Source organism: Hyperolius riggenbachi, chromosome 2 (assembly GCF_040937935.1).
Source record: "Hyperolius riggenbachi isolate aHypRig1 chromosome 2, aHypRig1.pri, whole genome shotgun sequence".
In the NCBI taxonomy this organism is placed as follows: Eukaryota; Metazoa; Chordata; class Amphibia; order Anura; family Hyperoliidae; genus Hyperolius; species Hyperolius riggenbachi.
In genome coordinates this window covers 551,780,909-551,852,997 of record NC_090647.1, presented here as the reverse complement: position 1 = coordinate 551,852,997, position 72,089 = coordinate 551,780,909, and positions in this window count along the sequence as shown.

Below are 72,089 nucleotides of genomic sequence, written 5' to 3'. Positions count from 1 at the left end.
GGTGGGTTTGCCAAACTAGGTGGCAAGGGAATCTGTCACCGGGGTGGGGGGGCCCATGTCTAAGTTCTGCATCGGGGCCCACTGATCTGAAGCTACGCCACTGCCTCCCCCAGTGCCTCCCTCCCTCTTTCCCTGTGCAGAGTCCCGAGTGGAGTGTAAATGAGAGGTTACACACCCAGCTCTCGGAATTCCACTGACCAGATCTTCCTTCAGTCAGGGACACCTCTAGCTAATTAATACTGAGCTTCTTATAGCTACCTAATACTTGGGGGCACCTCTTGCTACTTAATATTGAGGGTACTTCTCAATACTAAGGGGTTGTAGCTACCCCACAGGCAAGGGAAGTAAGGGAATAATGACAGCTGGGCCAGCCAGCACACTTGTGGTGTGGTTGGGCGGGAATTTGTAGGTTCATGGAGGGCGGAGTCTAGGGCGCCAGGAAATCTGTGCCTATAGGCTCCTGTGAGGTAAATCCGGGCTGCATGTAGCATCCTGCCACACCTGCCTGGTGGTGGGCGGGGCGTGTGTAGCTCCCCAGTTACCACTTGCCTGGCATGCTGCTGATCTTTCTTGCATCAGTACTATGTGGCATACCTGAAACAAGCATGTGGTAAATACCACTTCAGTCAAAAACATCTGATCTGCATGCTTGTTCAGGGGATAGGGCTAAAAGTATTAGGCTGCATTTCCACTTGTGCGGTGCGAATCGCCGCGGTAAAAATTTGCATGCGGATGCGAATTTCGCATGCGGGTCTATACGAATTTTCATGCGAATTCGCATGCGAATTCGCATGGATGACGATGTATGCGAATTTAACCATGGCAGTGCTGGTGTGCTTTTCCATTGTTTCTATGCGAATTCGCATGAAAATTCGCATGCCCAAACCTCATGCGAATTTCCTATTAAATACATTGTATGCGATTCGCATAGCGGTATGCGAATTCTGATGGCTCTGCCATGCGAATTTTTTCTGCACAGAAAAACGCAAAGGAATCCTGACAAGTGGAAACAGTCCCATTCACTTGTATTGCTATGCGAATTTTCATGCGAAAAACGCATGCGAATTCGCTATAGTGCAAATGAGCCCTTAGAGGCAGAGAGTCAGCAGGACTGCCAGGCAAAATCCATTAGTTAAAGCCGACCTGAACTCTTGAACAGGACAGAAGGTAAACATAGAGAAATTTAGCTTGTCTAATTTCCCCTCATCTGTGACTAATCACAAGTATATTTTGATCTCTCAGCTGTGCCAGCTGGCTGCCTAGGCAGAGCAATTAATTTGTAAACACAGGATGTTAATCTTATGTCTGCTTCCATGAGAGCAGGAAGTGGACACACTTCAGATTTATAGCAGGATTTGTATCAGCTGTAACAAATAAATGTTTTCTCTTTAAAGGGAAGGTTCAGGGATCTCTTGAAAAAAATAAAAATCCCTATCCACTTACCTGGGGCTTCCTCCAGCCCGTGGCAGGCAGGAGGTGCCCTCGCCGCCGCTCCAGAGGCTTCCGGTCGTCTTCGGTGGCCGACCCGACCTGGCCAGGCCGGCTGCCAGGTCGGGCTCTGCTGCGCTCCATGGCCGGGCTCTTCTGCGTCCCACGCCGGCGCGCTGACGTCATCGGACGTCCTCCGGGCTGTACTGCGCAGGCGCAGTAGTTCTGCGCCTGCGCAGTACAGCCCGGAGGACGTCCGATGACGTCAGCGCGCCCGCGTGGGACGCAGAAGAGCCCGGCCATGGAGCGCAGAAGAGCCCGACCTGGCAGCCGGCCTGGCCAGGTCGGGTCGGCCACCGAAGACAACCGGAAGCCTCTGGAGCGGCGGCGAGGGCACCTCCTGCCTGCCACGAGCTGGAGGAAGCCCCAGGTAAGTGGATAGGGATTTTTATTTTTTTCAAGAGTTCCCTGAACCTTCCCTTTAAAGGTTATTATGCTGTTGCTTATCTTTTAGAGCAGAGAGTAAGTTCTGAGTTCAGGTCCGCTTTAAAAGGAAATAAGTATGGGAGCCTCCTTATCCCTCTCAGCGCAAGTTTCCTTTAAAAGCGTTGCAGAGTTAGCTTGTCTGTTCAGAAGAACGTGGCCGAGCCCATCCAGGTTCTCTGCCTAAAAATAAAGCGTTCAGCTGCCTTTTGTCTCCATCTTATCGGGCCCCGGCAGAGTATTAAGGCATGTAAGAATCATATTCCATCATCTCTGCAGCAAAGGCCCATGGGTCATTCCCAGAAGCCCCTTTGTGCAGAAAGAAACAAAACGCGGCAGGAATGTGAGGAGAGATAGCGCCGGAGGCCGCGGCTTTGACTAATTCTGATACGGCCGAGAGGAAGAAGAAGAGAAATCTGAAATGCGAATTAAGAACCGGGCAACGGCGTAAGAGAGGGCTTTTATCAACCCACCAGGTAATGACTGTGCGATAGAGAGAACTGTGTGTGTAATGATCTCCAAATCACACCGGGATACATCCGCCTCTTCAGGAGAAGCCAATGTCTAGACTGAGCTTCAAACAGATTAGAAGTCATGGAAATTGAACTAAAGTAAAGGCTTGTGGGTAATTTCCCATATTATTCTGCCTGTCATTTACGCATCAAAAATCCTATTTTCGATTCGAGAACATTTTCCAGAAAAAGTGCTTGAAATTACCGCGTTTTCGCATTATTACATCGCGAAAATTAATGCGAAAAGAATATTGGTATTTGTGCTCATCACTGCCTGTTTTCTGTTTTTCTGTTTCAACTCCAGATAGGAAACACACCTGGACAGAGGTGTGTAGCGCCCCCTAGGGATTTAAATGCACACCTTGAATACAAATCAGATGCTAACTATGCACTTAACCCTAATCTAGATAAATTGAATGCAAACTGATACACATAAATGAAGCTAGTCACAGGTAGGTTCAACATGTGTGATTAAGCCCCTGGGGGGCGCTGCACACCTCTGTTGGTTTCATTTTAGTTGCAGCCTGATTAGGAACGCTGCCAATTTTTGGTTGATCTTTCGATAATGTGTAGCCTCAGTTTTACACTATGTTTTACTTGTTAGCTAGTAGTTAGGTCTCTTGTGTGAGGGCATGTGATTGTCGTGGAAGAGTATATTACTGAACAATCTGTGCGCAAACTGTTTTTGGAAGCTAACGTCCTCCAATTTCTGCATCTGTTTCGAATGCTAGTTGTGTAATCTGCCTGTGAGTGGGCTCTGCACATCTATGCAGCTGGTCAACTCGGGTGCAACCTGCGTTTGGAAGTGCTGCCAATATCTCCTGTTGTACAAAAATGTAAGTCTAAGGCTAGCTGCATCCATGTGTATAAGCTCGCATGCAGTATATCTAGATTAGCGTTTAGTGCAGTGTTATAGCCAGGGTATTTGACACCCAGTGCGGATAATTTACCGACACTCCCCCCCCCCCAAAAAAAAAATAAACCATGCACGCCGTGGCAAAAAATGGGTGTGGCCATGACATCACTTGGGCAGAGCTAACTGTAATGTAAATGTGTAACAGTAAGGCAGTGGGCTAATACAGGTAGCCAGAATAGTTGCCCCCAGCATAGGTTAGATAGGTACAGTACAGACCAAAAGTTTGGACACACCTTTTCATTCAAAAGAGTTGTCTTTATTTTCATGACTATGAACATTATAGGTTAGATTAGGTAGCTGCCCCCAGTATAGGTTAGATTAGGTAGCTGCCCCCCAGTATAGGTTAGATAGGTAGCTGCCCCCTGTATAGGTTAGATAGGTAGCTGCCCCCCCAGTATAGGTTAGATAGAAAGCTGCCCCCCAGTATAGGTTAGATTAGGTAGGTGCCCCCAGTATAGGTTAGATAGGTAGCTGCCCCCCAGTATAGGTTAGATATGTAGCTGCCCCCCAGTATAGGTTAGGTAGGTGCTGTGCCCCCCCCCCCCCCCCCATAATAGAGGGGAGTGTCAGCCACGGGGAGGGCAGCCTGACCTCTCCCTCCCTTCCTCTCCCCGGGCCGCCCTTCGTGCTCCCCCCTCCGACTGCAGAGTTAGCGCAGGGAAACGCTTTACATAGTCAGTAACTCACCTCCCTGGTTCCAATCGCTGCTCAGTTGCCGCTGGTCCTCTCTTCTGCATAGACGCCTATACACACGCTGCTTCCTGCTAAACAGGAAGTATGGTGTGTATAAGCGTCTATGCAGAGGAGAGGACCAGCGGCAACTGAGCAGCGATTGGAACCAGGGAGGTGAGTTACTGATTATGTACAGCGCTTCCCTGCGCTAATTCTGTAGTCGGAGGGGGGAGCATGGAGGGCGGCCCGGGTAGAGGAAGGGAGGGAGAGGTCGGGCTGCCATCCCCGTGGCTGACTACCCCCTCCATTACAGTGCCCTACTTCCTCAGCGCTCAGGGCGGCCGGGGTCACCCCACCTGGTGCGGGTCGCACTCCCCCCCCCCACGACGCTTGTGGTTTAGTGCATAGTTTTGCATCTGATTTGTATTCAAGGTGTATACTTAAGCCCCTGGGGGGCGTTGCACACCTCTGTTAATTTCATTTTAGTTGCAGCCTGATTAGGAGCACTGCCGATTTTTTGCTGTTCTTTAGAAATTGCATCTTACCCATGATCACGCTTTAGTGAGTCAAGCCCCATGTGCGTCTGTATGTGTGAGAACATGCTCGCTCTTTTACAGAATCGAATGCAATTGATAGAGAATATGCATGCAGTGTTCCCTGTTTTTATCTGCATGGGGAAAACACATTCAAGTGGGGGCCCCATCCAAAGTTTTGCAAGTGATTTCTAGTTACTCCCCTGTAAGTATAATAAAGTTTATTGGAAAAAAAAAAAAAAACACGAGAATGGCTAATTGGAAGTGATGTACAGTTTACTTTACAACACTGCTAAGCGTCAGGAATCGGGAGTGCAATCGCCCTAGGGCTGCGGCGATATTAATGCACTGCAGCTATTCCTAGTGGGTTCCAGGCCTCAGACTGTACTAAATTGACCCGCTGATCATTAGTACTGCGTTTCATTAAACCTCTGGCTCCATGTTTCCGCCGTTGCCCTCCTGCGTCCTTCTGTCACTTGTTTCTCTTTAAATCAGTTTGTATTTTTCCGCTCTCCGATGACATTATTAGACTTGAAAACATCTTTAGCCAGAAAAGCGGATAATTGCAGAATTGTGGAGAGGCTGTCAGTCTCCAGGAAACACTCAGTTACATTTTATTCTTTAATTCTCACACTATTAATGCAATTTCCTGTGCTTGCCGTTCCCTGCTGCTTACCCCTGCATGTATTATGGCTGCACTGTGGACAACATGGCCAGAGAAACAGCCCCAGTATTCTCACCGCTTCCAAACCATTTATTACACTAGTATTCTGCATCAGTTTTCAGGGGCATAACAATAGACCCTGCAAGGGATGCAGCCGCAGGGGGGGGGGGCCCAGAAGCTGCAGGGGGCCCAGGGAAAGGGGGGAGGGGGTTAAGTTTCTCTTCCCTGTCCTGAGAGACTGACAACTAAGGGCACGGAGAGAAAAAACGTTCTGCTCTCTGCACAATTGTTCTAATGACTGCATCAGCTCAGCCACTAATAATGAATCATACAAAGTTTTGCAGGCAAACATTTGTAGACAGTCCCTATTCAAGGTGCGTACACACATGCGACTATAGTCGTTTCAAACAATCGTTCCCCGATCGTTTCAAACGACGATCGTTTAAAAAAAAAGCAACCAACGATCATTAAGTCTAACGACGGATGAGCTAGATCGTTAAAAACGAACGATCTAGCTTGGCGGATTTTTACCAACGACGATCGTTTGCAAAAGTAGTACATCGTTGGAAACGGTCGTTCGTACTAGGCTTGACATGCGCATTTCGCTATTTCTCCATGAAACTTCTCATTTTTATGCGCAAGCGCAATAGTTGCTTTACGTGATGTAACGTTCGTTCTAACGATCAGATCGTTACACATATTTTAAAACTAACTTTACTTAGGTCGTTCTTTCATCAATTAAAAGTTTGTTCGTCGTTCTCAACGAACGATCGTTTTCGCATGTGTGTACGTAGCATCAGTGTGCAGCAGGCTACAGTGCCCAGCCCCCAGCCTCTTCAGCCCTTTCCCAAGTGCTCTGTACTGTAGTGATGCTAGAGGAGTCTGCAGAGCCAGTTCAGAGATGGACAGAGTGAGTGTAATAAGCTGAAGCTGGGAGCACACTGGTCTGTCAGTTCTCTGTATGCATTTTCTGCACACTATGGGCCTGATTCACAAAGCGGTGCTAACAGTTAGCACGCTGGTGAAAAGCCCTTTATCACGCCTAAACTCAGTTTAGGCATGATAAGTTTAGGTGTGATAAGTTTAGGTGTGATAAGTTTAGGCATGATAAGTTTAGGTGTGATAAGTTTAGGCATGATAAGTTTAAGCACCAACTGGGTTAGCACCGCAGTGCACAGCTGATCAAAAGTTTTACGCTAGCAAAGTCTGGTGCACTTCGCATAGAGATTAATGGCGCTGCTTTGCGTGCGGGACTTTGCACGCTATCTACACTTATCTAAATTTATCATGCCTAAACTTATCACACCTAAACTTATCATGCCTAAACTTATCACACCTAAACTGGCTTTTCACCAGTGTGGTGCAATGGTTATCATGCCTAAAGTCTCTAACTGGGTTAAAAGCCAGTTTAGGCGTGATAAGTTTAGGTGTGATAAGTTTAGGTGTGATAAGTTTAGGCGTGATAAGTTTAGATAAGTTTAGATCGCGTGCAAAGTCCCGCATGCAAAGCAGCGCCATTAAATTCTATGCGAAGTGCACCAGACTTTGCTAACGCAAAACTTTTGATCAGCTGTGCACTGCAGTGCTAACCCAGTTGGTGCCTAAACTTATCGGGCTTGATTCACAAAGCGGTGCAAAGTGTTTGCACGCCTGTGAAAAGCCCCTTATCACGCCTAAACTCAGTTTAGGCATGATAAGAAGAAACTCGCGCGAATTTTCCGCGGCACTTCGCGCGAAGCTCCCATTAAGCCCTATGGGACTTTGCGTGGTAGCTTCGCGCGAGTTAGAGCACAAAGCGGTGATAACTTTGCTAGTGCAAAGGTTATCACGCCTAAAGTCTTTTAGGCGTGATAACTGAGTTATCACCGCTTTGTGAATCGAGCCCCTCATGCCTAATCTTATCACACCTGGGGCCTGATTCACAAAGCGGTGCTAACAGTTAGGGCTCGATTCACCAAGCGGTGCAAAGTGTTAGCACCGTGGTGAAAAGGCCCTCTTCACGCCTAAAGTCACTTTAGGCATGATAAAGGAGGCCTCGCGCGCAAAGTTTGGGCGTACCGGCGTACGCGCGAACGGCACCTCGGTACGCGCGAAAAAAAAGGCACTCCGCGTGATGCAGCTGGTTCCGCGTGAACATGCCTCCGATCGCGCGTACTGCGCCCATATCACGCGAAGTGAACTTAGAAAAAAAATAACAGCTGTTTCAGCGTTGACTTCGCGCGTTCGGCGGTGCGCGCGCGCGCTCCCGTGCTGCTTCGCGCGATGGGCAGTAGGCGCCGCGCATGCCCAATCAATTAATGATGTTAATGCAATAATGTAGTTAACATGTAACAGGTGTTTTTGGCCTTTATAAGGTTGGCTTATGAGGAGAGGATTGAGTGAGGAATCATTTTGTGATTGAGCAAGTAAGTTCTGTTTGATGCTGTGCCTTCCATGTATTTTCAAGGTGAAATGCTACTTTTGTAACATATTTGGGGCCTGATTCACAAAGCGGTGCTAACAGTTAGCACGCTGGTGAAAAGCCCTTTATCACGCCTAAACTCAGTTTAGGCATGATAAGTTTAGGTGTGATAAGTTTAGGCATGATAAGTTTAGGTGTGATAAGTTTAGGTGTGATAAGTTTAAGCGCCAACTGCGTTAGCACCGCAGTGCACAGCTGATCAAAAGTTTTACGCTAGCAAAGTCTGGTGCACTTTGCATAGAGTTTAATGGCGCTGCTTTGCGTGCGGGACTTTGCAAGCGATCTAAACTTATCTAAACTTATCATGCCTAAACTTATCACACCTAGGCCTCGATTCACAAAGCGGTGATAACCCAGTTATCACGCCTAAAAGACTTTAGGCGTGATAACCTTTTCACCACTGAGTTATCACCGCTTTTTCCTGCTCTTCGCGCGAAGTTACCGCGCGAACGCGCGTTCGCGCGTGAGAGCGCGCGCAAAGTCCCATAGGGTTTAATGGGAGCTTTGCGCGAAGCGTCGGGTGCTGCGCGCGCACTTACGCTCGTACGCGCGAACGCGCGTTCGCGCGGTAACTTCGCGCGAAGCCCTTCTTATCATGCCTAAACTGAGTTTAGGCGTGATAAGGGCCTTTTCACCACGGTGCTAACACTTTGCACCGCTTGGTGAATCGAGCCCCTAAACTGGCTTTTCACCAGCATGGTGCAATGGTTATCACGCCTAAAGGGCTCGATTCACAAAGCGGTGCAAAGTGTTAGCACCATGGTGAAAAGGCCCTTATCACGCCTAAAGTCACTTTAGGCATGATAAGAAGAAACTCGCGCGAAGTTGCCGCGCGTACGCGCGTAAGTGCGCGCGCAACACCTGACGCTTCGCGCGAAGCTCCCATTAAGCCCTATGGGACTTTGCGCGCGCTCTCACGCGCGTTCGCGCGTACGCGCGGTAACTTCGCGCGAAGAGCAGGAAAAATCGGTGATAACTCAGTGGTGAAAAGGTCATCACGCCTAAAGTCTTTTAGGCGTGATAACTGGGTTATCACCGCTTTGTGAATCGAGGCCCAAGGACTTGATTCACCAAGCGGTGCAAAGTGTTTGCACGCTGGTGAAAAGGCCCTTATCACGCCTAAACTCACTTTAGGCATGATAAGAAGAAACTCGCGCGAAGTTAGTGGGTTATCACCGCTTTGTGAATCAAGCCCAAAGGGCTCGATTCACAAAGCGGTGCTAACCCAGTTAGCATGCCTAAAAGACTTTAGGCATGATAACCATTGCACCATGCTGGTGAAAAGCCAGTTTAGGCGTGATAAGTTTAGGTGTGATAAGTTTAGGTGTGATAAGTTTAGGCATGCTAAGTTTAGATAAGTTTAGATCGCTTGCAAAGTCCCGCACGCAAAGCAGCGCCATTAAACTTTATACGAAGTGCACCAGTCTTTGCTAGAGTAAAACTTTTGATCAGCTGTGCACTGCGGTGCTAACGCAGTTGGTGCTTAAACTTAGCATGCCTAAACTTATCACACCTAAACTTAGCATGCCTAAACTTATCACACCTAAACTTATCACACCTAAACTTATCATGCCTAAACTGAGTTTAGGCATGATAAAGGGCTTTTCACCAGGGTGCTAACTGTTAGCACCGCTTTGTGAATCAGGCCCCTCATGCCTAAACTTATCACACCTAAACTTATCATGCCTAAACTGAGTTTAGGCATGATAAAGGGCTTTTCACCAGCGTGCTAACTGTTAGCACCGCTTTGTGAATCAGGCCCATCATGCCTAAACTTATCACACCTAAACGTATCATGCCTAAACTTATCACACCTAAACTTATCACACCTAAACTTATCACACCTTGGGCTCGATTCACAAAGCGGTGCTAACCCAGTTAGCATGCCTAAAAGACTTTAGGCATGATAACCATTGCACCATGCTGGTGAAAAGCCAGTTTAGGCGTGATAAGTTTAGGTGTGATAAGTTTAGGTGTGATAAGTTTAGGCATGCTAAGTTTAGATAAGTTTAGATCGCTTGCAAAGTCCCAAACGCAAAGCAGCGCCATTAAACTTTATACAAAGTGCACCAGTCTTTGCTAGCGTAAAACTTTTGATCAGCTGTGCACTGCGGTGCTAACGCAGTTGGCGCTTAAACTTATCATGCCTAAACTTATCACACCTAAACTTATCATGCCTAAACTTATCACACCTAAACTTATCACACCTAAACTTATCATGCCTAAACTGAGTTTAGGCGTGATAAAGGGCTTTTCACCAGGGTGCTAACGGTTAGCACCGCTTTGTGAATCAGGCCCTATGGTGTAAGTTTAGGCATGATAAGTTTAGCTGTGATAAGTTTAGGCATGATAAGTTTAAGCACCAACTGCGTTATCACTGCAGTGCACAGCTGATCAAAAGTTTTGCGCTAGCAAAGTCTGGTGCACTTCGCATAGAGTTTAATGGCGCTGCTTTGCGTGCGGGACTTTGCACGCTATCTACACTTATCTAAACTTATCTAAACTTAGCATGCCTAAACTTATCACGCCTAAACTGGCTTTTCACCAGCGTGGTGCAATGGTTATCATGCCTAAAGTCTCTAACTGGGTTAGCACTGCTTTGTGAATCAGGCCCTATGTGTGAACATGCACATTTATCACAGGAGCAAATAGAAAGAATTCATGCAGTACTTCACTGCTGTCTGTTTTTATCTGCATGGGGTAAACACATTACAGTGTGCACTAGCCAATTGAATAACATTGGTTCTCAGTTTACCTGTGCAGAAAGCGGGGGTGGGGACCCCATTCAAAGTTTTTCAGGGGGGCTCAGTGATTCCTAGTTACGCCCCTGTCTGTATAGCTTTGATTATTCCTCCATGCTTAACATCTAGCTATTCCTGCCAGTGAATGTCCCCAATGATTAGAGATCACAATCTAATCACTAACACCAGGGTGCCACTGTCCTCTGCGAAAGAACCCCGACCAGAACTCTGCTCATGGTTACTGTGCATGTGGAGAACCGCCCTCGCATCTCCCAATCAGTGATGAGCAAAAATGCCAATATTCTTTTCACATTCATTTTCGCCAATATAATGTAAACTTTGACTTTCGAGTGAAAAGGGCTTTGAAAATAATTTTTTAATACGTTTATGATTTTTGCATTTTTAGCGATTTTTTTGTGTGCTTTTTCACTTCTTTTTTTTTTGCTATTTTGAGTGGTAAAAGGTCATCTTGAATGGCAATTTGGGCAAAAATTCTGTCAATTTAGGTGAAAATCCTAGCAATTTTGCCAAAAATGTTGGTATTTTTTTATTGCGAAAATTCACATTGCGAAGATGTATTGTATTTTCGCAAATATATTTTCGAAGTCGAAAATAGCATTTTCAAAGTGAAAATGACTTTGGTGAGAATTTCCAAGCAACACTGCTCCCGATCACATTATCTTGGCCAGGAGCATTCCACACATGTGCAGTTTAAAGACAGGGCCGGATTTAGCAACAATGGGGGCCCAGGACAAAATAAACCTGGGGGCCCCCCAACAGATAAACCGGAACAAAAATCGGCATTAGGGGACCTTTTTTGCAGCTGGTATAGTCAGGGTGTGAAGCCCCAATCGGTCGGAGCTCCACATTCTGGCTACCCCAGCCTGCATGGGGGACAAGGGGTTAAAAAGTTTCAGGAGGGGGGACCCCACATATTTTTTTTTTATTTCCCACACTCTAAACATTAAAAAAAAAATTGGGAAAATAGGAAAAAATGCCAGGGATCTTCCTACAGCCATATTGCAGGTGTATAGCGATCCCTGGCCAAAGCGCTGCGGCGGCGGAGGGGTTTCCAGGAGGTCCATACGTACTGCGTATGGACCCCCTGGAAACCCCATCAGGAGATTCATTGCTCTTTCTTTTGATACATGTAAAATTACACTACCGTTAGGTTTGCTACTAAAAGTGACATTTACCGCATTTAAAAGTATACTTTTTTCCTTCGAAACATTAAAATCGATTTTCTCAAAAACTATAAGGTCTTTCTGAAAAATTGTTTTTTTTCCCTCTTATTCCCAATGATCTCCTTAACATATCCTGCAAATTTAGGGTTTCTAGCATTTAAGGTGGATTTGCTACCGTAACTGTTAGTCGTCAGGTTTTTAAATGTGTATTTTTTTTTCCTTTGAAACTTTAAAATCGTCTTTTTGAATTTTTTTTCTTCTTGTAGCCACTGGGGGCCCCTACAGGCTCTGAGGCCCTGGGGCAATTACCTCCTTTGCTACTATGGTAGCGCCGGCCCTGTTTAATGAGGAACTCCAGTGAAGACAATGTAATAAAAAAAATGCTTCATTTTTACAATAATTATGTATAATTGATTTAGTCAGTATTTGTAATTTGTAAAATCTTTCCTCTCTCTGATTTACATTCTGCCATTTATCACATGATGACATTTTTACTGCTGGCAGGTGATGTCACTGGAAATAGCTGCTGCTTGCTTTTTGGGCAGTTGGAAACAGCTGTAAACAGCTATTTCCCACAATGCAACGAGGTTCACAGACAGGAAACTGCCAGGACCATGGTCCTCAGAGTTTCTTGTGGGAGGGGTTTCACCACAATAACAGCCATACAGCACCCCCTGATGGTCTGTTTGTGAAAAGGAATAGATGTAAAAGGGGGTATCGGGTACTGATTGGGATGAAGTTCAATTCTTGGTTACGGTTTCTCTTTTAAAGTCTTGGTGAACTGCACAAGGCAGAACATTCCCACCCACGCGAGCATGATCAAGAAGGCGCTCAGATGGGACTGTGCATGCGCACATGTCGCTGTCTGCTTCAAAAGATTTCCGACCAAAACTCTGGCCATTACTACTGTGCATGCGCATGCAGTACCATCCACCCGCCTCCCGATCACATTCCTTTGGCCAGGAGCATTCTGTACATGCACAGTTTGAGTCTTTGTGAATTGCAAAAAGCAGAACACTCACGGCAACAGGCAATCAAGGATCCACTGGAATGGGACAGTGTATGCGCAGTAGCGGTGACAAGAGTTTTGATTGGGGTGTGTTTTGGAGTTGTAATACTCACGCTTTGGCTTGGTCCCGGCGTCCTGTTCTCTCCGTGCGCACGCGCCCTGCCAGTGTTGGAATGTTGTCACTGGGTGATGGTGTGCGCGGGGCTGTGCGTGGTTGCGCAGCGTTTCACGAACGCATGCGTGGAATGCAGTGCACAACGTGCATAGGGCCTTACGCATGCGCCGGAAGTGACGCGTACAGGCGCGGTCGCGTACGTGTATGCGCCGGAAGTGACGCGCACAGGCGCGAGCATGTATGCGCATGCGCGGGAGTTTTGGCGCCAAGTTCTCCTATAAAAGGCCTCCCCCCAGCCAGTGTTCTGTGCTGTTCGTTCTGACAGCTAGTGTGGACGCCTCTCTGGAAGAAACTTACTTGATCTGTTTTCCTGTTGACGACTCGGCTTGCCTGACCTCTCTTGATCTCCGTTCCTCTGGTTTTGACCTCGGCCTGTTCCTGGACACTTCTCTGCCTGCCGCCTGCCCTGACCTTAGCCTGCTCCTGGATACTTCTCTGCCTGCCGCTTGCCCTGACCTCAGCCTGCTCCTGGATACTTCTCTGTCTGCCACCTGCCCTGACCCTAGCCTGCTCTTGGATACTTCTCTGCCTGCCGCCTGCCCTGACCTCAGCCTGCTCCTGGATACTTCTCTGCCTGCCGCCTGCACTGACCTGTCTGTACCTGGATACTTCTGTGCACCTCCTATCCTGACTCCGGCTTGTTTACTACACCCAGCTTCACCTCTACATTGTGGTGTCAGTTCTCCCAACTACTAATGAGGCGATCCCAGTTGCGACCTGGTGGGCACTAGGCAGCTAAGTCCGACATCCCCGCCAGGCGGGGGTGTTCCAGCATCTCCATTAGGGAAGGTGTTGGTGAAGACCCGTGGTCACTTAGATCCGCATCTGGGTAAAACCTCATTCCCTAGTGGGAAGGTCAACTACCCCGCACCAGCAACCAGTGTCATAACAGGAGTGGAGAGAGGCTTCCCGGAGAGGCCCAGATTTGTAAATTTTTTACTTTTTACCCCCCATGTTATTACTTGAACATTAACCACGTCTAATCCTAACATCCCGGTTGGCCGATTGCCGACAATGGCTCATTGCTAGGGAGCATTACTCGGGCGAAGCTTGAACGATGCTCCCATGTTAAGGGTGATGGGGAGCGAGGTTTAACCCTCCCACCTAACACCACAGCTCCTCATCAGGCCATCCGTACATTGCCGAAGCCCCCCACAGCTGCGCCGTCACCTCTGATTAACTTACTTACTGCCGCTAAACACCTGCCGCCTCTTGCCACAAGTCAGGATGCTGTAATTACAGTGAAGCTCTCAATGTAATTACCATTGGTCCACCGTCGGAGCCCATGAAAGTGGTCTAGACAGTGGACCAATGGGAAGCCCCGGTGGGAGCTTCAAAGATGCTACCGGGGCTCAGAGAGACAGTAATTCATTACAGTAAATACACTGTTGACGCGTTGGCACTTGCGTCAGGAGGAGGCGGGTATTTAGCGGCGATAGGTAAATTACTGAGCGGTGACGGTGCAGATGCGGGTGACTTTGGTGATGTGCGGCAGCCTGACAGGGAGCTACGGGGATCTCCTTATTAAAGGGGACCCCCAGATGCAGCGGCAACGATGTGCGTTAGCTGGTTTAGACCTGCTCTTTGCAGGTCTAAGCTTAGCTAACGCTCATGTCTGCTGGCAGCATGCAAACTTTATTTGGATAGAGTGTAAAGAACTCGCTGGGTGATAATATCGCACAAGCAAGTTCTTTACCACCAGGGGGGTTGGAGGGAAAGGTGATACTAGCAATAGGATTAAGCGATGCTTCCATCACCTAATTTAAGAGCTCGCCAGCACTTATAGGGAAACTGAAGTGAAAATAAACTTATGATATAATGATTTGTATGTGTAGTATGTGAAGTACAGCTAAGAAATAAAACATTAGGAGCAGAGACATGAGTCTAATATTGTTTTCAGTACAGGAAGAGTTAAGAAACTTCAGCTATGCAAAAGAGCCATTGAGCTCCAGACTTTCAAAGTGGCAGAGAGCTCTGTCTTCTGAAGCTTGTTATCTCAAGTGTCAGTCACTGTATTTTGTTTTTCCTGCAGGGGAATGTTTAAAAGGTCATTAGCCTGCTCTGTGAAATCATTTAGAATACTGAGTCTAGTGTGTAAACTGCAAACATTAAAGAATAATGCAATGTTATAAAAAAAACTATATAGCTGAAAATAAAAATTTGAGAATATTTTCTTTGCTATTGCTGTTCTAGTAATTATCCGTACTACACATGGTATACTATACATACACATTATATCATAATTACTTTTTCATATCAGTGTCACTTTATGGCCCGAAGAGGTTAAAACACAGTAGAAAATGCTGACAGTTATAGAAACACCTTTTTTTTCCCTCTGATAAAATCTTTGGTATTATTTTGATTGATCTTGCTGATGAAATTACAACCTCTCCCTCTGAGGGAACTGTGATTGTTAAGTCCCCCCCCCCCCCCCCCCTCTTTCTTTGTCTTTTTTTTTTTTTTCTTTTATAAATCTCTTTCTGCTTCAGCTGATATTTTGTTTAAATCCAAAACCTATTTAAAAACCTGTCGCCCAAAGATGACTCTTAATTAATCTTCCGCGGGAATTTTTACTGTAGTGGAGTTCTGTGCGCTTGAACTTACGACACTTTATCAATCACGCCGCCATTGTGATGTAGAAGTCGCAGACAGAAAGATGAATGAGGCCGGCGTTCAGCATTTTGATAAGTAAGTTAATTTTAAATATTGTAAATAAGTAAATTGGGGAACAGAGTGGCGAGATAGGCGCTCGGCTTGGCGGGCTGGCTGTAATTAATTGGAAAAGAGGTGGAAATCCATTAATAAAGTCGGGCGCTGGGTTTTTCGCTTTCAATCGAGAAGTAATTTCAGATTCTGTCAGTGTTTGGCGAGCTCCGACGCAACCTGTTCAACAATGTAGTAATTAACGCTTGTTTGGCGTATGTCTCGTGAGGTGGAGATAAGGAGCGTTTTTCAAAGTCTGTTTCTTATTTTAAATGTAAAAGGTCCATATTTAGTGATCTGTTAACAGTCATTCTTAAAGCAAGCCTGAACCGGAAATAAAATTATGAGAAAAATTAACTGGATGTGTAGTACTAAAGGTACATAGAACTTTACCTGCAGTCTGTCATTCTTATTTTCAATTCAAGGGCGGAATTTATTTTTATAGACTATATTCTAAACAGCAGCCATGTCAGTGTGATAAAAAAATCTGCTTCATTTAGCTGCAAAACTAAAGGAATAATAGCCTTCGAACTTTAAAGCCCTGTATTGTTAGTAGTGTTGGGCGAACACCTAGATGTTCGGGTTCGCGAACGTTCGCCGAACATCGCCGCGATGTTCGGGTGTTCGCGCCGAACTCCGAACATAATGGAAGTCAATGGGGACCCGAACTTTCGTGCTTTGTAAAGCTTCCTTACATGCTACATACCCCAAATTTGCAGGGTATGTGCACCTTGGGAGTGGGTACAAGAGGAAAAAAAATATTTGAAAAAGAGCTTATAGTTTTTGAGAAAATTGATTGTAAAGTTTCAAAGGAAAAACTGTCTTTTAAATGTGGAAAATGTCATGTTTCTTTGCACAGGTAACATGCTTTTTGTCGCCATGCAGTCATAAATGTAATACAGAGAAGAGGTTCCAGGAAAAGGGACCGTCAACGCTAACCCAGCACAAGCAGCAGAACACGTGATGGAACAGGAGGAGGCGCAGGAGGAGAAGGCCACGCTTTGAGACACAACAACCCAGGCCTTGCATGAGGACAAGAAGCGTTCGGATATAGCAATGCTTTTTGCCGCCATGCAGTCATAAATGTAATAAAGATGAGAGGTTCAATAAACAGGGACCGGCAACGCTAACCCAGCAGCAGCAGCACACGTGATGGAACAGGAGGAGGCGCAGGAGGAGAAGGCCACGCTTTTTGAGACACAACATCCCAGGCCTTGCATGAGGACAAATAGCGTGCGGATATAGCAATGCTTTTTGCCGCCATGCAGTCATAAATGTAATACAGATGAGAGGTTCAATAAACAGGGACCGGAAACGCTAACCCAGGTCAGCAGCAGCAGCAGCACACGTGATGGAACAGGAGGAGGCGCAGGAGGAGAAGGCCACGCTTTTTGAGACACAACATCCCAGGCCTTGCATGAGGACAAATAGCGTGCGGATATAGCAATGCTTTTTGCCGCCATGCAGTCATAAATGTAATAAAGATGAGAGGTTCAATAAACAGGGACCGGCAACGCTAACCCAGCAGCAGCAGCAGCAGCACACGTGATGGAACAGGAGGAGGCGCAGGAGGAGAAGGCCACGCTTTTTGAGACACAACATCCCAGGCCTTGCATGAGGACAAATAGCGTGCGGATATAGCAATGCTTTTTGCCGCCATGCAGTCATAAATGTAATACAGATGAGAGGTTCAATAAACAGGGACCGGAAACGCTAACCCAGGCAAGCAGCAGCAGCAGCACACGTGATGGAACAGGAGGAGGCGCAGGAGGAGAAGGCCACGCTTTTTGAGACACAACATCCCAGGCCTTGCATGAGGACAAATAGCGTGCGGATATAGCAATGCTTTTTGCCGCCATGCAGTCATAAATGTAATACAGATGAGAGGTTCAATAAACAGGGACCGGAAACGCTAACCCAGGTCAGCAGCAGCAGCAGCAGCACACGTGATGGAACAGGAGGAGGCGCAGGAGGAGAAGGCCACGCTTTTTGAGACACAACATCCCAGGCCTTGCATGAGGACAAATAGCGTGCGGATATAGCAATGCTTTTTGCCGCCATGCAGTCATAAATGTAATACAGATGAGAGGTTCAATAAACAGGGACCGGAAACGCTAACCCAGGCCAGCAGCAGCAGCAGCACACGTGATGGAACAGGAGGAGGCGCAGGAGGAGAAGGCCACGCTTTTTGAGACACAACATCCCAGGCCTTGCATGAGGACAAATAGCGTGCGGATATAGCAATGCTTTTTGCCGCCATGCAGTCATAAATGTAATACAGATGAGAGGTTCAATAAACAGGGACCGGAAACGCTAACCCAGGTCAGCAGCAGCAGCAGCACACGTGATGGAACAGGAGGAGGCGCAGGAGGAGAAGGCCACGCTTTTTGAGACACAACATCCCAGGCCTTGCATGAGGACAAATAGCGTGCGGATATAGCAATGCTTTTTGCCGCCATGCAGTCATAAATGTAATACAGATGAGAGGTTCAATAAACAGGGACCGGAAACGCTAACCCAGGCAAGCAGCAGCAGCAGCACACGTGATGGAACAGGAGGAGGCGCAGGAGGAGAAGGCCACGCTTTTTGAGACACAACATCCCAGGCCTTGCATGAGGACAAATAGCGTGCGGATATAGCAATGCTTTTTGCCGCCATGCAGTCATAAATGTAATACAGATGAGAGGTTCAATAAACAGGGACCGGAAACGCTAACCCAGGTCAGCAGCAGCAGCAGCACACGTGATGGAACAGGAGGAGGCGCAGGAGGAGAAGGCCACGCTTTTTGAGACACAACATCCCAGGCCTTGCATGAGGACAAATAGCGTGCGGATATAGCAATGCTTTTTGCCGCCATGCAGTCATAAATGTAATACAGATGAGAGGTTCAATAAACAGGGACCGGAAACGCTAACCCAGGCCAGCAGCAGCAGCAGCACACGTGATGGAACAGGAGGAGGCGCAGGAGGAGAAGGCCACGCTTTTTGAGTCACAACATCCCAGGCCTTGCATGAGGACAAATAGCGTGCGGATATAGCAATGCTTTTTGCCGCCATGCAGTCATAAATGTAATACAGATGAGAGGTTCAATAAACAGGGACCGGAAACGCTAACCCAGGCCAGCAGCAGCAGCAGCACACGTGATGGAACAGGAGGAGGCGCAGGAGGAGAAGGCCACGCTTTCAGACACAACAACCCAGGCCTTGCATGAGGACAAGAAGCGTGCAGATAGCATGCATTTTGCCGCCATGCAGTCATAAATGTAATAAAGATAAGAGGTTCCATAAACAGGGACCGGCAACGCTAACCCAGCAGCAGCACACGTGATGGAACAGGAGGAGGCGCAGGAGGAGAAGACCACGCTTTCAGACACAACAACCCAGGCCTTGCATGAGGACAAGAAGCGTGCGGATAGCATGCTTTTTACCGCCATGCAGTCATAAATGTAATAAAGATAAGAGGTTCCATAAACAGGGACCGGCAACGCTAACCCAGCAGCAGCACACGTGATGGAACAGGAGGAGGCGCAGGAGGAGAAGGCCACGCTTTCAGACACAACAACCCAGGCCTTGCATGAGGACAAGAAGCGTGTGGATAGCATGTTTTTTGCCGCCATGCAGTCATAAATGTAATACAGATAAGAGGTTCAATAAACAGGGACCGGAAACGCTAACCCATCACAGATAGTCATTGTTCATGTTACTTGGTTGGGGTCCAGGAGTGTTGCATAGTAGTTTCCAATCCAGGATTGATTCATTTTAATTTGAGTCAGACGGTCTGCATTTTCTGTGGAGAGGCGGATACGCCGATCTGTGACGATGCCTCCGGCAGCACTGAAACAGCGTTCCGACATAACGCTGGCTGCCGGGCAAGCCAGCACCTCTATTGCGTACATTGCCAGTTCGTGCCAGGTGTCTAGCTTCGATACCCAATAGTTGAAGGGTGCAGATGGATTGTTCAACACAGCTACGCCATCTGACATGTAGTCCTTGACCATCTTCTCCAGGCGATCGGTGTTGGAGGTGGATCTGCACGCTTGCTGTTCTGTGGGCTGCTGCTGCATGGGTGTCATAAATTTTTCCCACTCCAAGGACACTGCCGATACCATTCCCTTTTGGGCACTAGCTGCGGCTTGTGTTGTTTGCTGCCCTCCTGGTCGTCCTGGGTTTGCGGAAGTCAGTCTGTCGGCGTACAACTGGCTAGAGGAGGGGGAGGATGTCAATCTCCTCTCTAAAGTCTCCACAAGGGCCTGCTGGTATTCTTCCATTTTGACCTGTCTGACTCTTTCTTCAAGCAGTTTTGGAACATTGTGTTTGTACTGTGGATCCAGAAGGGTATAAACCCAGTAATTGGTGTTGTCCAGAATGCGCACAATGCGTGGGTCGCGTTCAATGCAGTCTAGCATGAATTGAGCCATGTGTGCCAGAGTCCTGCCAGAATCCTCATCATCCTCTTGTGAGCGTTGTGATAGTTGTTGTGATGCATCATAGTTGTCACCTTCTTCCTGGTCTGCTTCTGCTGACCATTCGCGCTGAATTGTGGAAGTCCAACGTGCACCGCTCTGGCCCTCGTCAGTGGTGGCAGGAAATTCCTGCTCCAACTCCAGCTGTTCCTCCTCCTCTTCTTCGTCATAGCTGCTGGGGCCAGCGTTTCCTGAGGCGGATGGCCTGATGTTGGTACCATCACGCTGATCGTTTTCTCCTTCAGATTCCCCCAGTTGCATCATGACAGCTGTTTCCTTGATTTTCAACATTGACCTCTTCAGTAAACACAGCAGTGGTATAGTAATGCTGACTGAAGAGTTGTCACTGCTCACAAGCAACGTGGATTGCTCAAAATTTTGGAGGACTTGGCAGAGGTCCAACATGTTGACCCAATCGGATCCACAGAAGCTTGGCAGCTGTCCGGATGCGCCTCGGTACTGCGCCATCATGTACTGGACCACTGCACTCTTCTGCTCGCAAAAGCGGGCTAGCATGTGCAGCGTAGAATTCCAGCGCGTAGGGACATCACACAGCAAGCGATGGTGGGGGAGATTGAAGCGCTCCTGCATCTTGGCAAGTGCCCCCGAAGCAGTACTGGAATTTCTACAATGTTTGGCCACTCGTCGCACCTTCAACAGAAGATCGGCCACGCCTGGGTATGTCCTCAGGAACTGCTGAACTACTAGGTTCATCACGTGCGCCAGGCAAGGGATGTGTGTCAGCTTAGCCAACCTTAAAGCGCAAATGAGATTACTCCCATTATCACACACAACCATGCCCGGTTTCAGGTCCAGCGGTGCCAGCCACAAATCCGTCTGTTCCTTTATTCCCCTCCAAATTTCCTCCCCTGTGTGCTGCTTATCCCCAAGGCAGATCAGCTTCAGCAACGCTTGCTGATGCATGCCAACAGCTGTGCTGCACTGCTTCCACGATCCAACTGCTGCTGGTTTAGCGTTTCCCGGATGAGGTACAGCTTTGAGATGCGTTGGAGGAGAAGGAGTCAGAGAGGTAGGTGCTGCTGTTGTTATCCAGTGGGAGGGATGGCGGTGCAGCTGTTTGCGGCGTGGGCAACACCCGCGCCGTAGCAGGTGAGGAATCGCTGCCAGGCTCCACAAGGTTCACCCAGTGCGCGGTAAGGGAGATGTATCGACCCTGGCCGAACGCACTCGTCCAGGTGTCAGTGGTGAGGTGAACCTTGCAGGCAACGGCATTCTTCAAACTTCGGGTTATTTTGCTGACCACGTGCTCATGCAACTCAGGCACTGCAGAGCGCGCAAAGTGGTAGTGGCTGGGAACCACGTAACGTGGGATGGCCACTGACATCATGCCCTTGAAGCTTTTTGTCTCCACCACTCGATATGGCAGCATTTCGCAGGCCAGAAGCTTGGCTATGCTGGCTGTTACTGCCACGGCCCGGGGGTCATTTGCTGGCAATTTTCTATGCGCTCAAACATCTCCGAGACAGACAACTGAACCGTAGGGCTGCACACTGAAGGGCTGTTGGTTGTTGTGTTTGATGAACACTGGGAGACCTCAAGAGCACTACTCCGGAAAGTGACAGTGTCAGCGTCGTCTGATGTTTGTGAGTGTTGTGAACCACGCAATGGCTGGGCTACTGCTGCTGCTGAGGCGGGTCTGGTGGTGAGTCTGGTGACCCCAAGGGAGGCAGTGTTGCTGGTACCCTGTCCTGCCGCGTTTGCCCACAGAGTGGGATGTTTGGATAGCATGTGGCGGCTCATGCTGGTGGTGGAGACGTTATTAATACTTTTCCCCCTGCTCAGGCGGGTCTTGCACACCTTGCAAATCGCCATAGTACCATCCTCAGTGCAGTCTTCAAAGAAAGCCCAGACTTTGGAGCACCTGCCTTGCTGGCGATTTCTGTTTGCGCCTCTTTTGCCTCTCACTTGAACTTCCACGCTTGTGGAGCCTGAAATTTCGCGCCGCCTACCTTGTGGCACAAGGCGAACTCGTGCAGCAGTGGGTTCTTCAACAGACTCATCTGTGCTGCTGCTACGACGGCGATGTTCTCGTTCACAAACAAAATCTGGGTCTATGTCCACATTGTCCATACCCTCCTCTTCCATCTCCTGAAACTCGTCATATGTCATTGTGGGGGGCCGCCGCCGTGGAGTAGAGCTCCCCAGAACAACATCTGCGCAGCTCACTCCAATGTCGTCTTCCAGATCTTGTCGGCCGACCTCCTGCAATTGCAACCCCTCCTGCCCAACTTGCTCTGGGATTTGGGTTTCCGAGTCCTCCTCGGACGCGCCTTGTATTTCAGTGCGCGGTGCATTTCCCACAGTTAATGGTTGTGAATCCGGGCACAACATTTCTGGCTGTTCCTCCATTGACCTTTGAAAGGTGGAAGTTTGTTGGGCTGGGAATAGCTCCTGCGAATGGTAACAGTAAAAAAGGGCGCAGGAGGCTAGTGGACAAATCGGGCGCCGCCATTCACTCTCATAATAAATATCGTTTAATGGGCGCCCGATAGGAAAAAAGGGCGCCGGAGAAAAATAACGTTTTAAAAGTGGCACCCGGAGACTTAATGTTTTATTACTGCTTCTCATGATTACACATTATTTAATGATTTATAATTTTTTTTAATATTATTTTTAAACGAAAAACAGTACAATATTTTTTCAAACATTATTTTTAAACCAAAAACAGTACAAATGTTTTTTTTTACATTATTTTTAAACGAAAAAACCTCACAATATGTTTTTCAAACGTTATTAATGCTTATCACAGGGGGGTCTTAGGTTTAGGCACCACCAGGGGGGTCTTAGGTTTAGGCACCAACAGGGGGGTGTTAGGTTTAGGCACCAACAGGGGGGTTTTAGGTTTAGGCACCAACAGGGGGGTCTTAGGTTTAGGCACCAACAGAGGGGTCTTAGGTTTAGGCACCAACAGGGGGGTCTTAGGTTTAGGCACCAACAGGGGGTCTTAGGTTTAGGCACCAACAGGGGGGTCTTAGGTTTAGGCACCAACAGGGGGGTCTTAGGTTTAGGCACCAAGAGGGGGTCTTAGGTTTAGGCACCAACAGGGGGGTCTTAGGTTTAGGCACCAACAGGGGGGTCTTAGGTTTAGGCACCAACAGGGGGTCTTAGGTTTAGGCACCAACAGGGGGGTCTTAGGTTTAGGCATCAACAGGGGGGTCTAGGGGTTAGGGGTAGGTACAGGGAGGGTTACTTAGTAATTTTTTTTTAAACGTTATTATACGTTTCACTATTTAAACGAAAGATTAACATTTTTACAATTGCCAATTTAATGCACATTATTTAATGATTTATAACTTTATAAAACATTAATTTGAAACGAAATACAGTACAATACATTTTTAAACGTTATCCATGCTTATCGTTTAAAACCCCGCGCCCTTTTTTCCCAGTGCCCCTTTTTAACGTACGCCCTGCGAATACCCCATTGTGTCCTGAGGTAATTCATCGGACTGGTTATCTGGCAGTTGTGTGCGTGGTGTCGCTGCCGGTTGTGTCAGCTTTGTGCCCACTGGCTCCTTGTAACTGGCTGAGGACTCGGACCTCGTGCGTGATGTGCTGGTGCTGCTTAACCCACTGCTGGACGTTTGAGAGGTCATCCAAGTAATTATCTGGTCCTGTTCTTTTGGATTTGTGAGGGTTGTTGTCCTGGACAACAAGGGCGGTATTGAGTGGGTTTTCTTGGGTGCTCCCCTGTGGCCTGTACGTGAACCGTCAGGGGAAACACCTCTTCCCTTGCCCCTTCCTCATTTCACTTATCCTTAAAGTACACGCTGACTGGCAGCAGTACAGTGGCAGTACAGAAATGCTATACAGTGGTGGGTGAGCGGTGTACCACTATTCCCAGCAGCGACACAGAGCACAATGCTATACAGTGGTGGGTGAGCGGTGTACCACTATTCCCAGCAGCGACACAGAGCACAATGCTATACAGTGGCGGGTGAGCGGTGTACTACTCTTCCCAGCAGACACAGAGTGGCAGTAAACACAATGCTATATAGTGTGGCTGAGCAAGGTACACAGAGTGGCAGTAAACACAATGCTATATAGTGTGGCTGAGCGAGCGGTGTACTACTATTCCCAGCAAACACAAAGTGGCAGTAAACAGAATGCTATATAGTGTGGCTGAGCGAGGTACACAGAGTGGCAGTAAACAGAATGCTATATAGTGTGGCTGAGCGAGCGGTGTACTACTATTCCCAGCAGACACAGAGTGGCAGTAAACACAATGCTATATAGTGTGGCTGAGCGAGGTACACAGAGTGGCAGTAAACAGAATGCTATATAGTGTGGCTGAGCGAGCGGTGTACTACTATTCCCAGCAGACACAGAGTGGCAGTAAACAGAATGCTATATAGTGTGGCTGAGCGAGGTACACAGAGTGGCAGTAAACACAATGCTATATAGTGTGGCTGAGCGAGCGGTGTACTACTATTCCCAGCAGACACAAAGTGGCAGTAAACACAATGCTATATAGTGTGGCTGAGCGAGGTACACAGAGTGGCAGTAAACAGAATGCTATATAGTGTGGCTGAGCGAGCGGTGTACTACTATTCCCAGCAGACACAACAGAATGCTATATAGTGTGGCTGAGCGAGGTACACAGAGTGGCAGTAAACAGAATGCTATATAGTGTGGCTGAGCGAGCGGTGTACTACTATTCCCAGCAGACACAGAGTGGCAGTAAACACAATGCTATATAGTGTGGCTGAGCGAGGTACACAGAGTGGCAGTAAACACAATGCTATATAGTGTGGCTGAGCGAGCGGTGTACTACTATTCCCAGCAGACACAGAGTGCCAGTAAACAGAATGCTATATAGTGTGGCTGAGCGAGGTACACAGAGTGGCAGTAAACACAATGCTATATAGTGTGGCTGAGCGAGCGGTGTACTACTATTCCCAGCAGCGACACAATGACTGGGGGGACCCTGGCTAGCGTGGCTGGAGCGCAAACTACCCTGCCTGCCTACCCAAAGCTAAACCCACAGACAAATGGCGGAGATATGACGTGGTTCGGCCGAACTCGAACATCACCCGAACAGGGTGATGTTCTGCAGAACCCGAACAGTGGCGAACACTGTTCGCCCAACACTAATTGTTAGCAGTGTTTTCTCAGCCTACTAAAAGTGTTCAGATATAAGTTTACTTTTCAGGAGAACAATGGAAGCATTCAACGGCTGTCCTGATGCCTAATTTGCATAGATAAAAGCACTGATTTATTAACTCTTGCAATGCAGAAATAAATAAAAAGGGACCTTAGACAATCATAATGTTGCATAGTCCAAAGCTCTACTGACTAGATTGGAGTAGCGGAGTACCAGCTATGATCATTACATCTCTCTGGAATAGGTAGCGGTTTGTGGCTCATTGACCTGACTGTGAGGCCATGTACTCCTTTAAGTGGTGATCCTTGGTAAGACTAGAAAACAGGGTATCAGGTAACAGCCACAACCCCTGCTAGATGTCACCACAGGAGGAGGCAACGACCCACCCCTAGAAACTGTAGGGGCCCCAGGTGGAAGTTTTGCCTCTTTTGGTTGTCCCGGTAAGTGGGAGAGGAAGTTTAGAGGATGGGGCAGGGGTGTAACTACTAGAGAGCATGGGGGCCCAGAGTTATGAGGAGGCCTCAACTACTAACCTTCCCTTTCTCCGATAAAGGGGTCCATCCTTCAGATCAGGTTTTTTTGTGGCTACACTTGTTATGGGTGTGAGGATTATGATGGACAAATAACCGTAACCCCTCCAATTAACCTTAAACCCCCCCCCCCCCCCATCACACACACACACACACACACCTAACTTTAACCTGCCGTGGGCATATGCTGTTTAAAAGGGTACCAGCTATAATAGCTTGCGCACCCACTATGTGAAATGTAGCCATAAATAGCCCCCGCTATTTGTAGTCACAGTTTGCATAGCAGGTGGCCCCTGCGCTATTTTAACCACTTAAGTCTATCTGCAGAAAAAATGTTTCCCATCTTCCTAATGCTTCCTGGAAGCGAGATCATTCACTTCCAGGACTTTTTAACTGTGGCCATCTTGTGGCCAAATAGTAAAACTACACCCACATACATTTTTTATTAAATAAATACATTATATTACATTTAAAATTAGCTGTTTACCTCCCATACCAAACATTACCCAAATACAATTTTTAATTAAAAAAAAATGACAATTAAGAAAAAACAAAACATAAATAGTTACCTAAGGGTCTGAACTTTTTGAATATGCATGTCAAGAGAGTATAAAAATATAATTTTTAAAATTATAAGCTTGTAAATAGTGATGGACACAAATTGAAAAACTGCACCTTTATTTCCAAATAAAATATCGGCACCATAAATTGTGATAGGGACATAATTTAAATGGTGTAATAACCGGGACAAATGGGCAAATAAAATACATGGTTTTTAATTATGGTAGCATGTATTAATTTCAAACTATAATTGCCAAAAACTGAGAAATAATGTTTGTTTTCAATTTATTTCTTAATCTTCCTGTTAATTGTATTTAGAATAAAATAATTCTTAGCAAAATGTATCACCCAAAGAAAGCCTAAATGGTGGCGGTAAAACAAGATATAGATCATTTCAGTGTGATAAGTAGTGATAAAGTTATTGGCGAATAAATGGGAGGTGAAAGTTGCTCGGATGCATAATGTGAACAACACTGTAGGCTGAAGTGGTTAAACAGGACGTGTTGCATGCCCAATTCAACTGCTCCAGACTATAAAGCCACATGCAGTGTATGTACACTGGAAATGCTGGAAATCAGATTGCATCGATGAGAACGCATTGCCACAATTTCCATCGTATTGGAAAAGTCTTTGTGATCAGCAATCTGCATGCACTCCAAAGATAGAACAGAAACGCAAGCAGCCAGGAGGGGTCCTCCAGCCTAACGTCCGGCACAGAAACCCCCCTAGTCCTCGGCAGAAATCACTGGCAAAGCTCGTCTTTATCTTCAACTCCGCGAGATTTACTCATCCAATCTTCCCGTGATCTGTCTCTGGTCACACTTGCCAGTGATCTACCTATCGTGCTGATCGATGGATTGCAGGCAGTTTATCAATCAGCGGTAGCAGTGTATCTTGCTGGAGTGGGGGAGGAGGGATGATCAATTGCTGCGTAGTTTTGTTACGGGCGTCGAGCAGTGCTAGGCTAGCGGGGCGGCGGTGGTGAAAGGGATTCTAAATCAGATTTCTGCAGATATTCCATCTCTGGCCTCCTCGGCACGGTTTATATCCCCCTCCCCCTTCATTGTCTGGATCTCGCTTTGCTTCCACATTTTCCTGTTTATAAGAGTCGGGTGTTTAAACATTTCACCCGCTTATCCTGCAGATTAATACTGGGGGCGCTACAGAAACTTGCTTGTACCAGAACCCTGGATTTTTTATTTTTTTTTAGAAAAAGCATTTGTTATTTGGACATTTTCCTGAGAGCCAGAATTACAGTAGCCTTAAAAGGCATCTAAAGTAAAAAGGCACCCTCAGTCCGAGTGGCTTCTGATCACACACTCATGGGCAAGAGCGTTCTGTGCATGCACAGTATGGGAAAATATCTGATGTGCATGACACTCCTGTCGACAGGAGCGCGATCGAGGATAGGCGTGGTCAGGGCCACACATGCCCAATGACATTGACACACTGAGTCACTCAACCAAAAGAATGGAGATGCGGGGGACCAGAGGAGCCTTGAGTACCGGCGCAGGCATAGCATTGCTGCAGTGGGCTAGTAGAAGCCCCAGGTAAATTAATCTGGATTTTTTTAGTTCACTTTAAGATTCCCTTTAAATTGCAAGTAACTTGGTTTAAGAGTGCTTTGCAAGACAAGCAAACATTTTAATGAAATTTTGACTTGATAAGTGTAATGAACAGCGGAGATGCCGCCGCGTGGTCTAGTGACGGGGCGGCTATCTCCTCGTTCAGACCGGCGGTTTCCGCGCAGTGACACGCGTCTGGCTTGGCTGGACCTTCTAGTGCACACAGATGGATAGCTACGCGTGCTCGTGCCAGGCGACAGGACATTTATACCAGCAGAAGGGGAATCAGCTGATCAGGCCGATCAGCTGATCCCAGCTGGACTCTGGATTGGATGAGTGGCTCGGGCGGAGCTGCACAGCACTGCAAGCATATATAGATCTTGCTTGTCAGTTGCTGGTTGTCTGCCGTTGCGAATACATACGTGTGAGCAGCACTCAGACCAGTCAGATCCAGAGGCGTAGCTAGGGCTTTCAGCGCCCGGGGACAAAGACTATTAATGCGCCCCCTAAGGTCAAGGCTGTGCCGTGCAAAAAAGGGCTTGGCCACGTAATAAATGTGGGCGTGGTTATGGGTAGAGCCAAATGTACAGGAAGTTAGCAGTAGTGAAAGCAGACCTGCCAAGCAAGCTGTTGGATGAAGATACTTCTCCATTAAACATAATGTACTAATAAGCAATAACCAAATAATAGAAAAAAAGCAAAATAAGGGCAGAAAAGTACAATATTGGTTTCAATGGGGTGGGGTGCCAGGCAGACTCGGAGGGCTTTTACATGGAGAAGTTATTTGCACGCTCCCACCTGATGCCCCCTGGAGACACAAAGATAAACCTCAACCTATCACCACATGGCACATACCCCCCACCTACTGACCCCCTCCTTCACATCATATATACCTAAATTAAATATAGATCGATAGACCTCACCCTTCATATATACCTTCATACATACATATCATCATGTCATATATACCTTCTTACCCCTCCACCTCCTCCCAATCAACTATACCCAACCTTGCTTCCTGCACATATCATTGATAGGTGTATGTATGAAGGTATATATGAAGGTACCAGGGTGGATCTCTCTCTCTATCTAGAGGGGTCAGTATGTCTCCTAAAAGCAATTTAGGGAATCTGCAGGAAGGTTGGGTATAGATGATTGGCAGGAGGTGGAGGGGTAAAAAGGAGGTATATATGACATGATGCATATCTCCCAACATTTTTAAAATTAGAAATTGGGACACAGGCCACACCCCTAGCCACACCCCCAAGTCACGCCTACCATAACGGTTTTTGAAGATTTTTTTTTTTATATTGATGCCCTTATATTTTTTCATAAATATATCCCTCATATACCCTGCCCGTGGGTGGGGCTAACTGTAATGTAGTTATTCCAGCTAATGTAGATACATAAAAAAAATATGAAGTAAATGCACATAATGACAGCGTTTCCCCAGTAAATGCATGTAATGAGAGACAGCGTTTCCCCACTAAATGCACAGAAGAGACAGCGTTTCACCAGTAAATGCAGGTAATGACAGACAGCCTTTCACCAGTAAATGCACGTAATGAGAGACAGCGTTTCCCCAGTAAATGCACATAATAAGAGAAAGCTTTTCACCAGTAAATGCACATAATAAGAGACAGCTTTTCACCAGTAAATGCACATAATAAGAGGCAACTTTTCACTAGTAAATGCACATAATAAGAGACAGCTTTTCACCAGTAAATGCACATAAGAGACCGCTTTTCACCAGTAAATGCACATAATGACAAACAGCCAGTTGTCCCCAGTATATGTAGCCAGGGATATATGTGCCCAGTATATGTAGCCAGAGGTATATGTCCCCAGTATATGTAGCCAGGGATATATGTGCCCAGTATATGTAGCCAGAGGTATATGTCCCCAGTATATGTAGTCAGAAGTATATGTGCCCAGTATATGTAGGCAGGGGTATATGTCCCCAGTATATGTAGGCAGGGGTATATGTGCCCAGTATATGTAGCCAGGTGTATATGTCCCCAGTATATGAAGGCAGGGGTATATGTAGCCAGAGGTATATGTCCCCAGTATATGTAGGCAGGGTTATATGTGCCCAGTATATGTAGTCAGGGGTATATGTCCCCAGTATATGTAGGCAGGGGTATATGTGCCCAGTATATGTAGCCAGGGGTAGATGTCCCCAGTATATGTAGGCAGGGTTATATGTGCCCAGTATATGTAGCCAGAGGTATATGTCCCCAGTATATGAAGGCAGGGGTATATGTGCCCAGTATATGTAGCCAGAGGTATATGTCCCCAGTATATGTAGGCAGGGGTATATGTGCCCAGTATATGTAGCCAGAGATATATGTAGGCAGGGGTATATGTGCCCAGTATATGTAGTCAGGGGTATATGTGCCCAGTATATGTAGCCAGAGGTATATGTCCCCAGTATATGTAGCCAGAGGTATATGTCCCCAGTATATGTAGCCAGAGGTATATGTCCCCAGTATATGTAGGCAGGGGTATATGTGCCCAGTATATGTAGTCAGGGGTATATGTGCCCAGTATATGTAGGCAGGTGTATATGTCCCCAGTATATATAGCCAGCGGTATATGTGCCCAGTATATGTAGGCAGCGGTATATGTGCCCAGTATATGTAGGCAGGTGTATGTCATATACACCTTCTTAACACTACCTTCCCGCCCCCCCCCCCCCCCTCCAATCAACTATACCCAACCTTCCTGCAGCATATTGTTCCATAAACTGTTTATAGGTATAGGAGACTGATTCTAACTAATCGCTGCTCTCCCCCAACAGTGAACGCCCCCAGGCTCACACTCACCCTCCCTCCCTCTGCCAGGCTTCCTCTCTCTCAGTGAGCCTCACCGTCAAAGCGTCAATATGCCTGACAGGCTCTGGTCCTCCTCTGCCTGGCAGCCCTGGCCTGGGCTGGCTGATGTAAATAAATTGTCGTCCCCGTCCAGCTCCATGCGCTGTCTCCGACTCCACCTATCGTCTTCCCTCCACCTGCCTGCCTCGTGACTCGCTCTTCCGCATGGAAGGGGCTGGGCTGGCTGGCAGCGGCGGCGCCTCGGTCTCCCTCTGCCGCTCTGCGCAGCGTTCCACTGTCTGCTACGGACGCTGCGCGGCGGTGCGGCGATGACGTGTGACGTCACTGAATGTGGAGACACGGCCCGCAACGGCGAAAATAATAAGGTTAAAGAAAAAAAAAAAAAGGACAATGCAGCTGGGCGCCCTTGGGGACCCGGCGCCCGAGGGCACTTGTCCTACCCCGACCCCCCCAAGCTACGCGTCTGGTCAGATCCCACAGTGTGTTAGAACCAGGAGGACCTGGGAATTCACACTAAGCCAGATTACTATTGTGTTATATGTCAGAACAGTTCCAGGGTGTTGAGACCACGGACCTCACACCCAAGCTTAGGAATATTGTGACATTGCTGTGTTATACTTCAGACTAGTTCCAGGGTGTTGAGACCACGGACCTCACACCCAAGACTAGGGACCTCACACCCCAGACTAGGGATACTGTGTCACTGCTGTGTTATACTTTAGACCAGTTCCAGGGTGTTGTGACTACGGACCTCACACCCAAGCTTAGGAACACTGTGCTATTACTGAGTTATTCTCTAGACTAGTTCCTGGGTTTCGAGACCTCACACCCCAGACTAGGATTGTGCTTTATATCTGTACTAGCTGATTGCCCGGCGTTGCCCGTGTATGTATTTGGCTGGTGTTGGCTCCGCCTACTTTTTCTAACCCTAACACACAATTACTCACTGACCAAGTTTGTGAGCTTTGCGGTCTTTGGTATCAATAATCTGCATTGAAATGAAACAAATGTGATTGGCTGTGTGTGGCTCCACCCCCTTTTCTGAATTTGAACCCCAGTCACCCAATAACCAACTGTACCAGGTTTGAGGCCTGTGCCATTAACAGTTCAAGAATGGTAGCAATTAAATATTCCCCTTGAAAAGCAACAGGTGAAGTTTGATTCACTTTTGTAGGCTCCACCCACTTTTCTGAATATTAATCCCAGTCACCCAGTGACCAACTGTGCAAAGTTTAAAAACCCTGCCATTAACAGAATGGATGCAGTTTACATTTTCCCAGTGAAATTTGTATTTGTCTCCACCCACTGATGACGCGGCGTTGCCCGGGTATGTATTTGACTGGTTTTGGCTCCGCCCATTTTCTAACCCTAACACTCAAACACTCAATGACCAAGTGTGTGAGCTTTGGGGTCCTTGGCATCAATAATTTGTATATTCCCATAGAAATTAAACAAATCAGGCTGTTTGTGGCTCCACCCCTCTCCAGCATTTGAACCCCAGTCACCCAATGACCAACTGTAGCAGGTTTGAGGCATATGCTATTAACAGTGTAAAAATGGCAGCAATTAAAATATTCCACTTGAAAATCAACAGGTGAATTTTGATTGGCCATTATAGGCTCCACCCACTTCCCCTGAATATTAATCTCAGTCACTCAGTGATCATCTGGGCAAACATTGGGAACCCTGAAATAAACAGTGTAAGAAGGGCTGCAGTTTACACTTTCCCAGTGAAATTTGTTTTTGGCACCGCCCACTTTTTGTAACCTGGACACAAAGTCACTAATCAATGCCCAAGTTTGTGAGTTTTGGGGTCCTTGGCATCAATAATTTGTATTTTCCCATGAAATGAAACAAATCTGATTCACTGTTTGTGGCTCTGTCCCCTTTTCTGAATTTGAACCTCAGTGACCCAATGATCGACTGTACCAGGTTTGAGGCTTGTGCCATTAACAGTTCAAGAATGGCAGCAATTTTAATATTCTCCTTGAAAAGTGACATGTGATTTTTGATTGGCATTTTTAGGCTCCACCCACTTTTCTGAATATTAATCCCAGTCACCCAGTAACCAGCTATGCTAAGTTTGAGAACCCTGCCATTAACAGTGAAGAAGGGCTGCAGTATACAATTTCCCAGAAAAATCTGTTTTTAACTCCACCCACTTTTTGTAACCTTGACACGCAGTCACTACTCAATGACCAAGTTTGTGAGCTTTTGGGTTCCTGGCATCAAAATTGTGCTAATGGAAGCAGTTTATCCAGCAAAGAAATCTGGCTGTTTTTGGCTCCGCCCCTTTACTGAATTTGAACCCCAAACACTTAACGACCGACTGTAGCAGGTTTGAGGCCTCTGCTATTAACAGTGTGAGAATGGCTGCAGTTTCAATATTCCCCTTGAAAATCAATAGGTGAATTTTGATTGGCTCTTGTAGGCGCCACCTACTTTTCCGAATATTAATCCTAGTCACCCAGTGACCAACTGTGTGAAGTTTGAGAACCCTGCCATTAACAGTGTAAGAAAAGCTGCAGTTTACATTTTCCCATTCAAAAAGTTAGTTGTTTTTGGCTCCACCCACTATTTCTAATCTTGACATACAGTCACTTAATGACCAAGTTTATGAGCTTTGGGGTGTTTGGCATCAATAAGTTGCATTTTACCATTGAAATTAAACAAATCTGATTGGCTGTTTTTGGCCCGCTCCCTTCAGAATTTAAATCCCAGTCTCCCAGTGACTGACTGTAGCAGATGTTAGGCCTCTGCCATTAAGAGTGCATGAATGGCAGCAATGTAAATATTCCCCTTGAAAATCAAAAGGTGAATTTTGATTGGCTGCTGTAGGCTCCACCCACTTTTCTGAATATTAGTCCCAGTCACCCAGAGGCCACTGTGTCACGTTTGAGAACCCTGCCAATAACAGAATGGCTGAAATAAATCTAACAAATCTGATTGGCTGTTTGTGGCTCTACCCCTTTAGTGAATTTGGACCCCAGTCACCCAATGATTGACTGTATCAAGTTTGAGGCCTCTGCCACTAACAGTGTAAGAATGGTAGCAATGTGAATATTCCCCTTGAAAATCAATAGGTGAATTTTGATTGGCTGTTGTAGGCTCCACCCACATTTCTGAATATTCATCCCAGTTACCCAGTGGCCAATTGTGTAATGTTTGGGAACCCTGCAATGTAAAAAATTAGGTTGTTGGCCCCGCCCACTTTTTCTAACCTTGACATACAGTCACTCAATTATGAAGTTTATCAGCTTTGGGGTCCTTGGTATCAATACTTTGTATATTCCCATTGAAAAATAAACAAATCTGGCTGTTTGTGGCTCCGCCCCCTTCCTGAATTTGGACCCTAGTCACCCAGTGACCAACTGTACCAGGTTTGAGGCATCTGCGTTTACCAGTAGAAGAGAATGGTAGCAGATGAAATATTCACTTTGAAAATCAAAAGGTGAATTTTTATTGGCTGTTGTAGGCTCCACCCACCTTCCAAAATCTTAATCTGTCACCCAATGACCAACTGTGTAAAGTTTGAGAACCCTGCCATTAACGGTGTAAGAATGGCTGCAGTTTATATTTTCACAGTAAAAGTTGTTTTGGCTCCGCCCACTTTTTGTAACCTTGACACACAGTCACTCAATGACCAAGTTTGTGACCTGTCAGGTCCCTGGCATCAAAAATGTGTGAATGGAAGCAGTTTGTCCACCAAGGAAAACTGATTGGCTGTATGTGGCCCCGCCCCTTTAGTGAATTTGGACCCCAGTCACCCAATGACCGACTGTAGCAAGTTTGAAGCCTCTGCCATTAAAAGTGTAAGAATAGCAGCAGTTTAAATATTCCCCTTGAAAATCAACAGGTGAATTTTGATTGGCTGTTGTAGGCTCCACCCATTTTCTTGAATCTTAATCACATTCACCCAGTGACCAACTGTGTCAAGTTTGAGAACTCTGTGATTAACAGTCTAAGAATGGCTGCAGTTTACATTTTCCCATTTAAAATGAATGGCTGAAATTTGATTGGCTGTTTTATGCTCCGCCCACTTTTCCTGGATTTGTAACCTCGGTCCCCAAGTGACCAACTGTGACATGTGTGGGGACTCTGGCTTGATTACTGTGAGAATGGCAGCCTTTTACATTTTTTCCATTGACTTGAATGGGTGGAATCTGATTTGCTGTTTGTAGCTCCGCCCAGGTGTGCAGGGGGGCTGCGAGACCCCCAGAACATATCATCCCAGGTAGTAAGGGATCTGTATACCAAGTTTCGTTCAAATCGGTCAAGCCGTTTTCGCGTGATCGCGGCACATACACACACACACACACACATACACACACACACACACACACACACACATACATCCGATTTTATATATATAGACTAGCTGATTGCCCGGCGTTGCCCGTGTATGTATTTGGCTGGTGTTGGCTCCGCCTACTTTTTCTAACCCTAACACACAATTACTCACTGACCAAGTTTGTGAGCTTTGCGGTCTTTGGTATCAATAATCTGCATTGAAATGAAACAAATGTGATTGGCTGTGTGTGGCTCCACCCCCTTTTCTGAATTTGAACCCCAGTCACCCAATAACCAACTGTACCAGGTTTGAGGCCTGTGCCATTAACAGTTCAAGAATGGTAGCAATTAAATATTCCCCTTGAAAAGCAACAGGTGAAGTTTGATTCACTTTTGTAGGCTCCACCCACTTTTCTGAATATTAATCCCAGTCACCCAGTGACCAACTGTGCAAAGTTTAAAAACCCTGCCATTAACAGAATGGATGCAGTTTACATTTTCCCAGTGAAATTTGTATTTGTCTCCACCCACTGATGACGCGGCGTTGCCCGGGTATGTATTTGACTGGTTTTGGCTCCGCCCATTTTCTAACCCTAACACTCAAACACTCAATGACCAAGTGTGTGAGCTTTGGGGTCCTTGGCATCAATAATTTGTATATTCCCATAGAAATTAAACAAATCAGGCTGTTTGTGGCTCCACCCCTCTCCAGCATTTGAACCCCAGTCACCCAATGACCAACTGTAGCAGGTTTGAGGCATATGCTATTAACAGTGTAAAAATGGCAGCAATTAAAATATTCCACTTGAAAATCAACAGGTGAATTTTGATTGGCCATTATAGGCTCCACCCACTTCCCCTGAATATTAATCTCAGTCACTCAGTGATCATCTGGGCAAACATTGGGAACCCTGAAATAAACAGTGTAAGAAGGGCTGCAGTTTACACTTTCCCAGTGAAATTTGTTTTTGGCACCGCCCACTTTTTGTAACCTGGACACAAAGTCACTAATCAATGCCCAAGTTTGTGAGTTTTGGGGTCCTTGGCATCAATAATTTGTATTTTCCCATGAAATGAAACAAATCTGATTCACTGTTTGTGGCTCTGTCCCCTTTTCTGAATTTGAACCTCAGTGACCCAATGATCGACTGTACCAGGTTTGAGGCTTGTGCCATTAACAGTTCAAGAATGGCAGCAATTTTAATATTCTCCTTGAAAAGTGACATGTGATTTTTGATTGGCATTTTTAGGCTCCACCCACTTTTCTGAATATTAATCCCAGTCACCCAGTAACCAGCTATGCTAAGTTTGAGAACCCTGCCATTAACAGTGAAGAAGGGCTGCAGTATACAATTTCCCAGAAAAATCTGTTTTTAACTCCACCCACTTTTTGTAACCTTGACACGCAGTCACTACTCAATGACCAAGTTTGTGAGCTTTTGGGTTCCTGGCATCAAAATTGTGCTAATGGAAGCAGTTTATCCAGCAAAGAAATCTGGCTGTTTTTGGCTCCGCCCCTTTACTGAATTTGAACCCCAAACACTTAACGACCGACTGTAGCAGGTTTGAGGCCTCTGCTATTAACAGTGTGAGAATGGCTGCAGTTTCAATATTCCCCTTGAAAATCAATAGGTGAATTTTGATTGGCTCTTGTAGGCGCCACCTACTTTTCCGAATATTAATCCTAGTCACCCAGTGACCAACTGTGTGAAGTTTGAGAACCCTGCCATTAACAGTGTAAGAAAAGCTGCAGTTTACATTTTCCCATTCAAAAAGTTAGTTGTTTTTGGCTCCACCCACTATTTCTAATCTTGACATACAGTCACTTAATGACCAAGTTTATGAGCTTTGGGGTGTTTGGCATCAATAAGTTGCATTTTACCATTGAAATTAAACAAATCTGATTGGCTGTTTTTGGCCCGCTCCCTTCAGAATTTAAATCCCAGTCTCCCAGTGACTGACTGTAGCAGATGTTAGGCCTCTGCCATTAAGAGTGCATGAATGGCAGCAATGTAAATATTCCCCTTGAAAATCAAAAGGTGAATTTTGATTGGCTGCTGTAGGCTCCACCCACTTTTCTGAATATTAGTCCCAGTCACCCAGAGGCCACTGTGTCACGTTTGAGAACCCTGCCAATAACAGAATGGCTGAAATAAATCTAACAAATCTGATTGGCTGTTTGTGGCTCTACCCCTTTAGTGAATTTGGACCCCAGTCACCCAATGATTGACTGTATCAAGTTTGAGGCCTCTGCCACTAACAGTGTAAGAATGGTAGCAATGTGAATATTCCCCTTGAAAATCAATAGGTGAATTTTGATTGGCTGTTGTAGGCTCCACCCACATTTCTGAATATTCATCCCAGTTACCCAGTGGCCAATTGTGTAATGTTTGGGAACCCTGCAATGTAAAAAATTAGGTTGTTGGCCCCGCCCACTTTTTCTAACCTTGACATACAGTCACTCAATTATGAAGTTTATCAGCTTTGGGGTCCTTGGTATCAATACTTTGTATATTCCCATTGAAAAATAAACAAATCTGGCTGTTTGTGGCTCCGCCCCCTTCCTGAATTTGGACCCTAGTCACCCAGTGACCAACTGTACCAGGTTTGAGGCATCTGCGTTTACCAGTAGAAGAGAATGGTAGCAGATGAAATATTCACTTTGAAAATCAAAAGGTGAATTTTTATTGGCTGTTGTAGGCTCCACCCACCTTCCAAAATCTTAATCTGTCACCCAATGACCAACTGTGTAAAGTTTGAGAACCCTGCCATTAACGGTGTAAGAATGGCTGCAGTTTATATTTTCACAGTAAAAGTTGTTTTGGCTCCGCCCACTTTTTGTAACCTTGACACACAGTCACTCAATGACCAAGTTTGTGACCTGTCAGGTCCCTGGCATCAAAAATGTGTGAATGGAAGCAGTTTGTCCACCAAGGAAAACTGATTGGCTGTATGTGGCCCCGCCCCTTTAGTGAATTTGGACCCCAGTCACCCAATGACCGACTGTAGCAAGTTTGAAGCCTCTGCCATTAAAAGTGTAAGAATAGCAGCAGTTTAAATATTCCCCTTGAAAATCAACAGGTGAATTTTGATTGGCTGTTGTAGGCTCCACCCATTTTCTTGAATCTTAATCACATTCACCCAGTGACCAACTGTGTCAAGTTTGAGAACTCTGTGATTAACAGTCTAAGAATGGCTGCAGTTTACATTTTCCCATTTAAAATGAATGGCTGAAATTTGATTGGCTGTTTTATGCTCCGCCCACTTTTCCTGGATTTGTAACCTCGGTCCCCAAGTGACCAACTGTGACATGTGTGGGGACTCTGGCTTGATTACTGTGAGAATGGCAGCCTTTTACATTTTTTCCATTGACTTGAATGGGTGGAATCTGATTTGCTGTTTGTAGCTCCGCCCAGGTGTGCAGGGGGGCTGCGAGACCCCCAGAACATATCATCCCAGGTAGTAAGGGATCTGTATACCAAGTTTCGTTCAAATCGGTCAAGCCGTTTTCGCGTGATCGCGGCACATACACACACACACACACACATACACACACACACACACACACACACACATACATCCGATTTTATATATATAGATTACCATTTGCTCGGGTGCTGCCGATCTGGCCTGCCCGACCCCTCGGGCTGTCACTCATCCCTCGAGTGTTCAGCCTGTCGGTACTACCTGTGACACTATTCCACCTAGTGTCAGTTAGCTGCAGAGACCTCTTGCTTCTTAGAGGGGCCTCTCTGCCGTACAGCCAAGGGCTCTATCCCTTAGGAGTCCTTTGGCTGCAGTATAGTCTGATTCCCGGTATTGCAGGGAATCACTGGCTCTCAGGCGATCTCTATCCCCTGTCCTAGGAGATAGTCCTCACACAGCCAAGGGCCACCTGCTCCTCAGGTGGTCCAATGCTCATTGTTATCTGCGTCTCCCGCCCCACGGAAGACAGCCTATTGTTGCACCAAAACACTTACACTTTATCAGGTGTCCAGAGGTTAGTCATTTATCTGTATTATTGGTGATTCTGCAGATCATCAATAATCAGGTATATATCTGTATTGTTGGTGATACTGCAGATCGCCAATAATCAGAATCTCTCTGTGTGCTGACACTGATCGTTACAATAAGCAAGCAACATATTGATATATAAAAACACAGAACCAGAACGTGTACGCACGTAGCGTCATCACAACTGAGTTGATGGTTCTTCTTCCTATAATGCTGCAGGATTGTACTTAAAGTGGTGTAAAACCCTGACATAATATTCGATAAAAACATATCTTCCTTCTTTTTATATGCCATAAGGTTATCATATTTGCTTTCGTGCATACGTATTATTATTCATTAAGAAATTACAAGTTCCCAAAGCACATTTTTTTTGCACTGAGAGCTGCCTTTGCATTTTATTCATAACTGGTTTATTCATCTTGTAATGTACGCAGAAATATTTTCTGAGTGTCTGACTGTGTTTAGGAGAGTCTGGACAGACAGAGAAGTATTTACTTAATTGTATCAAGTGAAGAATGTAAAAACAAGATAACATTATCTCCAGTTCGGATGTGTCCAGCGTTCCCTGCAGGACCCTGTGTTTAAATAGTTGAATGCTGTTCTAGTAAAAAAAAATGGTGGTAGTATATAATATGCTGTAAATAATCTTTTAGAGCAAAGAAGAATTGCTGGGTTTCATTCCGCTTTAATTGGTCCTTAACCTGTGGTGTAGTGACTGTACAATGTCACATTTCCATGAAATCAAAGTAAGCAAAAACAACTGTCACTGGATAAGTTCCTTGTTAAAGACACACACAAAAAAAGTTTGAGGTGAGCCAACAGATGGCAATGATTCTGCTACAGTTATACTGAAATTCTTTTTTACTTTTAACTTTATTTAGCAAAGTACTGCTTTGATAGAAGAGTGCTTTGGAATACAAGCATGTCACCAGAACGAACTATGCTTGCAAACATGAGTGTAGCAATCACCCCTGAGACCCCTGCCATCGCAGGGGGCCAAGAGACTTTAGGGGCCCACTCCTCCTCCCTCTCCCCAACTATTAGCATTGCCAATTAGCAAAAAAAAAAAAAACATCCTCCCCCCATGCAGAGTAGAGTGTAGTAAGAGCGTCTGTAATTTTTCTTCGTTCTAGATGCTGCTTCACTGCAGAACACTTTCTGCTGCAATTTGCCGGCTCCCAAATACGAGTCCCTCATGTGGTTCAGGAACCAAGAACATAGGCAAACGCAGTGGGAGATAACAGCTGCCCAGAATCCCCCCTCAGACCAGGGCCGGTGCAGTCTGTATAGAGCATAGAGCAGTGTGTGTACAGAGCATGGTGCAGCAGCGTGTGTAAAGAGCATGGAGCAGCAGCATGTGTACAGAGCCTGGTGCAGCAGCATGTGTACAGAGCATGGAGCAGCAGCGTGTGTACAGAGCATGGAGCAGCAGCATGTGTACAGAGCATGGAGCAGCAGTGTGTGTACAGAGCATGGAGCAGCAGTGTGTGTACAGAGCATGGAGCAGCAGTGTGTGTACAGAGGATGGAGCAGTAGTGTGTGTACAGAGCATGGAGCAGCAGCATGTGTACAGAGCATGGCGCAGCAGCGTGTGTACAGAGTATGGAGCAGCAGTGTGTGTACAGAGCATGGAGCAGCAGTGTGTGTACAGAGCATGGAGCAGCAGTGTGTGTACAGAGCATGGAGCAGCAGCGTGTGTACAGAGCATGGAGCAGCAGTGTGTGTACAGAGCATGGAGCTGCAGCGTGTGTACAGAACATGGAGCAGTAAGGTGTGTACAGAGCATGGTGCAGCAGTGTGTGTACAGAGCATGGAGCAGCAGTGTGTGTACAGAGCATGGAGCAGCAGTGTGTGTACAGAGCATGGAGCAGCAGTGTGTGTACAGAGCATGGAGCAGTAAGGTGTGTACAGAGCATGGAGCAGCAGTGTGTGTACAGAGCCTGGTGCAGCAGCGTGTGTAAAGAGCATGGAGCAGCAGTGTGTGTGTGCAAAGCACGGAGCAGCAGTGTGTGTGTGCAAAGCACGGAGCAGTAGTGTGTGTACAGAGCATGGAGCAACAGTGTGTGTACACAGCATGGAGCAGCAGTGTGTGTACATAGCCTGGTGCAGCAGTGTGTGTACAGAGAATGGAGCAGCAGTGTGTGTACAGAGCATGGAGCAGCAGTGTGTGTACATAGCCTGGTGCAGCAGTGTGTGTACAGAGCATGGAGCAGCAGCGTGTGTACAGAGCCTGGAGCAGCAGCGTGTGTACAGAGCATGGAGCAGCTCTGGGCAACTTAACAGAGTCAGGTTTGAGCACAGCTCTGTGCCTGCTGTATGAATGCTTCACTTTCCCCTTCATTACCAATGTCGTCTGTCCTCATTATTATCTGTATCCAAACTGCTCCTGATCGATCCCTGTTTGTATGTCGGTCGGACAGGAAATTGCATTATGTGTACCCACTACCCAGCATTATGTCCTGCCATATTATTATACTGTAATACTGTATGGTGCGTGGCTGAGGGAGACCTTTCTGGAATCCCCACCTTGAAAATCCTTAGTTGCCCCAGGCTGTCATTTTTGCGGGGGGAGGGGGGGGGGGGCTATTAAGTCTAGTTAGGAGTTAGAAGCCCCAGGTAAGTTAATGGGCATTTTCATTATTACCATATTACTTTTAGGTTCACTTTAAGGGGTAAAATCCTCCATATTGTTATTGAGCAGAACTAGCTGCTATTCAGATAAGTGAAGCTTTACCATAGAGTAGCGCTAAACTATCTCTGGCATATATGAGTATATTTGTTGATGTATTCATACCATGATTCTTAGAAGGAGGAGGGAAGATCCAGGATGGAAGGAGCTCAGGGTTGAAAGATCACAACTCCATGTGCTAATGACTTTTCTCGATCTTGATTGGTAACGTTTCAGCAAGTGGCGGCTGCCATCATAAAGCGGAGCGGGGAAGACGATTGCCCGGGGTCACTCGGCAGTGAAACGCGCTCCCACTTGATTTACTGCCGCAAATGGAAATGCTAATTGTCATCACTCATAACAAGATGGCCCCACTCACCCAAGCACTGATAAATGACACCCATTAAGCCAACTTGCTTTGCATGAACTTAACTGCGGATGACTGTTCCTATCTATCTGCTGATGTGATTTTTATTTAACCGAGACCCTCCTACAGATGATGCTGAGTCTGATCTAGAGGGACCAACATATGGCCGCGGGCCGCAAGGAAGTATGGAAATGCCTTCATCAAGAGAGAGATATATTGTTATAATTATTTGGGTGGACAAATGGTCATAAAGGAGCAGCTTAACCTGTAACTGAACAAGGGGCACAAACTAGAGCCCCCCAGGCAAGATTATGTGGCCCCCCCTCAAAGTTCACGCCTACATTCCCACGCATACATCAAATAAGGGCACCAGGAAAAAAAATGCTGTGGGGTACAGCCGAAATTGTGTATAACAACATTTTTATAATTTCTTCATCTTTATCTGAGAGAATAATAAATATGTTAAAATAACAGTAATACAAATTGCAAAATATCATCTATAACCACTGGCATAACAATAGGGGATGCGACCCCTGCCGACCCCTAGGGCCCGCTCAGGGACTTTTGTGGGGCAGGAGGGGTCGCAACATAAGAGGAGACTGTGGCAGATCGGCGACATTTCCCCCCTCCCTCACCTCGGGCTCTCCTCTCAGCGCTCCAGGCAGGCTGAACACATGCCTCCTTAGCGCCGGAGGTCTTCTGATCTCTAAGAGCTTCATCCTACTTCATGCTACTTCCTGTTTACACAGGAAGTTACATGAAGCACTTAGTGATCGGAAGACTTCCGGGGCTAAGGAGGTATGTGCTCAGCCTGCCTGCCGACTGCCGCTGCCACCAATGATTGCTGGAGGGGAGCGCTGAGAGGGGAATGTCCCCCATCCCCACCGATCTGCCACACTCTCCTCTTATGTTGCGACCCCTCCTGCCCCACAAAAGTCCCTGAGCAGGCCCTGGGGGGGGGGGGGTTGCAGGGGGGCCTTGGGATTTCTAAGTACGCCCCTGTCTATAACAATGAAAAAGAAAATATAATTGCAGTCGTAATCAGCATAGTCAAACGTTGGTAAATATTACCAATACAGTATTTCACTACAACTACACCTCTCCCTACTCTCACACAGAACTCTCCCTTGGTGGTGCCTAACCCTAAGACTCCCCTGGTGGTGCCTAACCCTAAGACTCCCCTGGTGGTGCCTAACCCTAAGACCCCCAAGGTGGTGCCTAACCCTAAGACCCCCTGGTGGTGCCTAACCCTAAGATCCCCCTAACCTAACCCTCCCTCCTAGTAGCCTAAGCCGACCCCCCCCCCCCCCCCACACACACACACACACACCTCTAAGGCCCAAACCTAGACCCTAGTCTAGGCTCCTAGTGTCTACAACAAACTACCCCACCTAAAGCCTAACACAAAGCAAGTCACCTGACCCAGCCCACCTCCTCTCACTGCAAAGGGGGATTAACTGTTTGAGGCCAGTGCTTCAACTTATAGAAGATGAATGTACATCTACCCCCCCCCCCCCCCATTCCAACAGTAAAAAAAAACCAAATAAACAAAAAAACAGAACAGGGCCAAATTAGATAGGAAATAAAAGGCTACTCACAGTATGTACGTTTTTTGTTCAGGCCTCTGAAGTGTGCGTTGTGTTACCCTGTTTTACCGCATGGTGACACATCGGCAATGCAAGTGAATGGGGCCATTCACACTTACATGCTGCATCGTTATGCACCGGAAGAAACCAATCTGCCACAATCCCGACGCACAGGCTAATGCACAGTGCTTAGGGTAATGGATGACGCAGTAAGTATGAACAATGGGAGCATGGTAGGACTAGGATGCAACACGCCTGCGTGGACAGACAGGAATCCTTGTGATGTACGTCCTGTCCGGCAAGGAGTATGTCGCCGAGGGTCAGGGTCATATGAAGGCTGGTTTGGCAGAATTGCACTGCTAAACTCAAGTGTAAAACTGGTTTGACATACCACATTGTGGCCATGACCGTCCAAGGGTCCCTGTGTCCGGGGGTGGTCTGGAGGAAAACATGGGTAGACTCTGGAAGATCTGGACTCATTACTCTATGAAGTAAGTATGTGATTCCCTCTTGTTTTAAACTCTTAGGTTAACTTTAAGAGCCTATTTTACATTATTCCTACTACTCTATTACTGTAAATCTCACGTGAAAATATTGGAGTTACAAGGCATTTATTTACTCACTGGTGATTCACCGACTACTTTTGAGCATGGAGAGCTTTTTGTTATATGACCGCTGCAATCACCAGGAGAGAGGTTTGTGCTCGTTCACTGCTGCGCCCAACACTCAGATTACCTATGGATCCCACAGTAAACGTGCCCATCAATGCCACGGGTAATATACGCCCGCCATTGTCACCACGGACAGAACAATGCTCCTGCCAGCCGAAATAACCCTAATTTACGACACACAAACTCTGTGCGCGCTGAAACAGTGGTGCCTCATTAGTAGACACAATGAACACGTCCATCATTCCCGCAGTAAACACGGTCAACAATGGCCCAGCACGTATTTCCATATCAATGCCAGATTCAGTGTCCTTGTCACCGCTGGCTTCAGCAAGGACTGCTACAGGCTTTTCTAAAGACAGTTTATAACACGGGAAAAAAAGCAGAACAAAAAAAACAAGCAAATAATTAGATCATACTCATAGATTGGAGACACATAAACTCCAGCATGGTGGCGTAGCGGATAGCGCTCTCGCCTTCCAGTGCTGGGTCCACTCCTCGGTTCAAATCCCAGAGCTTGTATGCTCTCCCCGTGTCTGTGTGGGTTTCCTTTGGGTACTCCAGTTTCCTCCTCCATCCCCAAAATGCACGCAGTGTTATATACCAGTCAGTTGCTGTACCTGTTCACGGTACCTGTGTGTGTGACAGCTGCACATTTGTAACACCAATCACTGCATACCCACCTGTTCAGTGCACCTACCTACCTACGTGAGCGCACGCAGTGTTATATACCAGTCAGTCGCTGCACCTGTTCACGATACCTGTGTGTGTGACAGCTGCACATTTGTAATACCAATCACTGCAAACCCACCTGTTCAGTGCACCTGACCTACCTACCTACCTACGTGAGCGCATGCAGTGTTATATACCACCAGTCACTGCACCTGTTCACAGTACCTGTGTGTGTGAGAGCTGCACATTTGTAATACCAATCACTGCATACCTACCTGATCAGTGCACCTACCTACCTACCTACGTGAGCAGATGCACTGTTATATACCACCAGTCACTGCACCTGTTGTTGGTACCTGTGTGTGTGACAGCTGCACATTTGTAATACCAATCACTGCATGCCTACCTGTTTAGTGCACCTACCTACCTACCTAATTGAGCGCACGTAGTGTTATACTATATACCAGTCACTGCACCTGTTCACAATGCCTGTGTGTGTGTGTGACAGCTGCACATTTGTAGTACCAGTCACTGCATACCTGTTCAGTAATGCACCTACTACGTGACCGCAAGCAGTGTTATATAATATACCAGTCACTGCACCTGTTCGCGGTACCTGTGTGTGTGACAGCTGCACATTTGTAATACTACTCATTGCATAATTGTTCACAGTACCTGTGTGACCACACGCTGTGTAATATACCAGTCCGCGCATACCTGTTAAATGCACCTGTGTGACAGCTGCACAATGTATTGTTTTACCAGTCACTGCATACCTTTCACTGCACCTGTGTGACTACACATTGTATTAGTCAAGTCAGTGCATACCTTTCACTTCACCCCCCCCCCCCCCCCCCCGGTATGGACAAAACAACAGGCAGAGGCAGAAGCAGACCCAGAGGCAGGCCACCCAGCAGGTCTGTTTGAGGTCGTGCTGATGTGATTTCGTGCGGCCCTGGACCAAAGTATAATGCTCAGAAGAACGCATGTCCCATCAACTCCCAAGATTGTCAGGACATGGCTGACTATTTAACACAGAACACCTTATCTTCCGCAGCCACCAGCGCTACTACAAGCACCACATCCGCTGCATTTGACACTTCGCAGGAGTTATTTGGTGGGGAATTCACTGATTCACAGCCATTATTGTTACAACAAGATGAAGGCACTAAGCAAGTTACACCACCTCATATGTCAGAGTTAGGTGATACTATGGACGTAAGGTGTGAGCAGGAGGATGATAGTACCTGCTGTTGGTGCAGTTTATGAGGTGTCTGAGGCAAGCGAAGCTGGCGAGGATGATTATGATGGTGATGATGATGATGATGATGATACTTCCATGGATGCCACATGGGATCCTAATAGACAAGATGACCAAGGGGACAGTTCAGAGGGGGAGTTAGAGAGGAGTAGGAGGAGACAAGTTGCTGAAAGAAGCAGGGGGAGCTGGTCATGAGAAACAGCTGGTGGCAGTGTCCGGCGCCATGTATTGCCACCTATGGACAGCCAGCCAACATGCCCTTCAATGTCAGCTGCTGATGCCACCATAGTGCCCACACCCCTGGGCTCAGCGGTGTGGAAATTTTTTTATGTGTCTGCCATAGATCAGAGCAATGTCATCTGTCCTCTCTGCCGCCAAAAATTGAGCCATAGAAAGGCCAACACCCGTGTAGGGACAACTGCCTTACAAATGCACATGGAGAAAAGGTACAAACTGCAATGGGAAAACCACCTGAGGAAAAGCAGCACACAACAGCAAAGCCACCCTCCTTCTCCTCTTCCTCCTTCAGGTGCATCATCTTCAGCCGCTTTCTCCCTTGCACCTTCACAATCACAGCCACCCTCCTCCACTCCGTCTCTCACCTTGAGTGGTTCCTGCTCCTCTGCACACAAAAGCAGCCAGGTGTCCGTGAGGGAAATCTTTGAATGGAAGAAGCCAATGTCTGCCAGTCACCCCCTTGCCCGGCGTCTGTCAGCTGGCTTGGCAGAACTGTTAGCTCACCAGCTGTTACCATACCAGCTGGTGGACTCTGAGGCCATCCGAAAATTTGTGGCCATTGGGACACCGCAGTGGACGATACCAGGCCACAATTATTCTCAAAAAAGGCGATACCCAAACTGTACCATGAAGTTGAAAGGCAAGTGGTGTCATGTCTGGCACACAGCGTTGGGTCAAGGGTCCATCTGACCATGGATGCCTGGTCTGCCAAGCACGGTCAGGGCAGGTACATTACTTACACAGCCCATTGGGTCAACTTGGTGACCGCTGGCAAGCAGGGAGTACGTGGCTGTGCAGCGGACCTAGTTGTGACACCTCCACGGCCTCCTGCCACCTCCTCTCATTCTCCTCCTACTCCTTCTGCTACATCCTCTTTGCTGTCTCCCTCCTCCTCCTCCTCCTTGGCTGAGTTGCAATACAAATGTACTGGTGCTGCGATCTCCTCTCCGGCTACACAGCCCCAGCTCCCCATGGCCTAGGCTGCATGCCAGGTACGACGGTTTCATGCCATCTTAGACATGTCTTGCCTCAAAGCGGAGAGTCACACTGGAGCAGCTCTCCTGGCTGCTCTGAACAAACAGGTGGATCCGTGGCTGACCCCGCACCACCTGGAGATCGGCAACGTGATGTGTGACAACGGCAGCAATCTCGTTTCGTCATTTCGTTTTGAATTTGGGAAAGTTGACACTTGTACCCTGCATGGCACATGTGTTGAATCTCATAATTCAAAGATTTGTGTGTAAGTACCCAGGCTTACAGGATGTCCTAAACCAGTTGAGGAAGGTGTGTGCGCATTTCAGGTGGTCTTACACGGCCATGGCATGCTTTGCCGATATTCAGTGGAGAAACAACTTGCCAGTGAGACGCTTGATTTGCAATAGCCCAACTCGCTGGAATTCAATGCTTCTGATGTTGAACCATCTGCTACACCAGGAGAAAGCCGTCAAACAGTATCTCTACAACTACAGTCAAAGGACATGCTCTGGGGAAATGGGGATGTTCTGGCCGAAGTACTGGACACTGATGCGAAATGCCTGCAGGCTCATGCGGCCTTTTGAGGAGGTGACAAACCTGGTGAGTCGCAGTGAAGGTGCCATCAGCAACTTAAACCCATATGCTTTCTTCCTGGAGCGTGCCGTGCGTAGAGTGGTGGATCAAGTGTGAACTGGAACAAGAACAGGAGAAAAAGTTGTGGGATCAATTCTCAGCAGAAGCAGATGATTCCTCAACACCTGCGGCAGCACAGATTGGGGAGGAGGAGAAGGACGAGTCCTGTAGGGAAGAGGAGTCAGATGATGAGGAAGATGTTTTTTTTTAGGAGGATGAGGCGGAAGAACATCCGCAGCAGGCGTTGCAGGGGGCTTGTGCTGCTCAACTTTCCCGTGGTATTGTTCGTGGCTGGGGGGAAAAGGAGAACTTACCTGACATCACTGAGGAAGAGCAAGAGGAGATGGATAGTATGTCTGCATCCAAATTTGTGCAGATGGCGTCTTTCATGCTGTCCAGCCTGTTGAGGGATCCCCATATAAAAAACCTCAAGGGGAATGAGCTGTACTGGGTGGCCCGCTACTAGACCCTCGGTATAGGCGCAAAGTGGCGGAGACGTTTCCAAATTACCAGAAGGCAGAAAGGATGCAGCACATGCAGAACAAGCTGGCAACTATGCTTTGCAGTGCATTTAAGGGTGATGTCACAGCACAGCAGAATAAAGGTACCACTGCCAGTAATCCTCCTCCTCCCATGTACACGCAGGCAAGGACAGGACGCTCCAGCGATCTCATGGTGATGTCTCATTCTTTACATTCTTTAGTACAATGTCTCGCCTTAACCATTCTGGATCCACCCTCCACCAACGCCTCAACCGGCAGGTAGCCGACTACCTGGCCTTAAGTGTGGATGTAGACACTCTGTGAGCAGCGATGAACCCCTGGACTACTGGGTGCGCAGGCTTGACCTGTGGCCACTGCAGGGATGGTCGTAGTCAGCCAACTTCGCTACGCTGGAAATACGCGTAGTTTTACGCAATTACGCTTCGCCAAACTACGGCTCCAAAACCAAATAATTGCTTCGTATGCATTTCGTAGAATACGCATTCAAATACGCAATTACGCATAGTGCGTAGCGTAGTACATGCGGACGCTTATGCCATTATGCATAAAAATGTACGCATGAATTCCTCTTCAAAATGCTTGTAACAGTAACTCTTCTATGCGTACATTCCCCTTTCCAATGCGTAATTTTGTATGCATACAATCGTATGCGGAAAAATAGATGCAAATAGCGCATTCGTAGTTTACTTCGCAATACACATGAGAACTACACGTAGGGGCGTAAACTACGCGTAACGGTACTTCGCTACGCGTAAAAAATCGTATGCGTAGTTTTGAGACTTCGCTTACGAACTACGATGCGTAGATGCGAACTACGATGCGTAAATTCGCACTGGCGTAGTTTCTGCTCATCCCTGGTGGCCAGAGCTGGCACAATTCGCCATCCAACTTCTCTGTCTTGCCCCGCCTCAAGGGTCCTGTCAGAATGGACCTTCAGCGCAGCTGGAGGCATTGTCACTGAGAAGAGAAGTCGCCTAAGTCACAAAAGTGTTCAGTACCTGACCTTTATCAAAATGAATGAGGCATGGATCCCGGAGGGCTACTGCCCGCCCGAAGACTAAGTCAGTCCCCACACGCTGTTAAAATGCATTTAGAATAAAATAAGACTTAGTATAATGTACCACCCAAAGAAAGCCTAATTGGTGGATGAAAAAACAAGGTATAGATCATTTCATTGTGATAAGTAGTGATAAGGTTATTGGGGAATGAAAGGGAGGAGCGCTGAAATGTTAAAATTCCTCTCGTCCATAAGGTGAAAAATACCCGCGGGCTGAAATGGTTAAAGAAGATACACCAATTAACAACATAAGAATAAGATAACCACTACAGTAGTTGGCTTTCAGAATCTTTTCTTACATGCACGGCAAGCCTAGTAATTTTTTATTATTATTACGATAGTTATTTTTTAATACATTATAACTGCAGGATCATTTTACATAAACATGGATTTTGTTTACAAAACCATTCAGATTTAGATAATTTTTATACAGTAATATAGTTCAACACAGCACAATAACTGAATGGTGAGGTTGAGAGATAAGGACTTTGACAGGTATATTCACTGCCTTGAATGAAAAAAGGGCTTGGCTTGATAACGAAATGGCGTGGGTGGATAACGAAATCTGATATCGATAAACATCGTTGTCAAACTTGGTTACCGATAAATACCATTGTATTTACAGACGGGAAATAATAATAAAAAGATATTAATGTCAAAAATCGTTACATAATTCAACAAAACAGCTTAACCCGACCCTACTCTCACACAGAACCCTCCCCTGGTGGTGCCTAAAACTAACCACTCCCCTGGTGGCGCCTAACCCTAACAAACCCCCTCCCCTGGAGGTGCCTAACCCTACCCCCCCCCCCCCCCCCCAGTAGTGCCTAACCCTAATTACCCCTGGTGGTGCCTGACCCTAACCACCCCCCTGGTGGTGCCTAACCCTAACCACCCCCCTGGTGTTGCCTAAAACTAACCACTCCCCCGGGTGGTGCCTAACCCTAACCACTCCCTTTGCAGAAACACCCTTTTACACATAGAAATAATATCTTTTATAACGTAAAATCTGTAGATACAAACAAAAAAAACATGACAAAAACTATAACATTGCAAGCTTCTAAAAGGATAGCATACTTCAGAAACTGTAATGTTCTAATGTTGTTAACAATATTTGTTGCTGCGCCCTTTTTTCTGCTTTTTTTTGCCATATTAACAATAATTGCATTAAAGTCTATGGCAGCGCCCTTTTTGTCGACCCTCAGCCGGCACCCTTTTTTTCCTGCAACCGTATTTCTTTACTCAGGAGAAGAAAGAGAACAAATGGAACATAATCAGGTTTTACACCCCTGATCATTGTGTCTTGCTTATATGTCTACAGTATGCCCCGCCCCCTACCAGTACACCCCTACCTACGTTTAATGGTTCACCATTGTTCATCTGGGCTGTTTGTGTGTCTTAAGGTACATGCACATGCATGAGAGCACCATTCAGCTGCAGAGATCAGGACCTGATATCTCGGGCAACAGTTCTGGACTGAGTGTTGTACAGATGCATCGCTAGCCTATGGGCTGGCAATGCATGCTGTTGCTATGAAACAGGAAGGTGTCACGCTCGGTGGTATATTCTCCACAGTCAGCACGTAATGCATATCCTGACGTGAAGGAGACACACACGCAAGCACAAGGAACCAGGATATCCCCAGTTATAGTGCGAACGCACTAGTGGAGGAGAGCACTGACTCCAGTAGGAGATGTGGCGCACAGAGCAGGCGTAGATCCGAGCAACCACAAACAATACTTAATAATAGTGTCTCAGTGCAAAGTAGCGCTGAGCGTATTAACCAGAACTCAGAAAGATCAGGACAGGTAGACAGAATGAACGCTTGCTAAACTAGTCACTGCCTCAGTGACAGCAAGCACCCATAAACAGGATAGACTGAAACGAGGTAGCCAATCGCAAACGCAGCGATGGTTTACTTTGCAAAAACAGGACTGAGCTAGCTAAGCACGGGTGATCACGATAAGTGCAACCTACCGAAACATGCTAAAACTGACTGACTGAACACAGGATATCAACAGTTCGAGTACATATATATCAGCAGCACTGATATATTAATGTAACAGGAATACAAGGAAAATAACAAACACGCTAGTATGCGTATATATTAGCGATGAACCAATATATGATGCAAGACTAGCAAAGTAACAAATACTGATAAACAAGAACAGGACTAGAAGGACTCACTGACTCCTACGCAGGAGTCAGTGCAGTCCACACGGGTTAACACGAGAACTAGGAACAGGAACAGGGGCCCAGAGTAACAGGCTGAGACTGAAACTATGATAGCCCGTGGAGTACTGCAGGAAGCAGCTCTTTATACTGAGGTCAACCAATGGGAGCAGACATGGAGATTCCCACACAGGTGAGTGATAATCAGTCACAAGCTGGCAGCAGGAAAAGGCAGACAAAACTATGCAACCTGCATGAAAGGGATTGCAGCTCCACTGCAACAGACAATAATGTTTGTTTTCACAAGAGCATCCCAAACTGCCATGAACTGCAGAGCGACTGCAGATGGAATCAACACTTAGTGTGAGTGCAAGCAAAGCTATGCAAGCAAATGTATGTAAAGAAATCAAAAACTGCTTGGCTGCAGTACAACTGCAGCCAGCAGTACATGCTGCAGAAGTGATCATAACAGAAGATTAGCTGATGCCATCATGCACAAGGGAGTGGGGAGGAGAAGGCTGCAACTGGGTAGAAAAGCTCCCCGTTAGCAGCCTCCTCTTCCATGCCCAGCTGCTCCGCCCCACCTCTTATTCTCCAGCCACCCAAGGCAGGGCCTCCATCAGATATTTTTGGGCCCCATACTGGGCAAATTTAATGCTCCTCCCCCCATCCCCCTCTGCGCCACATGGCAATTCACAATCTATGAAGGCCTGAATGCACTAACGTCAGTGTGTCTGCTTTTTATGCGCTCCGATGACTGGGAGGGTTCTGCCTATGATAAGTTTGCTAACACTATAACTGCACTTGTGCAGAATGATCCCAGCAATGGGAACACAGTGGAGGAGATGTGCGGCTTGGAACGGTGCATGCGCAGTGCCCTGCAACCCTTTACGGGAAGGCAATGGATTGGACTGGAAGGGTATCGGGGGAGCTGACGGACTACAGGGGGCTGGAAGGAGCGCCAGGTAAGTAAAAATCCTTTTCTCCCATTTGTTTACTTTAATCACTAACTGATTCACAGACAGACACAGACTGCAGCTGGGGCCCTTTTGTGGCACTGTTCACCAGGCCCCAGATTCATTTGGGCCCCATACAGCAGTCCCCTCTTTGATGCCCTGTAGGCGGCCCTGCCCCAAGGCCCAGACCTGTGTGGCCTTTCCAGAATACCGCTTCTTCCATCAGAGTCCGAGTACAAGCCCTGCGATTTCCAGAATCAGCACAGAACATTCAGAAGCTGTGTTAATCCTACAACACTAATATATATAATGTTCCTCTTTGTTCCTAATTCATTCCAAACAAGTTGCGCCAATACCTTGCGGAGGTCTAGGTTAAACCTCACACAAGAGTATTTCCATGACCCTCTCCCTCTCCACGCCAACAAACACAATTCTACTTAATTACTACAAACAATCCTTTAATAATCTTTTCCCGGAGATTAATAATTTGCTCATGTTTTTCCGGTACCTTCGGGGCGCCTCTCGGCGGGTAGAACAACGAGAAAATGTCTGTGTTGCTTTTAGAAAGAGAGATTTAAAAAAAAAAAAAACAACAACTAAAAAAACAAAATAAAAGAGAGGTATACACCGCAATGGTGGCGCATTACCTCTCGACCATTAAAGCACTTGGTTACATTAAAGCTTAATAATATTCCATACAGCGTTGAGGTTTATCGTCACTTTTTATAATCTCTTTAGCAGTTCATTGGCTTCCCCCCCAGAGTAAATACCGTCTTCCTTACACTATCTGCTGCTTCGCACAGATAAATGCTTAGCACCTGGGAGACAGGCTCATCTAATTGGAATGAAGGCTTTCGCGTCGGCCCCGGTTTGTTGGTTCCCTAGGTACTTGTGTGAATGTTAATGTCCTCATTAGCCCTTCCATCCTTTTTCAATATTGAATGAAGGTTAATACGGCAGGACAATGGAATCTGTTGTCTGGCTGAGGCTCTGGAGGCCCACAGAAGGGTCCTAATCACAACCAAAATTAGGCCTTCTTCTTTTTCCGAAGTAAACCAACTTTTTTTTTCCTGAAGGGAGTTGGAGACTTGTGTTCTCACTCTCAGATTGAGTTCAATCTTTTTTTTATTTGTTATGATTAAAGTGGACCTCCAAAGACAGAGATGGGTCCATGGGCAGCATGGTGAGAATCCCAGCCAGGACACTATCTGCATGTACAGGGGTTGGACAAAATAATGGAAACACCAAACATTTTGGCATCATAATCTTTGAAAATGTTTTAAGCAATCAAAACTTGACAAATGTTATTTTTTTTGTTTAATATTTTTGTTATTTGATATGTTTAATTCAAATAATTGTTTTTTTACAGATATTTAAACAAAAGTTGGTTATAATTTATAAAAATGGCAGATCACTCAGACTTTCAAAAAGGCCAAATTGTTGGTGCTCGTATGGCAAGCGCTACTGTAACAGAAACTGCCCGAATGCTTGGCATTTCAAGAGGTACTGTCTCAAAAGTAATGACTGCCTTTGAAAGAGAAGGAAAAACGTCCTCAGCAAAGCACAGTTGTGGCCAAAAGTTGAAGTTGTCTGAGAGAGACCGTCGGACTCTTAATCAAATTGTCAGAAAAGCTCACAAGACTACGGCTCCTAAAATCACTGCAGAGCTGAATGAACACCTATAGAACCCAGTTTCCACAAAAACTGTTCGCCGGGAGCTGCACAAATTTGGATTCCACGTAAGAACTGCAATTAGAGAACCTCTACTCTCAAAGACAAATGTTTCAAAGCGTTTAGAGTGGTGTAGAAACCACCAGAATTGGTCCCTCAAGCAGTGGAAAATGTGATTTTCTCTGATGAATCATCATTTACCTTATTTCCGACCTCCGGCCCAGTGTACATTTGGAGACTGCCGAAAGAAGCATTTGATCCAGACTGACTTCTCCCAACCATAAAACATGGCGGGGGTTCTGTGATGATCTAGGGTGCTATTTCTTGGAAATCCGCCAGGCCAATGATTTCCTTTCATGGAAGAATTAACAGCCGAGACTATTTAGGAATTTTGGGCGACCAAGTTCATCCTATGGTTCAAGAACTATTTCCAGAGGGGAATGCCATCTTTCAAGATGATAATGCCCGGCCCCCAATCCATACAGCTAGAATTGTTGAAGAATGGCACGAGGAACATTATAATGAAGTTGAGCATCTCATCTGGCCACCACAATCCCCAGATCTCAACATTATTGAGCATTTATGGTCGTTTTTAGAGATTCAAGTAGGAAGTTGATTTCCGCCGCCATCGGCTCTAAAAGAACTGGAGGGTGTTTTAACTGAAGAATGGGCTAAAATTCCTTTGGAAACAATTCACAATTTGTATGAATCAATACCTCGGATAATTGAGGCTGTAATAGCCGCACAAGGTGGACCTACACCATATTAAAATATATTTTGTTGATTGTCAAGGTGTTTCCAATTATTTTGTCCAACACCTGTATGTTCTCCCTGTGTCTGTGTGGGTTTCTTCCGGGCACTCCGGTTTCCTCCCACATCCCACACACAGATAAGTTAATTGGCTTCCCCCCAAATTTGCCCTTGACTACGATACATACACCACACAATACATACACATATGACCATGGTAGGGATTAGATTGTGAGCCCCTCTGATAGACAGTTAAGTGACAAGACAATATACACTGTACATCTCTGTCGAGGATGTCGGCGCTTATACAGTAAATACCAAGTAATATTAAAAATGTTGGATACATGAGTGTAATAATATCCCCCACGACCCATGTGACTTCGGGGGGGGGGGGAGCTAAGGGGACATGTCACTCTTTCCCCTTTATGCAGAGCAGTGTGCACATACTGTACTTACATTGCGATGGCTCTGCTCTCTCCTCTCCACTCTGTAGCATGGCAGCAACATGTCACATGACCTGTGTTGGGGCCATACGGGGAAACACTGGTGCAGGCCGCCATGCTGCAGACTTAAGAGGAGAGCGGAGCCGGGGCGATGTATATGCACACTGCGCTATTCTCATTAAGGGGGGCCCATGGGTCCCAAGCAGGCACACATAGGGAGGTAGCAGAGGCGTAATTACAGAGGATCAGACCCTGCACCCACAGGGGGGAACCAGATCTGTGAGAACTAGGGCCCAACTACCAACCTTCCCAGCCAATAAAAGGGTCCATGCCCCAGGCCAAGTGTTTTTGTGACTACAGTTGTTATAGCTATGAGGATTAGCATGGTCATACTATGTACCTACATGACCTTTGCAAGATGCCCCCCTGCCCCAGCTGTGAGGGTCACCAAGGTTAGGCAAGGGAAAAGGTGTGACCATGGGGGGGGGGGGGGCTTTATCACCACTTCATGGGAGGGGTATTGATTTGTAGTTGTGCCTGGGGTGGGGGGGGGGGTAGTTGTGTTCCCATTTGGATTCTCTCTTTCTGGACAAAAAAGCTGGCCTTTGATATCAAATAATCGGACTCCATGGGGGCCTGCTCCCGAAGCAGTTTTTTTATGCTAAAGAGCTTATCGGCTATACCAGGCATGGGCAAACTTGGCCCTCCAGCTGTTGAGGAACTACAAGTCCCACAATGCATTGCAGGAGTATTACAGCCACAGTCATGACTCATAAAGGCAAATGCATTGTGGGATTTGTAGTTCCTTAACAGCTGGAGGGCCAAGTTTGCCCATGCCTGGTCTATACCTTAGACCATAATGTTAGTTACCATTATGGGGAACCAGGGAGGTAGTATTTGGAGCAGGGATTATGCTAAGTGGCGCGACTGATAAAGAGAGCCGCACAAGTTTTCAGGAAGCATTCAACTCGCGATGGAAACACTCCGAAGGGAAACCGGGAGGTTAATTTTGGCTTGGAGAGTGTAGTGCCTGTATTCTATCCCCTATGCTATCTAGGCATTTTGTGTTGACCTGAGGAAGCGGGCCATGACCTGTAAAACGCCTTGTCAGATTGCTTTTTGGATAAAAACATTTTTCCAATTGAACTGGTGTCTATATCTTCTTGAAAGGTAAGTCATTACCTCTCATTTTTATTTGTATTTATATTATAAAACACTAAAATAAATCACACATTGAGCACCTCCATCCTACCCATTACTTAATGACCTTTTGAACTTCTCTGCAGTAAAATCTTATCTGAAGTTGTCTTTCACTGCTTCTTTGATGTATAAGTGCTTCAGAAAATAGCACTGTAGCCGACCAAGCTTGGTGGAGAAGCTCTTTTGCATAGAAAACAAGTGAAGTTTCTTAAAGTGGACCCAAATTAAAAATACAAGATTTCAGAAATAAAATCCATTTTCTAAATGATATTAATAAATAGCAGCCTTTTTTCAGCTGCATGATGACAAATATAAAATATGTAACATTTATTGGAGGAACCCCTCCCTTTCTTTCATATTGCCGGGACAGAATCCGGCAGACTGGTGGAGTAGGTGGTGTCCGGCAAAGGAGGAATTGCTAATGGCTGCCCCCAGTATAACCCTAGTTATGAAAAGAGAAGGTGAAAAGCATGCACTATGTTCATAGGCTTGAAGGAGTGTTTATTTATCTTTGTATGTGTCAGAGTGGTGCAACTAAATATTTTGAATTAAAAAATTGTTTGGTTTGAGTCCGCTTTAACTCTTCCTCTACTGGAAAACAATATGAGACTCTTTTATATGTTTTATTTCTTTGCTGTACTACACATACAATTTATTATCTCATCAGTTTATTTTCACTTCAGATTCCCTTTAAGGTTTTTAGGCTCATTTGGCTGATGTGATACAGTGTAAGGCAATGATACAGGTCGTTCGAGTTTAATCATTCTCGGTGTCCAACACTCAGCTTTGTGCTAAGAGTAAGACCGATAAGTCTCATTTAAGCGAGGGCCACATATGGTATATTACTAGGCGACTCCTATCACCTGAGCATCGCGATGAGCAGCCCAGCTTTCAGAGAGGATATATGGCAGCTGGAATGGCTTTCCGGGGCAGCTGGATATGGTCAGGATGATGTCCCGCAGAAGAGGCGACACACAGTAACTCGCTGGGATAATGTACTCTCCGACAGCTGGAGAGCCATAAGCAGCCAGCTGTACTGTCTGTGATGGGAGATGTAATACCCCATTACCTGAGGGGGAGGGGGGGGGCAGTGTACACAGCAGCACTGTGTCTGGTTATGGGGGGTGGGGTAGCCGCTGGGGTAAGCTCTGGATTTAAACGACTACATCAATGTCTCTTTTGCAGTTTACAGCAAACTTCAGTTACACTGAAGAGGAAGGTGAGACTGGAGAGGACCTGTTTGTTACCGGAATCAGGACAGGCACTGCCATTGAGGCAAAGGGGGGCAATCGCCCCAAGACCCCAACCGCTCCAGGGCTGCCTTAAAATATGTTGAAGTAGTGGCTGGATATTGTACTGGTTAAGGGCACCACCATTGACAATGGAGACCAGGGTTTAATTCCTTCCTGGCTAGGGTCAGTTTTTACTCAGTAAGGAGTCCCCATGTGGCTTAAACCGGCTTTGACCGGAATGAGGTACAGCAGGGGTATAACTACAAATCATGCCCCCCCCCCCCCCCAGCAAAACTTTGATGGGTGCCCCCAATGGTCACACCCTTTTCCTTGCCTACCCTTGGTGACCCTCACAGCCTGGGGGCCCATCCCACAAGGGTCATAAAACAAGTGTAAACATTATGATCAGCTGCTTAGGATGCCGTGGGGTGGAAGAGGGGGCAGGATGCCACCCCAGGGCCTATGCCACCTGACGCACCTGTGTCAACTGGCGTCATAAACCACACGGCCCTGTCAGTGTCACATGGCACAGGCCCTCACAGTGAAAATTCAAAGCAATGCTGGACACAGGAGGAGGCGAAGAGTTACACCGGCGTGACAGCTGAGCCTGCAACACGCACCACGGGACCAGGAAGGAGGGGACATATATACGGGCAGCACGGTGGCATAGTGGTTAGCGCTCTCACCTTGCAGCGCTGGGTCCCTGGTTCGATTCCCAGCCAGGGCACAATCTGCAAGGAGTTTGTATGTTCTCCCCATGTTTGTGTGGGTTTCCTCCGTGCACTCCGGTTTCCTCCCACATCCCCCAAACATACAGATAAGTAGAGTTACTTAAACACATTTTCAGTAGATAAAATGCATATATTTACACAGATCTATACTTGAGTCCTGAAAGAGGGACAAATGAAGAGGAAAGACAGAGGGACTTGGTTCCAAAAGAGGCACTGTTCTTCAAAAAGAGGGACAGTTGTGAGCTATTTTTGTACTTTACAAGGTGCCTTTTGGCATGAAACGATCACAGGCTACAATTTAAAACTTGTCGTCACCACACATCAATCGGTAATTTAAGTGATAACTCACTAATTTAAGCATTAATTGCCTTATTAGCATGCAGTGATACGTTTTTAGCGTGTTAACTTATCACTCCAGTCTTTAAAGAGGAACTACAGTGAAAATACTGTACTGAATAAGGTTTCTTTTTTTTTTTTCTTTTTTTTTACGATATTCATTTATAAATGATTTAATCATTGTTTGCCCATTGTAAAAGCTTTCCTCTCCCTGATTTACATTATGAAATTTATCCTAAGTGGCGACATCTTAACCACTTGAGGACTGCAGTGTTAAACCCCCCCTAAAGACCAGGCTCACTATTGATAAATTGGCCACTGCAGCTTTAAGGCCAAGCTGCAGGGTCGGACAACACAGCACACGAGTAATCCCCCCCCTTTTCCCCCCACCAACAGAGAACTCTGATCGCCTCCCCCCGTGTTTATTTATTTTTTTATTAATATTTATGTTTATATTTTTTTTAATAAAAAAAGCCTTTTTTAACATTTATTCCCTGCTCCCTCCCTTCCCCCACCAGCCAATCAGCGTGATCAGCTGTCATAGGCTTCAGCCTATGACAGCCGATCACTCCCCAGCCTCAGGAGTGGACAGCCGTGTGACACGGCTGTCCCCAGTACAGCGCTGCTGCCAATCGCAGCGCTGTACAAGTAAATAGACGGTGATCACGCCGTTTAACAGTCTCCCGAGCGGTGACTGCCGCACGGAGACTGAAGAGGGGGCAAAACTCCACCCTCCGAGATGAGATCTCATGCAAATTAGAGCCCTAGAAACTGACGCCAATTGGCGTTAGGCGGTCCTGGGGCTGCCGCCGCGACCATGCCCATTGGTGTGGGGCGGTCTTTAGGTAGTTAAAGGGGCTGTAAATCAAAGAGGTCTGCACACCTAATGCAACATATGCATAAATAAGAGTACATGGAGTGAGCAACGTGGTGGGCTAGTAAACCGGACCTTTGTCCTACTAGATACAGAAATACAATAAATAAAATTACCCGCACACCAGGTTTGAATGATCAAGAAAGTCAAAATGTATTGAGAAAAGCATAAGAGTCATAATGCCATAAACAGTACATGATAAAGCATGGCAAACAATGCTACAGTCAATTCACATCATTAACTAGGTAGTACATAAGACAAATACAAAACGTGAATAAAGCAGCAGGTTCACAAGCAAAGCAGGCAGCTGTATAAAAGTCCATGCACTATGCAACAGCATAAATGTAGAGCTGTGTCGATCTTCTGCTGGCAGCAGATGGATGGCCTATAGAGTTGCATTGGATCTAGTGTGTGGGACACATCAGATAGATTCCTGTCAGATTCCACTTGACAGGCATCTGAGAGATATCTATCTGATGGTTGAATCTGCAAATCTATAAGTGTATGGCCACCTTTAGTCCTGTCAGATGATGTCTGTGCATAGAACTCTCAGTAAACGAACACACCGCAAAAGAAGATAGTGTATGCTTATTGGAAACAGCTGTTATTTCCCACAGTGCAATGAGGTTCACAGGCAGCAAACTGTCAAGACCATGGTCCTGACATCACACTGTGGGAGGGTTTTCTCCACAATATCAGCCATACAGACCCCCATGATGATCTGTTTGAGAAATGGCTTCACTTGGGAAAGGGTGCATTGGCTACGGATTTAGATGGAATCAATCGTTAAATTAAAGGTTAAAGGATAAATTTGAAGTTAACCACTTGAGGACCACAGTGGTAGACTCCCCTAAAGACCAGGCACATTTTAATTAAAAGGGCCACTGCAGCAATAAGGCCAAGCTGCAGGGGCCGCACAAAACAGCACATGAGTGACCCCCCCCCCCCCTTTTCCACCCACCAACAGAGCTCTCTGTTGGTGGGGTCTGATCGCCCCCCAGGTTTGTTTTTTTTTATAAATATTTATTTGTGTGTTTTTTTTACACAAAATATGCAGTTTTTTTTGTTTTGTTACTCCCCTCCCTTCCTGCATCCAGCCAATCACGCGGTCGGCAGTCATAGGCTTCTGCCTATTAGAGCCAATCACTCTCTTGTCCCCCAGGGGGACAGCCGTGTCACACTCCCAAAATTTAAAAACAGGCACTTACCTTTACGTCTATTGCGTTCTGCTGTTTGAGTGCGACATGGGAACAACACATGGAAAAGGAGTGAAGCATGGGCCTGGCTTACACACAACACCTGGGGGGTGGGGCGCTCCTGGATAGCGCTAATGTAGCATGGACTATTCCCCGAAGGTCAACCGCTTTACGGTATTAGTTTTAGTCCCTGCATATTTTGGCATACTTTGTGTTTGGTGCGCACATTTAAAGTGAACCTCCAGACTAAAAATCGACTCGGCAGCACTGAAAAGGCCTGGTGTTTCTTTAACAGTTTCACAGCATCAGAACTTTGTTTCTCTTATAGAAGCCTCATTTTTAGCTGCACAGAAGAAAACTGCCCGGGCAGTTTTCCCCTTATGCTGTGCAAAGCATGATGGGATTTCTGATGATGTTCTCGTTCTGCTGTTTTGGTTCAATTTTTTTTTTTTACATTTTGAATTTGACATTTGAAGCCTAGCGTGTGCAGCTGGGAGGGGTTATCAGGACACAGGACAGTTGGAAATGTGTCTCATGCTCCCTGTCACCTTCTTTCAACCAAAAAGATGGCTGCCCCATGACAAAGATGGCAGCCCCCATGAATCACAAACATTTGCCTGTTCTTTTAAAACAGGGTGGGTAAATAATTATATTACCTATCTATTCTAATTAACATAACTAATGTAACTTAATAACACTAAGTTTGTTTAGGCTGAAGTTCCCCTTTAAATTCTTTGTGATGTGGATAGAGAGACACAGAGGCATGTGTTTGTGCAGAAAATGAAAATGTAAATGTAAAATACTCACCTCTCGTTCTCTTTAAAGTTCCTCTTTTAATTACGGTATCACCTCTGTAGCTATTCTTACATGCAATAAGTAGGGAGGAGAGGTGCACACACAGACAGACTAAAGCTCCGCCTTCCTGCCTCCTCTGCCAGTGAGATTACAGCCAGCCCGTAGGAGGATCCTGTGTATGACAGCCAAAGAAGTACAGTTAGGCCTAGTGCACACCAGAGCGGTTCTGCTGCGGTTTGCGATCCGCTTGCGGGTGCGGATCCGCTAGGGTAATGTATTTCAATGGGCTGGTGCAAACCAGAGCGGGAGGCGTTTTGCAGAAACGCATACTCCCGTGCTGCTAAAGATTTTGGATTGCGGATGCGTTTCTGCCTCAATGTTAAGTATAGGAAAAACGCAAACCGCTCTGAAAAACGGCACTTCAGAGCGGTTTGCCAGGCGTTTTTTGTTACAGTAGCTGTTCAGTAACAGCTTTACTGTAACAATACATGAAATCTACTATACCAAAACCGCTACACAAAACATCAAAATGCTAGCTGAAACGCTACAGAAAAATAAGAAAAACGTTTCAAAATCTGCTAGCCTTTTGCGGATCTGCTAGCGGTTTTTGGTGTGCACCAGGCCTTTGTGTGTGTGCATACATATGCTTGATGTCTCTCTCTTCCTTCCTCTCACTCCAACCTGAATTATCGCAAATTCTTTCTGTTTTAGGAAAGCAAACTTTTGTTTTTCTTAACATCTTAGTAAGGGGGCTTTTAGGACCATTGTAGTCCCTTACACACTCCAATGAGTTCTGGGTCACCATGAGCTTGCTGGTTAGTCTGTACCTCTCGGTGTTACAAGCCTTACTTCATAGAGCCAAATTAATCCATGCCATGCACTGATGAGGATCAAACAATCCGAAACAGTCTGTATGCATGTTGGATTATTATGGCTCTGTACTAATTAACAAGCTGACACATCATTGCATTCCAGCAGTTCTGGAGGTGTGTTTAGCTTCTAAGGGTAGAATGGTTAATTTGCATATATTCAGCAGTGATGCACTGGGAGACATCTCAAGCTCACTCCAACCTGAATTATCGCAAATTCTTTCTGTTTTAAGAAAGCAAACTTTTGTTTTCCTTCCTCTCTGTGTGCCTTGCTTTGTAATTCTCTCTCTATACACAATCCCCTTCTACATAAAATACTAGAAAATCGAGCAGACGGCTCAGATTTCTCAATTTTACATTTCATTCTTTAATAACACTCCACTTAATGACAGGCCAGGTGATAATCATCTCAGACATTGGTGTTATTAACTCTTGCATTCCTCTCTGTGATTTGACATTTAACTCATTTAATTCTCAACTTAAGGATTCAATCATTTTACTCAAAGAGACTCAGAGATGAGTCATAAGGCCGTTTTTTTACTTACCTGGGGCTTCCTCCAGCCCCATAAGCATGGATGTGTCCCTCGCCCTCTCCCGTTCAGCCGCGGTGAGCCCAGGCTGAAGGTGGCCACTAACGGTCCAATTTCTAGTGAAAAATCGTTAGAGCGATCAGAAATTCTGATGGGCACTATTGATTATGAATGATTATAATAAAAATCATCTGACTGGATTTTTGTCAAACCAAAATTTGGTTTTTCTTGATTGGTAGTGATAGATAGAAAGCAAAGGTTGGTTCGTTGATGGTGTAGTGAACAATTTTTCTTCCGATCACAATTTCTGATCGCTCGAACGATTTTTCGCTAGAAATTGGACTTAAGTGACGTCAGTCGGGATCTGCTGCACATGCGCAGTAAGTCTGCGCATACACAGAAGACTCAGACTGGCTTCGACTGGGCCCGTTACCGGGGCTCACCGTGGCTGAACGGGAGACCGCAGGAGGATGGCGAGGGACACCTCCATGCTTATGGGGCTGGGGAAAGCCCCTGGTAAGTAAAAAAATCTGCCTTATGACTCATCTGAGTCTCTTTAACCTCCCTGGCGGTCTATTAAAACCGCCAGGGGGCAACGCAGCACTTTAATTTTTTTTTTTTAAATCATGTAGCTAGCCTAGCACTAGCTACATGATAGCCGCTGTGCAGCGGCATCCCCCCCACTCCCTCCGATTGCCTCCGGCGATCAGCGCAAACAGGAAATCCCGTTCAGAACGGCTTCCCCTGTTGACATTGACGTCATGACGTTATCGGGAGTCCCGATCCACCCTTCAGTGCTGCCAGGCGCTGATAGGCCAGGCTGCGCAAGGGGTCTGGGGGGGCGGCGAATCGGCGCGGAGCGGCGGCGATCGGGAAGTACATGCAGCTAGCAAAGTGCTAGCTGCATGTACAAAAAAAAATGCAGGCCTGAGAAATTCTCCTGCGCGGCACAGCCCTTGCTCAGCACATGCTTACCGCCAGAGAGGTTAAGGGTAGAATCCTTAACTTAACGATGACATGAGCTAGGTTGCTTAGGGAATACTACATGATTTATCATAGTGCTAACAGTAAAAACACGATTCAGAATTGTTATTAAAGACAAGAGATAAGCTTAATGGATTGAAGTCTATCTCATGTTGAGTTTTGGCACCAGATTATCAACCCAATTACCAATTATCAACTCATTGCCTAGCAATCCATTGTTATGTTTATTTATTGTCAATTGCTAGTGCTGACACAGCTGAGAGATCAAATTACAGTTGTGATTAGTCCCAGATGAGAGGGAATTAGACAGGCTAAACTCTCTAAATACATACAGGGTGCATTTTTCTCTGTTTTCTTTCAGTTCTGTGCATTTTTCTCTGTTTTCTTTCAGTTCTGTGCAAGAGTTCAGGTCCACTTTAATCGCAAAAGTTTTTTTATCATCTGCTGCCAATAAATAACTTTTGTGGCAACACGAGCACTGGTGCCCGCCTTCTCCATTTATCTCTAGTGATGTGAAGTTGTGCTTTGGCTGCCATTTTGGTGCCATACTAGCTACTACTTGAATATGTGTACTATGTGATATTGATAACTTTTTATTATTTCAGCACTTTTTGCACTCTGGCACTTTAATACTATTTACTCCTGACGAAGTTTCTAATTTAATGAAACGAAACATGTAAGGTTCTTGGTGTGGGGTCTATAATAAATTTACAATGGGAGATTGGTAGGTTGTCGTATGACTAACAACTCTATACTTACCAACCCAATTGTTTTCACGTTGTTCACTATTAGTAGTATCTGTATTCGATCTATTTTAGTAAATTAAATTAAAAGTTACGTTTTATTCCTAATTTTCCTCTGAAAAGGTATAAATTGTGAATCATTATAAATCAGGTGTGTTGTTAACTGCAAGTAAGAAGGCAGAACCCCCTTTTATGTTGTACTCGTGTATCCCCTGCCCTTATATCCGCTCGCCCTCGCCATTTGCGATTCAGGCCACACGCCGCACGTATATTTCCACAATAGGTATTTGCAATTTCCTGCCAGAGCCGTAGATATAAAAGACAAGCCACCTTGCATTATTTCGGCTGAAAAACAACCACGCAATTATATTATTGGGTGATAAATAACGTACTGGGTCTAGACGTGTAATTGTCTCATGTGTGGCTTTGATCTACGGTATAATTAAGCGTCGGACCCTCTTCAGCAACAAAGGGCCCGGCTAAGTGGGGGGGAGATCCCTATCGCTGCTCGAGAACAAAGAAGCAACAAGGTATTATTATTACTCCTAATTCAATCAAAGCTCCCTCTGCCTTGCTCTGGGAAAGAAGAGGGGAAAAACAGCTTCTGCTCAAATATTCCTTTTTTGTTCGATTTTTGAAAAGGGCAAAAAAATGCGAAGAGCGTTTTAATAGTTTAATTCTATGGAATTCATGGGCTACCATCTCTGAGTACATCATACGAAGCCTTGACCTTGAGAAGGCTGTTATTGTCTGGTCTGTGTGGGATTCCTGCGTTTCAGAGACGATTGCTATTGTTTGCCACGAGTCAGCCATTGGCAAGGTCCATGTGCGCGTGTGATTGTTATTTGAAATGTAAACTGATGTAATAGGAATGCAGCTGCTGTTAAAAGGATTCTGATTGAACGGGTTTAAGGCGCATTGTAATATAACAGAATCCCGACGATGCAATTTGCATTTGATGAGTAACAGAAGAGATTTGAACGCAACGGTATTGAATCCTCGTTGGACGTCATTGCAATGTTGGACGCTTCCTGTTATGTGTTCACCAAAATTTATGAAAAGCTGCAGTAGCATTTAAAAAAAAAATATAAAAAATTAAAAACCTCTCTAAGGGCCCGTTCTCAAGCAATCGCGCAATTCCCGCTCAAGGCAAACCGCCAGCGGTTTTGTAAAAACCGCTACAACATGTAGGTTTTAAAGGAACAGCATCAGTCTTTAATTCTTCATAAATATTGTATCATTTTATTGCAGTCGTATGAATAGGATATCCAATCCCAACACCAAACAATTGGCTGACACGTGTTTCACGGCCAATGGCCACTTCCTCAGAGGCAAACAAATACGTTCAGTCAAGATTGGCCGTGCCGTCCAAATACAGATAAACGAGTGGGTCACAGTCTATGATACTGTTGTCTAGTGGTTGGTCCACATGGAGTACTGCTGTGTTGAGAAGACGCCAGCGTTATGAACACCGGCTTCCCCGGGTTCATAAAGCTCCGTAGAGACTCCAAGGGGGCAGGGCCGGCGCTACCATTAAGGCAAAGGAGGCAGCTGCCCCAGGGCCCCAGAGCTTGTAGGGGCCCCCAGTGGCTACAAGAGGAAAAAAAAAATTTCAAATCGGCCTTATAGTTTTTGAGAAAATCGATTTTAAAGTTTTAAAGGAAAAAAAAACACATTTAAAAACCTGCCGACTTTAATGGTTAATAGCAAATCGACCTTAAAGGCTAGAAACCCTAAATTTGCAGGATATGTTAAGGAGATCATTAGGAATAAGAGGAAAAAAACAATTTTTCAAAAAGACCTTATAGTTTTTGAGAAAATCGATTTTACAGTTTAGAAGGAAAAAAGTATAGTTTTAAATGCGGTAAATGTCACTTTTAGTAGCAAACCTAACGGTAGTGTCATTTTACATGTATCAAACGAAAGCGCAATCAATTTCCTGACGAGGTTTCCAGGGGGTCTATACGCAGCCGCAGCGCTTTGGCCAGGGATCGCTATACAGCCGCAATATGGCTGTATGAAGATCCCTGGCATTTTTTCCTATTTTCCCAATTTTTTTTTATGTTTAGAGTGTGGGAATTTAAAAAAAAAAATAATTATGTGGGGTACCCCCTCCTGAAACTTTTTAACCCCTTGTCCCCCATGCAGGCTGGGATAGCCAGAATGTGGAGCTCTGACCGATTGGGACTTCACACCCTGACTATACCAGCTGCAAAAAAGGTCCCCTAATGCCGATTTTTGTTCCGGGGTATATGTTGGGGGGGCCCCCCAGGTTTATTCTGCCCTAGGGCCCCATTGTTGCTTAAACCGGCCCTGCAAGGGGGAATAGATAAGCACTGTCACTGCCAGGGGCGTAACAAAAGGGGAGTAGCCCCTGCAATCGCAGAGGGCCCCAGAGCTGTGGGGGACCCCCAACTACTAACCTTCCCTTCCTCCAATACAGGGGACTATACTTCAGATCAGGTGTTTTGTGGCTACACTTGTTATGGGTGTGAAGAGCATGATAACCACACTTGCTTTATGACCCTTGTGAGACGGGCCGCAAGGCCGTGAAGGACACCAAGGGAAGGCAAAGGAAGGGGTGTGACCATTGTGGGACCATCAAAGTTTGGCTCGGGGGCTCCATGAATTGTAGTTATGCTACTGATCTCTGCCACCACGCTGTTCTGTAGTTCTGAATGGCAGAGCCAGGGGAGCACAGGAGGACAGCCTGGTGGAGGAGGAGGATGGAAGAACGGGCCACTCCTGCCCGCTGGGCCCTTATACGTTCATGGGGTCTGCTTTAATCAGGGGCGTAACTAGACTTAATAGGGCCCCCTGCAAAAATGATAGCATGGGGCTCCCTTGGTCTCCAAACCCCATGCAGGTCACATGATCGGGAGCTGGGGTATTGCAGCAGAGAGTGTTCTGCTGTGAACACAATAGAAGAAAAGGAGGGTTCACCGCTGCACTGTAGGCTGTCAGAGAAAGTGCTGGACCCTTGGTTGCTCACTCCAAACAATATACAAAATAGTAAGGGAAGGTCCGCAACGATGTCTCTTCTTAATGCTCAATATTTATTTAGGACGTATCCTCATATCAGTAAAAGCACAGCTGTGCTGAGGATACGTTCTAAATAAATATTGAGTATTAAGAAGAGACATCGTTGCGGACCTTCCCTTACTATTTTGTTCTGCTGTGAAGCAGCATCTGGAAGCAGGTAAAAAAATACAGACACTCCCTCTACTCTCTACTTAGCATGGCAGGAGGAGGTTCGCCCATGAGGTGGGTTCCTCAGGCGGCAAAGTCCAGGGGGGGGGCAGCACCCGCCTAGCCGGGGGTGCGGGGGCCGCCGAGCTAGAGGGGGTAGCGACAGGAAGGGGGTATTGGGCACAGTGGCGGGGAGGTGGGTTGGACCCCCCCTCCCTCACCTGGGTCCCCCGATCTGCACTCCCCCTCTAGCTTTTAAGTGCAGCAGCAGCGTAGTAATACCAGGCAGTAGGCGGGGATGACTCACCTCTTCCGCGTTCCACTGTGAGTTCCACTCTCGTCACTTCCTGCAATGCCACCCACTTACAGTACAGTGGGCGGCATTGCAGAAAGTGATGACAGTGGAACGCATGCTGGAACGCGGAATAGATGAGTCATTCCCGCCCGCTGCCTCGTATTAATACGCTGCTGCTGCAATTAAAAGCTAGAGGGGGAGCGCAGATTGGGGGACCCAGGTGAGGGAGGGGGGGTCCAACCCCCCTCCCCGCCACTTTGCCCAATACCCTCTTCCTGCCCGCTACCCCCTCCAGCTCGGCGGCCCCCCACACCCAAGGCTGGGGGAGCGAGGCGTCAGTTTCTCACAAGTTTGCCTCAGGTGACAAAAAGTCTAGAACCGGCCCTGGTGACAGCGACAGTTTTTTGAAGTGAAAGTGGAGGTTTTGTTTTTGCTAATTGGCTATACTTGTGGTCGGGGAGAGGGAGAATGAGGGCCCCCTATAGCCTTTGGGCCCTCCTGCGATTGCAGGGGTCACAGGGGTGATTGCTAAGCCCATGGCTTCAATCATTTAGGCCAGTGCTTCCAAACTACATTGTTTCCTTTTTTAGTGTCCACGCAACCACAGGGTCTCTTTCCCCTGTAGTTACACCTCTGCTTTTTCACTTTTCAACCTTTTCCAACACATCACATTTCGGAAAAACGAGCAGCTCACGAGAGCCTTTAGCATACCGCCTCTTAATTGGGCGTCGTTGTCACAAGACGATCAACGTTCTTCTGATGTTATGTGTGATCGGAGTATCCAGAGCCATGTATCTGATCATCATCTTGCACTGTTTTAATTCAAAGTCTTCTTCCAAAGTTCTCGGAACTCGCCCGTCTGTGATTGGTGAAGTGAAGAAAACTCACTGAACACAAGTGTAAAGCCAGGAGGTTGATCAGAGTGGAGGCAATCAGTAGACGGTGTAGGAATCGGTAAGCCTGCTAACGGCTTCGCGGTGAGCCAGTCGTGGCTGCGGAACGGTGGAGGTCAGCGATAATGAGAGGAAGAGGAATGCAAATTGTGCCGGAGTTTATGAAATATTTTTCACCGGCTGGTTCTGCTCCGTGCGCCGCGGTACCTAATAATGCAGCAGACGGGGGCTGAGATCAGGCAGAGGCTAGGAGGACTTTCATGTAGTTGGCGAGATCAGCCGGCTGGAGGGATCACTGTCAAGCTGCTCTGTGGCTGTGTGTTCATTTACTGCAGAGGCAAAAAAGAGAGTGTATGGTTCGAATGCACGGGAGGATATAGTCAAAGGCCAACTCTACCGATACTTGTACATTTCTATTCTAATACAGCTTTAAAGCCAACCTGAAATGTATTTAACCACTTCGCATCCAGACCTTGTTTTCCCCCTTATGGACCAGAGCAGTTTTGACATTTTAAAGGGACTCCGAGCACCTGCTGCACACTACTGCAAAGTACTTAAAGGGGAACTGAAGTAAGAGGTATACGGAGGCTGCCATATTTATTTCCTTTTAATCAATAACAGTTACCTGGCAGCCCTGCTGGTCTATTTCTGTGCAGTAGTATCTGAATAACACCAGAAACAAGCATGCAGCTAGTCTTGTCAGATCTGACTTTGAAGTCTAAAACACCTGATCTGCTGCATGCTTGTTCAGGGGCTATGGCTAATAGTATTAGAGGCAGAGGATCAGCAGGGCTGCCAGGCAACTGGTATTGCTTAAAAGGAAATAAACATGGCAACATCCATATCCTTCTCTCTTCAGTTCCCCTTTAAAGATGCATACCTTTCTTTAGCTTGTGCTCTCCTCTTTCATTTGATGCCTGAATCGCCATCCTACGCCAAAGAGTTTCCGTTTGATTTCAATTTAAAAATCACGGCTGCCATCTTGGCTATGTTATAACTTCCGGGTCATCCCTGTCTTCTCTGTTAGAGAAGTGCATCACTGAATGAAGCAGGAAGAGGAAGTCACACACATGGCCATTGCAAGAGGCTCCTCCAGAGGGGTCATAGCACAACTTTGTTGGAAGTCGTCTGTCTTAAAGGCATGCTCATGAGAGGTGCTCGGAGTCCCTTTAACTATGTCCCTATTTATCTATGTCCCTATAACTATGTCCCTATTTAATTAACAATAACTTTATCCCTACTTATGACACCTAAATGAAGGGAAAAAAAAAACATTATTTCTCAGTTTTACCAATTCCAGTTCAAAAATAAAAAGAGCTATTGTAGATAAAAAAACACAAATTTTGTTTGGCTATTTATGCTGTTTTACACAAAATTTAAATCTAGTTCCTGTCACAATCTATGGTGAGGGTATGTGATTCTGAAATAATGCTACAGTGTGTAATTTTCACTTTAAACTGAGAAAATAAAAGTATTTTTAATGGTAAAAATCAATATTATTGGCTCAGAAAACATATATTCCCGTTCACCAATTAGTGCTGCAGCAGATAGTGCCAGAGGTTTTGCACAGGAATAAGCCCAATCCTGCACAGCTGTGCTTCAGCTACACGACTTATATTTGCGTCCTCATGGCTTAGATGAAGTCCCCGAGGATGTAGATATACTGTAGTGGTGGAAAAGGTGGTAAAAAAAAAAAAAAAAAAAAAAAAAAGATACTTACCCGAGGAGAGGGAAGACTCTGGGTCCTATAGAGCCTTTTCCGATCCTCTCACGGTCCCTGGGTTCCAGCACTGGCTCCCCCTTTCAAATATCCTGGCACAGGAAAATTCGGAAGTTTCAGGGGCTCGAGTGCTCCTGCAGACAGGTGGCTTCAAACTGTGCATGCGTGAATGTGCGAGAGTGTGTGCTTGCGCACGCGCAGTATGGAGCCAACCGTCTCCGGGAGCACTCGAGCTCCTGAAAACTTCTGAAGCCTCCTGCGGCAGGAGAGAACAGTCTTTGACCCATCGGTCAGAGACTGATAACAGAGGAAACAGCGCTGGAACGAGGGGACCGGGAGAAGAACTGGAAGGCTCTATAGGACCCAGAGCCTCCCCTCTCCATAGGTGAGTATCTGTTTTTTTATTTTATATACTCTTCAGGTTTGCTTTAAAGCCCATCGCTGGAGAGAAAAAAAAGGAGTAAATTTTAGATTTGGATCACATGAAAGTTGCTTAGGACTAAGGGCGTTACTACATCGGGCCAGCCCCCCCCCCCCCCCACGCACACATACACAGATCTGTTAACATCCCTCCTCCCCAACCTCCATTAGGTAAGGCAGAAGTCTATGGGCAGAGAGAAATGAGGAAAGGGGATATATGGCAGTGACTGCGAGCCAGATAAATAGAGATTAAGGTGTTTGGGGAAGGAAGGGGGGGGGGGGGTTGGGGGCCCTGGGGCGCCTCTTAGTCTAATAGCAATCAGTGTGTGATGGCTGGGGTGGGAGGGATGGGGAGGGGCCTCTTAGTGTAATAGCAATCAGTGTGTGACAGCTGGGGTGGGAGGGATGAGGAGGGGCCTCTTAGTCTAATAGCAATCAGTGTGTGACGGCTGGGGTGGGAGGGATGGGGAGGGGCCTCTTAGTGTAATAGCAATCAGTGTGTGACGGCTGGGGTGGGAGGGATGAGGGAGGGGCATCTTAGTGTAATAGCAATCAGTGTGTGACGGCTGGGGTGGGAGGGATGGAGGGGCCTCTTAGAGTA